Here is a 71,164-nt window from a genome sequence, read left to right as displayed (position 1 = left end):
ACAAGCTCATATATATTTATATACACTTGCTTTGATATGGCTTGATTTGCTGCTATCCTTATCTGGGGACTTGGGGCGCTGGGCTCTGAGCCCAGAGAGAGGAAGTCTCTGTAAGACTCTGTAAGCCTATGCCGTCATCTGGGCAGGTGAAGCAATGGGAAATTCTGGCCAAATTGACTGTGCTGCATTGTTTGCAAAGAATGTATGAACTTTTGCTTGGGTGTGGACAAGTCATCTCGTTGCTACGGTGTCCATCCCTCATCTTTAAAGGCTTGGAGACCTGGCGGGCTGATTTGCCATTGATCTACAAGGCTGGATCTACATTGATCTTTTAAACGTTATTAGAACGATATTAGATGTATCGTTCTATAACGTCACCTTGTTTTTAACATGCAGTTTCCCTACTGCCAGGGGTTCATTGCTCTGCAGCGGCCCCTGATGGCACATTTTAATAATGCCTTATTGACATTATAAACCACAAGTGCAGATCCACCCTAAGTCTACCTCTTTCGTTAATAAAGCACTAGAACTGATCGCTGGTGATTTTTTGACATCCTTCTTTGGTATCCTTCCACACGACCGCTCCTATGAGCTGTACTTTGGGCCTGCGGTTCAAAACAGCCCCTTCCACAACCGTCAATAAATGCATTCAACTTTCCTCCTTAAAATTACCTTCCTCTTCTCTTCCTTCCTTCCGTTCCTTTAATAAACGGTGTCTGTTTTTCCATTTAGGCAGAACACATTCCATTCTTCCATCACTGAGACACTTGGTGGCAGCTATTCAATTGCATATACCGTATTTTTCGCTCTATAGGACACACTTTTCCCCCTCCAAAAATGAAGGGGAAAATGTGTGTGCGTCCTATGGAGTGAATGCAGGCTTTCGCTGAAGTCTGGAGAGCGAGAGGGGTCGGTGCGCACTGACCCCTCTCGCTCTCCAAGCTTCAGGGATAGCCACCTGAAGCCTCCGGAACACAGCAGCAGGTTCCGCTGTGCTCCGGAGGCTTCGGGTTCCTTTTGCTGAAGCCAGGAGAGCAAGACTCTCCTGGCTTCAGCAGAGAGGAAGAGCGAGAGAGGGGGAGGAGGAGAAGCGCCATCCAGGTTCCCTGTGCAGCTGTCTCGGCCCCGTGCCTTGCCCCGGGCGGCAGCATCCTGGTGCCTCTTTGCACCGCGGCAGCCGTAGCAGCGGCGGCGGGATGGAGTGAGATGCACAGGCAGGACAGGCGGCGGTGGCGGCCCGGGGAGTGCAGTGCGTCAGCCACCTCCCCTTTCTGGCCATTCATCGCTACCTCCACGCTGCAGTTGAAAAGGTCACTTTTTAAAAAAACAAACAAACCGCCTGCCGCCGGGAGCCCAGTAGGAAGTTGTTCGAGCTGACATTCTCCGCCCGCCCCCGTCCGGGCTGGGTGAGGCGGGCAAGTGGTGCGTCTCCCCCCCCCTTTATGGAGCCCACGGCCAATTTGGGAGGGAAGGGACGCTTTAAAGCAATGTCTTGCTTTAGCCCTTTTGAAAAGAGGAATTTAAAATGCAGCATAGGTTTTTCTTGTGTTTTCTTTTTTTACCACTCTGGCATCCTTCATGTTTAATAAAAGTGTTCTTGGTGAAATATGGAAGAAGAAAAAAGCAGAGATGGAGAGCTGCACAGTGCCTCTTCAGCCAAGTGGGAGGAGAAATGGAAGGGGCTCTGTTTCTCCTGCCGCTTCGCTGAAGGGGCGATGAGCGCTCAATGGCGCTCGCACTTAGTTCGCGGGGCCAGAGGGCAAGCCTCTCTGGTCTACTCAGAAGCAAGTCTCATCGATGCTGAGGGAATCTCACTCCCAAGATAAGTGTGCCGGCTGTTGCAGCCTTAGGCGCAGCAATCCATCTGTAGCTGCACTTGATGACATGCTTAGCTCACGTGGGAACGAAACCAAAATCAGGGACGGCGAAGCTGTGACGTTCCGGGTGTTGCTGGGCTACAAATCCCATCACCGCTGGCTGATGGGAGCTGGAGCCCAACAATATATGGAGGGCTACATCCTCCCCACAACCTATATGTGGAAAAGAACTACCAAAAATGGGGCGAGAGAGATACTAGGCTATCAGAGATTGCAAAGCTCTTGCAAACTATTTTTAGCTGAGCTGAGAACTGGTGGTATCAGGAAATCCTTAAACGTGCTCATAAACCATGCAAGCAGCTTTAAATTTACCTCTGCTTTTTCTTGAAATAAAGAGAAGCAGGACAAACTAAAAGGGAACTCTGCACTGGTGGGACATTTAAATGTCTTGCTTTAGCCCTTTTGAAAAGAGGAATTTAAAATGCAGCATAGGTTTTTCTGGTGTTTTCTTTTTTTACCACCCTGGCATCCTTCATGTTTAATAAAAGTGCGTCCTGTGGTCGGGAGCGTCTTATAGTGCGAAAAATACGGTAGATGATCAGTCAAGAGAGTGAAGGCTAAAGGAAGTGATGGGAGGGTTGCTCTCTCCAGTGGTGCCTGGTGCCCTGTTGGGACTGGCAGGATGAAAAGCAGGGGGGTCAACAGTAGGGGGAGCCAGAGTCAATGATAGGCAGAGCCAATAAATTCTTGTTTCGTTCCCATCTTCCACCCTGCAGAGCTCTACAAGGGCAGGAAGGTGGAGCGAGGTGGCAGTCAGTTCCACCCCCTAAAGGTAAAGGTAAAGGGACCCCTGACCATTAGGTCCAGTCGCAGACGACTCTGGGGTTGCGGCGCTCATCTCGCTTTATTGGCCAAGGGAGCCGGCGTACAGCTTCCGGGTCATGTGGCCAGCATGACTAAGCCACTTCTGGCAGACCAGAGCAGCACACGGAAACACCGTTTACCTTCCCGCTGGAGTGGTACCTATTTATCTACTTGCACTTTGACGTGCTTCCGAACTGCTAGGTTGGCAGGAGCAGGGATCTCACCCCGTCGCGGGGATTCGAACTGCCGACCTTCTGATCCACAGCGCTACCTAGGCTGGATGTAAATAAGAAGGAATCATAGAATCATAGAATCATAGAATCATAGAGTTGGAAGAGACCACAAGGGCCATCGAGTCCAACCCCCTGCCAAGCAGGAAACACCAAGGAGAGCAAGCAAGGGCTGACTAGGACACAATGGGTTGCTGAGACAGTGCCCCATTTGCTCTAATTGAATATTATCCACTGACTGTCTCTGGGATGAAATGCTTGTGGATCCTACCTGAAGGCTCCCATCTCTCCCTTCTCTGAGTCTTTTCTTTCCTGGGGAACAGGTATTGAGCCCATCACCTCCAGAAAATCTGGACCTGACTCTGTGGGTCAGTTGCTATGGGTACTTGAGGTCATCCATGGGGGGCAGGATTTTCCACCACACCAACAATGTATAGTGAGAAGCAAATGACTGAAGTGTCTGTCAAGCAGGGATAGGCAAATCTGTCAATTTTGGATTCTCATTGTTTCTCATTCTTCTGGCCTTAAGTTCCCTTCTCCACATTTCCACCTCAGTTTGTGGGGTTTATTTGTCGCTGTTGTTTTTAAACGACCTCATGATAAGTCATCAGCATTTTAGTGCAAATTTCTCCTCAGGGAAATTTTTGTAAGCAATCTCTCCCAATAGCCACATTTTTGCCAAGCATCTTTCCTTTTAAATGTGTTTGTGGGAACGGGATTATTGGTTTGTTCTTGCTTATATTATCTATTTTGTGTTCTCATTTTGCATTTTTATGTTTCGAACCGCCCTGTGATCTTCAGGTGAAGGGAGGTGTGCAAATTTAATAAATATTAAAATAGTCAAAAATTATTATTTTCACCAACTTATGCATTTTTATGCACACTTAACACACATTTTTGTACACATTGCTTGACTGGAGAACACTCCAAAATTCATATAAATGTGAATTTCAAGCAACGGAGGGCTTGTGTGCTTTTCTGGAAAATGAAAATTAGGTAGGGTCGCCTTTAGAAGTGAGCTCAATCGGTTTTGTCCCCCAGCCCTGCTCCTGTCAGACTGCAGTCTGAAATCGCTGCTTTGCTGGAGCCCTGTGACAAATAAACTTACGTTGCTCTACGGACTGTCACTGCTAACCTTTCAGCTCTGTGGCTTCCAATTAGCTTGCTGTCCAAGCCAATTAACTGTGATATAACACACATGCTGGTGCTGTGAATTAGAAGGGAGATGGTTTGGGGAAAATGGTTAGGAAGACTGAACACTGCAGGGAGATGGCAGGGGGTGAGAGAGAATAGAGAAGAGCTTTTCTCCCTCTCTCATAACACTAGAAGTCATGGACATTTAAGGAAGCCACGTGGCAGACAGATCATGTCGACCCCTACTGGAGCACCGTGGTCGCGAGGAGGCCGGGTGCTGCACTGGGTGCTGGAATGCCCCATGCCCTGTGCCCTACACATGGAGGCAGCTCAGCCCCCATGAGCTCCTGCTTCCACAAGAGGTAAAAAAAGGACCCCTGGATAGTTAAGTCCATTCAACGGTGACTATGGGGTGCAGCGCTCATCTCGCTTTCAGACCGAGGGAGCCGGCGTTTGTCCACAAGACAGCTTTCTGTGTCTTGTGGCCAGCATGACTAATCTGCTACTGGTGCAACAGAATACTGAGACGGAAACCAGAGTGCACAGAAACACTGTTTACCTTCCCGCCAGAGCGGTACCTATTTATCTACTTGCCCTGGCCTGCTTTTGAACTGCTAGGTTGGCAGGAGCTGGGACAGAGCAATGGGAGCTCACTCTGTTGTGGGGATTAGAACCACCGACCTTCTGATCCACCTTCGCCGCATTAAGCAGTTGGTCCTTTACCTTTCCCGCCCTAACCTGGCCATAGTGATCCATGCAACTGTTACCTCCAGGCTTGACTACTGTAATTCGCTCTATGCGGGGCTGCCCTTGAAGCTGTCCCAGAAACTCCAGTGGGTGCAGAATGCTGCAGCGAGGCTCCTCACAGGATCCCTGCCATGGAAGCATATTCACCCAGTGCTTTTCCAGCTGCACTGGCTCCCGGTGGAGTACAAGGTCAGATTTAAGGTGCTGGTTTTGACCTTTAAAGCCCTTCACGGCCTAGGACCCTCGTACCTATGGGACTGTCTCTCCCGGTATGCCCCACGGAGGACCTTAAGGTCCATAAACAGCAACACCCTAGAGGTCCCAGGCCTTAAGGAAGTTAGATTAGCCTCAACCAGAGCCAGGGCCTTTTCAACACTGGCTCCAGTCTGGTGGAACGCTCTGTCTCATGAGACCAGGGCCCTGCAGGATCTGCTTTCTTTCTGCAGGGCCTGTAAGACAGAGTTGTTCTGCCTGGCCTTTGGCTTGGAGTCAATTTGATTCCCTTCCCCTCTTTTTTCCTTTCTCCTCCTGCGATGAGGCTGCATTTTAATGTTTTTAATGTTTTAATGTTGTATTTTAATCTTGTTTTTAAGTTGTATTCATTCAACTCGTTTTATTATTGGTTGTTAGCTGCCCTGAGCCCGGCCTTGGCTGGGGAGGGCGGGGTATAATTAAAATTTATTATTATTATTATTATTATTATGATCGGCAAGCCCAAGAGGCTCAGGGGTTTATTTTTTTTAAATATTATTTATTAAGTTTTTAACAAAAAGAAGAAAAAGAATAAACAATTAACAAAAAACACATAGAGAAAATCCAAATACAATACAAAAACCGAAATTTAACATAAAAATAAAAAATAAAAATAAAAATCCCTCTTTCTGGTATCTTACAATCATTTACATATTTTCCTGACTTCCTCACACCTCCCTTTTTTGTATTCCATTTAAAAATTTGTTCAGCAAATTCATACCCTCTTAATTTAACCTTAATTATTTATCTTCACATATTCTAACTTCAAATTTTCATCTTATATCAATCCCTTCATACATATTCTTATTTTTCCTTATTGCTAGAACCACTTCGTTTCATTCCAACGTCATTAACATTCAATAATTTTACAGTATTTCTGTAGATAGATTTTAAATTTCTTCCAATCTTCTTCCACCGACTCTTCTCCCTGGTCTCGGATTCTGCCGGTCATTTCCACCAATTCCATATAGTCCATTACTTGCATCTGCCATTCTTCCAAGGTGGGTAGGTCTTGTGTCTTCCAATGCTTTGCGATGAGTATTCTTGCTGCTGCTGTAGCATACATAAAGAAAGTTCTATCCTTCTTTGGCACCAATTGGCCGACCATGCCCAGGAGAAAGGCCTTTTTCATTTCATTATATATCATCTCCCAGAAAGCCTTAATCCTTGGGCACGTCCACCAAAGGTGAAAAAATGTACCTTCAGTCTCTTTACATTTCCAACATTTATTATCGGGCAAATGATAGATTTTTGCAAGCTTGACTGGGGTCATGTACCACCTGTATATCATTTTCATAATATTCTCTCTTAAGGCACTACATGCCGTAAATTTCATACCTGTGGTCCACAACTGTTCCCAATCAGCAAACAGAGGCTCAGGGGTTTAGACCACAGCGCCACCCGCACATGGAGGAGCAGCCTATCAGTGCCTACGAGCCATAGTCTGCTATGATGCTTCTGAATACTAGTTTCTGGAAACCGCAGGAGAGGAGAAGACTTTTGTGCTCTTGTGCTTGCAGGCATCTCACAGGCATTTTGACTGACCACTGGCTTGACCCAGCAGAACTCTTCCGATGTTCCTATTCCAATACGCATGTAACTCTGGGAACTGCAGATTAGATCAGATTGATTTAGAATGCAGGCCAAAAGAAATTACCCTCTATTATCCTACCTTCCTCCCTTGGGCCACCTAGAAATAGTTCCTTTGCATATATTGCCCATGGAAAAGCACTGTGCTGGTCCCGAGCGTTAACTGTGTGGCGAGGTCCAAGTCCATTCCGAGGTCGAGGGTGCGGTATGGAGGCTGTCCATCAAAGCTGAAGCGGGGTTCAAGGCAGATAGTTGGGTGAGGTCAGGAACTCTGGCAGAAGAGCAGGACAGGTTGCAGGCAGGAACAGGCTACCAACAATGTTGCTCCCGCAACCTGGGACTGGGGCTGGCTGGCTTTTATCTGCCCCAAGGCATAGGGCGGCCCTGGTCCACAGGTGACTCGCCTCTTCTGGCCTGGAGGCGAGCACTCCTCCTGCGGGAACTTAGTTCCCTCCACCTTTCTGCCCTGAGCCTCTGCAGCTCAGGAGAGGCTGGAGGGTTACCGGACCCAGAGGCAACCTCAGCTTCCGATGGGGCAGAGAGTGGAGTACCGGCAGGCAATGGGTCCTCCATCACTTCAGGGGCCAGAGCAGACTCAGCTGGTGCCTGCACCTGAGGATCCAGCACAGGTGAGGACCCTTCAGGCTCAAGCCCCAGCCACGGCTCTGCTGGTTCTGGAGGCGGGGACTCCTGTGCAGGCTGGGATTCCTCAGGGATTCCTCAGAGCCAGTGTGGTATAGTGGTTGAGAGCGGTAGTCTCGTAATCTGGGGAACTGGGTTCCCGTCTCCGCTCCTCCACATGCAGCTGCTGGGTGACCTTGGCCCAGTCACACTTCTCTGAAGTCTCTCAGCCCCACTCACCTCACAGAGTGTTTGTTGTGGGGGAGGAAGGGAAAGGAGAATGTTAGCCGCTTTGAGACTCCTTAAAGGGAGTGAAAGGCGGGATATCAAATCCAAACTATTCTTCTTCTTCTTCAGCCTCTGAGTCCGAATCCCAGGCCATCACAAGCACAGTGCATAAGTACACCTATTCCATAAGGGCCTGAATATTGTCCTATGATGGAGACACTTTCTTTGCACGCTGGAAATGGGCATAGTATATTGAGTGGCAAGTGCCAAGATTGGTGTTCAGGAAGCGTTACAGTCAAATAAAATGAGACCTGCCTACATTCCGAGATGCCTCTGCTGCCAACACAGTAGTCATTAGCAAATGCACAAACGGATGGATAGTCATCTCTGCGGAAAATGTAAGCCCACCTCATTCTGAAGCTAAGCCAAGGAAGTTTCTCTATCGGATGCCTCATTGTGTATAATGCAAGGTGGCAGAATAGAAGCACTGAACAGATTCCAAGAAAGTACTTTTATTCATTGGGGAAAGAAAGAAAAAGGAAGGAAGGAAGGAAGGAAGGAAGGAAGGAAGGAAGGAAGGAAGGAAGGAAGGAATCCTTTGGTGCAATAACATAGCATAAGAAGAAATAATAAATAAATAAATAAATAAATAAATAAATAAATAAATAATAACCCGCCCATCTGGCTGGGTTTCCCCAGCCACTCTGGGTGGCTTCATAATAATAATAATAATAATAATAATAATAATAATAATAATAATAAATAAATAAATAAATAAATAAATAAATAAATAATTTATAACCCGCCCATCTGGCTGGGTTTCCCCAGCCACTCTGGGCGGCTTCCAACAGAATATTAAAATACAATAGTCTATTAAACATTAAAAGCTTCCCTAAATGGGGCTGCCTTCAGAAGTCTTCTAAAAGTCTGGTAGTTGTTTTACTCTTTGACATCTGGTGGGTGGGCGTTCCACAGGGTGGGTGCCACTACCGAGAAGGCCCTCTGCCTGGTTCCCTGTAACTTGGCTTCTCGCAGCGAGGGAACTGCCAGAAGGCCCTCGGCACTGGACCTCAGTGTCCGGGTAAGATCAGGCCAGAGACATCAGTGGGATCCCACAAGTAGATCCTGAGTACAACAGATCTCTCCAAGCTTGTGATTCCCAGCAACTGGCACACTCCATCCGATCACCGTGATCACGGCTTCCTCTCAGTTCAACAACACTTACATCTTGCACCAGATCCTGGGGGCCGTTTAAATTCAGGATTGCTTCCTCGCTGGTCAGTTCCATGACCAGCAGTTCTAAGGGCAGTCACTTACATTGCAGATATCAATATTGTGCAGCTTGAAGCAATGGGATGCATAGAAATTGACTCCTTTTGAAGCATTGCCCAGACCCATAAATATTGTTCAAAGCTTTAGGAACCAGAAATTCTTCAAACACAAGTACAATAAAATCAGTGATGGAATCAGAATTGTAGAGTTGGGACCATGAGTGTAATCTAGTCCAACCTCCTGAAGTTCAGAACACACAACCCTGAGATTAAGAGTCTCATGCTCTCCCAACTGAACTATCTCACTCTCTACATTCATGTAATTCCATATGACATATGCTCGTCCATGGCATAAGTTCATCTTCTTCGAAAATAACTTTTAACTAGAACTGACAAACAGAGTTCTCTGTCTCTCTCACACACAGACTCCATTGGCCTGCATTCTAGCCCAAGGCTATGAGCTCCTCTGAGTGAGTTATTTGCACATCCTTCTCACAAAGACGGTGAATTTGCAAGCGAATGCCTTATTCCCATGATCTAAAGTTAAACACTCGGTTTAAAGGCAGAGAACATCACAGTTAATTATCAACCAGTTAGAGCTTAAAGAGCTCTCGGTATGGTGCCATGGAAAATCCCCCATGTTAGCAACACACAATCAGGCATTCTCCATTTCAGTGCCAACTGAACAATTATATTTAAGGGTAGCTAGAAACCTTACTTTATAAATTTTACAAGGACCATTAGGCTTCTGACAACTCGTGTGTGGATCCCCAGCCAGTGGGTGATGGAGGAGGGGGTGATGGATGGTATCTGATGGGCTGTCTGCCCTACCTTTTGCCAACCTGGACTATGGCTGTAAACATTGGTAGGAAAACGACACTGTGGTCTGTTTTCGCTCACTTACAACTCTGTTTTTTGCTTGTGGACCATTGCTTCATGCTCATTGGGCTCAATCGATATATCATCACAGAAAACAATCATTTCCAGCTGCTTCCCCACCACATATGAATCACTACTGGTCTGACAGAATGATATTTCTTTCAAGAGCATCTTTCAAGGCCTTGAGGAGGCATTGCAAAGTTTTTTTAAAAAAGAAAAGGCAAATGTAAGTGGAGAAGTGATTAAAACATGCGATCATTTAAATAATGTTGATATAGCAAGAAGGATGCATTTTCAATCATCTCTGTGTGTTTGATGACACAGAACTCTTTCTGATGTATTTATGCAACTCTCTCTAAGTGCCAGCTTCCTTCAACAGTGTGATGAATCTCAGCTGCCTACATTTTAGTTTCACATATAGACTTCCAACAGATTGGATTTCAGAGTCTGATCTGGTCTGAGACATCATGCGTCTCCTTGGGTAAACCTGTAGCACCTCATCCTATTTTTTAAAAAAATTATATATGGGAAATGTTGCCTGTTTGTTGATGGAAACAATGAACCGTTGACCATTTGAAGTATGTGAAATGGGGTGCAATCCACAGGCCAGGAGGAGCATTGAAATACAGTTTGCCCAGTTTCCAGAATGTGTGCAAGGAGAGCAGGGAACTTGCATTTTTTTAGATACGCGAACCTTAAAGAAAAGAATTCAAATGAAGGTGACTATAAGCTGTGTCAGTGTTTGTAAAAGAAAAAGTTCTGACCTCCTTTTCACTCCTTTTTCTAGTCCTCAGACCTTAGTTGGCACAAAGAGTCCGTAAGAAAGAGTACTTTGCAGAATGCTGCTTTTATTCTTAAAAAGTCTCCTTCTCCAACCACGACCAACAGCTTTATACACACACCAAACACAACCAGCTTTCTACCATACAACCAACCCACACCACACTAACATTGACCGCTCTATATATACAGGTACAATTTGGTGAAAGGTTGCATGAGTCATTGCGTGGACAGGCGGAGTCCCCAGATCCCGCGCGGTCCCCCCCGTCATGTGGAATAACGACTCAAGACAACATGCTATGGGATTAAATTGGCCACAACTTTATTAAATTTCAAATGTGGGTAGACCTTGGCTCAGGCATTGGGCGTTCTCCCTCCCCAGTCCCCAGCCAGGGACCTAGGGAGCACCAGGGTTATCCAGTGTGTGTGTGGGGGGGGGATGGGCCGGCTCTGGAGAACATATGTTCAAGCAGAGATAGCCGCCCCCGTTACGCCGCCGCCGCAGGGGAGAGCAATGACGACCTCTCGGCGTACGGCCAAAGCCTCCCTTCAGAAACCCCTTTAACGGGGAATCCTGGTATCGCCGCCGCAAAGAGGAAGATGGACTAAAGGATTCCGCCCAAGGCCTGATACCGCCAAAGTTGTGACGTTTTGCTACTGGAAAGGCGAAACCTGCCAATGCAGGGGAATTCCTTTCCGGCCCTTTGACAGCGACCTTAACGTAGCAGCGCCCGCATACCTGTGAAGAAAAGCTAACCTGCGAAACCTGTGAAGAAAAATTAACCTGCAAAATAAGACATTGTCGGAGCTGCCTCCAGGTCCCAGCTCACAGAGGACCAACGCTAGGCTGTAGTTATGTACAAAAGTCTTTATTGAGGTTCAGTTTCCATTTTAAAGCCGCAGCGTGCAGCTCTACGTCTCGACCTTAGACCGGCGAAGTCCCGTCTGAGTCTCCTCCCCTTCCACACCAGTTTAAGACTCTCGCCTTGCTCCACCTCTTCCTAAGTTCCTTTCTCCTCTGGGCCCTCCTGCCCGCTAGGGTTTCATCCTTCCTGGACTCCTCTGACGCTGACCCTGATGATTCTTGCCCCTCCTTCCGGCGGGCTTTAGGACCTGGTCCCCTATCCGGGCTACCTTCTGTGCCGCTCGCCTGTACATTTGAACTTGGCGCGCGCGCCCAGCCTGCAACTTTCCTCTTGACCGTTAACTCGCTCTCCGATGGAGGCGTGGTCAACCCTGACTCATCTTCTCTCGCTGGTGGTGCATATGTGGGCTCTGACACCTGGGACTCCTCCCCCCCACTACGCTCTGGTGGGGAAGCTGGTCCTGATTTCCAACTGCTGCTCTGGGAGTCCCCGCTGGCCCCTTGCTTCTGGGGTGTCCCCCTTGGGTCGCCCCTTGCCCTGCCCATCGGCGCCCCCTTCTGTGAATCTTCCGATTCGCTGGAGAGGCTCATGGAATCTATCGGGCTGCTGTCATCTTCTCCTACGCTGCCCTCGGATTGCCCCCCCTTGCTCTCCATCTCCTCTCCTCCCTGCGCTCCCGCTGAGTCCCTGACAGACATTAACTGAGAGTGGGTAGGGCGGGAGAAGCTCTGGAGCCAAGTGAGGATTCCCAGGTAAGATCCTCCCTCTATTGTGTGGGCAGGTAATTCCTCCCCTACCTGGCCTGGTCTCCTTGGCAACACCTCCCCCAGGTGGGATTGGACAATTGACTGAGGTAGGCGGAGACCTCTAGGTATCCCACCTGAGGGAGGCAAAGCCAAGCCTATGCTGTTGGAGCCGCTTCAGATCTAGGGGCTGCGCGCGTCCACGCAAAGGGCGCCCCCCGTTTTAAGCGGGGAGCGGTCATTGTAGGCCGCTGACTCATGCTGACTTAGTTCTTTTAGCATTAAAGAAACAGCGGCCAATTTTTAGCCGTGACAAGCTGTGAGTCAGTGCGATGCAACAGCGAAAAAGGCTAATACTATTCTAGGGTCCATCAACAGTCCAGAGCAAGGGAAGTAATAAAAAGGTAAAGGTAAAGGTACCCCTGCCCGTACGGGCCAGTCTTGACAGACTCTGGGGTTGTGCGCCCATCTCACTCAAGAGGCCAGGGGCCAGCGCTGTCCGGAGACACTTCCGGGTCACGTGGCCAGCGTGACTTCGCTGCTCTGGCCAGAGCCAGAGCCAGAGCCAGAGCCGCACACGGAAACGCCGTTTACCTTCCCGCTGGTAAGCGGTCCCTATTTATCTACTTGCACCCAGAGGTGCTTTCGAACTGCTAGGTTGGCAGGCGCTGGGACCGAGCAGCGGGAGCGCACCCCGCCGCAGGGATTCGAACCGCCGACCTTTCGATCGGCAAGCCCTAGGCGCTGAGGCTTTAACCCACAGCGCCACCTGCGTCCCAAGGGAAGTAATAGTACTGTTCTATTCTGTCTTGGTCTGCGCATGCTCATGCGCAAGCGCAAGGTGCGAAACCCGAAAGTAACATGCTCCGTTACTTCCGGGTTGCCACGGAGCGCAACTCGAATGCGCTCAACCCGAAGCGCATTCAGCCCAAGGCATGACTGTAACTTGGTGACCTCCTGATCATTTCCCAGTAATAGAAAATGTATGACCTCCAGCTCTGGTTTCCATTTGGGGATACAGAGTTGATCTAGAAATTGCTGACAGAGATCAGCAGATAGTTTACAATTAAGAAGCATATGTGTAAGGGTTTCTACCGGGTGGTCTTCACATGGGCAAGTTCTTTCTCCTTCCACCCTGCCTGAGAACCTTCCCCAAAGGAGTTTTGATGGATTTGGGTTTTTGCTTTGCAGGGGTTGGGCGGAAAAGCAGAGTAAGAAGAACTGACCCCCTGCAATGCAGGGACCAATGGACTCTTGTATGTAATTTTCCTTCCCTGTGGGATAAGCCCCTTTGCTCAACGCTGGTAGTGCAACAGTCCTTTCAATCAAGACAAATTGCGCCTCCTTTCACCCCTTGGAGTTTTGGGGAGTGGGGTGGGCAGAGCACAAACCTCCTACTGATCTGCTTCTCAAGAGCTCTTTGAGAGAGAAGTTGCTGCAAAAGTGACTCATTCCGTAATTGCCTCATGCACTTAATCCACCCCCCTTGAAACTATTCATTCAGTACCTCAGGCAGCGCCATCCCAGCGAGGTGGCATGTGTTTTAGCATCGACTGGCTGAAAAGAAATAAAAGCCAAACCTCGTATGCTCTCGCAACCTTTCAATGCCTCCTAATTCCTCGGTTGTACAAAGGAAAAACACCTCCCGCTTGCCAGCGGCATGCCAAGCCATGAAAATGGATCATAATAGCACACTCAGTGCCAGCCATTAAAGCATTTACTCTGCTGTTTGCCCTTAAACACTCCCATGTAGTTGTTTTTTTAAAATAATATTTATTGCTTTTTAAAAAGGAAAAAGGAAAAAAAGAGAGAAACAAAAAAAAGAACAAGAACAAGAAAAAATAAAACAATACAATACAATATACAAAACACAACCTCAACACCTCACCCAACATAATAAACAAAACAAAACAAAACAAAAACAATTTAAAAACATACATCATTCTAACTTTCATTCCCTTATATCATTGACCTCCTCTCACCTCCCTCTTTGTGTTCCACTTCCATTAATTGTTTTAGCAATTCCTTTCCATCTTTCTCCATTTTCTATCATATAAATGTCTTAACATATTTTTAATCTTATTTCCATTAAAATTGGTATACTTATTTAAACTTAACTCCTTATAGCGTTTCTACTAAGGCCATAAAAATTCATTCCAACATTTTCCTGTCACTCATTAATTTTACAATATTTCTATATATAGACTTTAAATCTTCCAATCTTCTTCCACCATCTCCTCTCCCCGGTCTCGGGCTCTGACAGACACTTCCGTCCACTCCATACAGTCCACCAACCTGGAGATCTTATGTCCGAGGCTCTTAACTCTTTTCCACATCCCTTCTGCAGTTCTTCTTCATATTCTTTGATGCTCAAGAGCAGATCTCGAGGAAACTCCAATCCAACAACACCTCCACTCCCTCTCGACAGGTCAGCCAAATTTCCACAATTAAAGCTAGGATCCATAAAGTATTTCAGGGCATATTTCAAAATTCCTCCAACTCCAAAGGCCCCCCGAGCTCCAATCTCCTCCTGACCCAAGTCCATATTCCAAAAGTCAGTTAATCCCTGCATAGAGGGATCTTTCCAACTTTCCTTTTCCAGTCCAGGCCAGGCTCCGATCTTCAAAGTCTGACTTTTTCTAGTTTCAATCATAAAGGGCCTCAACTTATAGTCTTCGATTTGCCTCTGTAAGACTAAAGCTCCCCCTTGTGTTGCTTTAGGTTTGACAACAGCAACTTTCTCCTTCTCCTTTTCAGCAATTTGTTCTGCTAAAATAGATTCCTGTGTCAAATCCTGAGTAATTTCTGTATTGGTGCTCACTTTTGGTCCCAAAATGTCAGTTTTAGTAATCATAACATCCAATTTTTTATGAAGCTGTTCCAGCAGATAATTTGTCTTGCAAAATGCAGTTACTAAGGCTTCTGCTGTCGACATTCTCGAATGTCCAAGGTCAATCTCTAGTTCCCACACTTCTTATCAAGCAGCTGGAGATTCCCCAGCTCCACTCTTGTAACAGATTCAAAAGCTCCCTCTAGAGGGAAACAGTCTCCACTTGTATCAATCCTTTCAAAGAAAGTTCAAAAAGTAAAGTTGGTTTTAATTTTCAGTTACTTTTCCTCCCTTTTAAATGCAGAAGCGGACAATGGAAACAATATATTTCTCTTATTCAACCGACTGTCAACATCCGTTCTCTTCGCTGTCAATGAACTCTCCCAAAACGTCAATCACTGTCAGTCCGTTCCCAGGTTCAGAGCAGTGGGAATTTAATTCTAATCACTCTCTCCTGCAGGATACACGGTCCAAAATTTTCCCCCTCTTCTCCTGCTTCCAAGGGGGGGCTAATAATTTCAATCGATGGAAATTTAATCCTTTACATAAGGTTTTCCAAGACCTTAACTTGTAAGCTCTTTGCTTCAGTCTATTTACAAAAGGGGAAGGCGGACTTCCTGTTTTGAACCTTCCCCGTTCAGTGTCAAATTAAGGTATTTAAAAATCCAATTTTCCGTACTACTCACGGGTTGTTGTTTAAAGTCCAATTGTCCACAGGAAAAAGTCAGCGCTCTCCAGCAGCAGCAATGCGGCTTCACTCCGTGAAAGAAGCGGTCAATTCAAAGCACCGCACCGCTCACCCCACGTCACTCCGGATCCCCAGAACAGAGTTTCCCCGCGAGTAGGGGAGGCGTAAAGGGTGCCCGTCGAATCCCAAGTTCACAGGCTTCTTCCGCCTGTGATTTCAGTGGGTCTCCGCCTTCACCGTGGCGGTTCAGACCCTACTTTTCACGGAGCAAGTTCCCCCCGTTCAGAGGAGCTCCGCCATTGCCGGAGGTGCTAACCCGGAAGCTAACACTCCCATGTAGTTAACAGCACAGGCCTTAGCTTCAGGAAGGCTCCGTTTGGGATGGGGAGAACCTCAGGAAGCTGCCACATAAGGAGTGAGAAACATTGGCCCATCCAGCGCAGCATTGTGTCAAAGGAGCAGGATCACTGCAGGATATCAGGGAGGGTATTTCTCCTGGAATTAAGTTTCCTGGAGGAACCGGGGGTTGATCCCTGGATCCTCTGCATGCAATGAAGATTATCTGCTGCTGAGCTAGGCACCAGCGACTTCTTCCTCCCAGGACTAAATACCCAGCCACAGGATTGCCAAAGCAGAGGGTTTGTTTCGTGACTCCGTTACTTCAGATGGCAAGGACAACTCAGGGCCACCGTTCAAAAAGCGATGAGGTCCAGCACTCTCGAGATGCTCAGGTTAACAGCACCCTCAGAACAGACACTCATTCAGAGACCTGAGCAATGCCGTAAGAGGCATTTATAATGTTTTAACTAAGGTTTAGATATCGCAGTATTTGAAGCAAGAATTTGGTAATATTCCAGGTTATCAATTTTTTATTTTTTATTTTTTTCTTTATATCTTCTATTTTTCCTTTCTTTCTTTTTTTATTAGTTTTCATTTTGGAAAATATGTACATAAGTGTGTTTACAGTGTTATGTATTGTTCTTTGTTTAATTTCTATTTCTTGAAAAAATTAATAAAATAAAAATAAAAATAAAAAAGAGAGGCAATGGCTGAGTATATAGAATCGTGGAATTGTGGAGTTGGAAGGGAGCCCTAGGGGCATCTAGTCCAGCCCCCTGCATTGTAGGAATCTGAGCTAAAGCATCCATAATGGATGGCCAGCCAACCTTTGCTTAAAAACCTCCAGTGGAAGAAAGTCCACTACCTCCCAAGGGAGTCCATTCCACTATTGAACAGCTCTTACTGTCATAAAGTTCTTCCTGTTAGAATTCCTGATCCGTGATTGCAGTCATGGGATTTTTGTCTGTCACAAGACGGTGTATGTTTTGACTCCACAGAGTGGGAAGTGACGGAAACAAGATGTTTGTGTTACTGTGTTCCGTGAAGTGGGACTATTGTCCTTTGTTCTTTTTCTCTTTGCTGTCTGATGCTACAGAGAGAGGGAGCCATGTTGCAGTGCTCCGTGTGTGTTTATATGTAAATAAAGTACATTAGCCAAAATGCTGAGTTGCTGATGTCTGTTACACAAACTGCGCAGACCCTGCGGATCCCTAAGTGTGCCAGTGTCGGTTGGCATCGGTTGCTGTGATGTTCGGGCTGAAGAAAGCTTATGAAGCTGCTGAATGATTGACCAGGAGGGAGGGAACATGCCAGTCGGGCTTGTGTCTCTGCCAGGGTCCTACTCAAGTGTAGGCTGAACTCCTGACATTTCCTGGTGTTTAGTGGAATCTCCTTTCTTGTAACTTGGAGCCGCTGTTTCAAGTTATGGTACAGAAGGGCTCAGGTCTCATCCATCCTACTTCTATTTAAAAGGATCACAACTGGGTCAGGAAGGACCTTTGCTAAAGGATGTGGAGAGTTGTTGCTTGTTGGAGTAGACCAGGATGGCTAACCTATGCTACCTGAAATGTTTTTTGAACTGCGACTTCCATCACCCCGTCCACTGACCCTTCTAGCTGGAGCTGATGGGAGTTGGACCCTGACAATGTATAAGGGTCTGTTGGTCAGCTACCCCTAGAGAAGACTACTGAATTAGAGGGACCAATGAGCTTGGGTCAACTCCCATGCCAGATTTTCTTTTGACATTTCTCCCCCTCTACATCATTCCCATGTTGTGTGACAGGCACATGAGAGTGCTGAGAAAGAGCTCCTGTTGTTGTTGTTTAGTCGTTTAGCCATGTCCGACTCTTCGTGACCCCATGGACCAGAGCACGCCAGGCACTCCTGTCTTCCACTGCTTCCCGCCGTTTGGTCAAACTCATGTTAGTAGCTTCGAGAACACTGTCCAACCATCTCGTCCCATGTCGTCCCCTTCTCCTTGTGTCCTCCATCTTTCCCAACATCAGGGTCTTTTCCAGGGAGTCTTCTCTTCTCATGAAGTGGCCAAAGTATTGGAGCCTCAGCTTCAGGATCTGTCCTTCCAGGGAGCACTCAGGGCTGAGTTCCTTCAGAATGGATAAATAAATATCCAAATAATAATAAATAAATATTATTATTGCTCTGCTGGGGATCAGGGTTTGATCTTCTTGCAGTCCATGGGACTCTCAAGAGTCTCCTCCAGCACCATAATTCAAAAGCATCAATTCTTCGGCGATCAGCCTTCTTTATGGTCCAGCTCCTAGAATGCTGCAAAGAAAAGGGGGGAAAACGCTCATCCAAATCCACAACTGAATAACTAAACTCTTATCTGTATCCATCACAGAGGAGTGTGCCCACTGCATCGCTGTATGATGCCCTGGCCTGACTGCATTTCCATCTTCCCTTGGCTAGGAGAGGTTGCCGGACTACAATTCCCAGAATCCCTGATTTTTGGCCATACTGGTTGGTCTCAACAATGTCTAGATTTACAGGCAGGCAAACTTGGCTCTCTATAGCAGTGTTTCCCAACCTTGTGCCTCCAGCTGTTTTTGGACTACAATTCCCATCATCCCTTGCCACTGGTCTTGCTAGTCAGGGATGATGGGAGTTGTAGTTCAAAAACAGCTGGAGGCACAAGGTTGGGAAACACTGCTCTATAGGTTTTAGGGCTACAATTCCCATAATCCCCGACCACTGGTCATGGGAGTTGTAGTCCCAAAACATCTGGAGGGCCGAGTTTGAGGAAGCCTGGTCTAGAAGGTCAGGTTCTCCTAGACTGAGACTGCAGGAAGAGGTTGTTGGCCACTAGGTGGCAGGCATCGAGCCCCCTGGTCCCCCGACAATCCTAAAACTCATTTGAATATGTTAAAGCAGTCAGATAATGTGATTCACTCGTAGCTGTGCAAACATTTGATCATTTGGGAAGAGGAGGAAGTGCTATTTTTTTTAAAATAATATTTATTAAAATTTTAAAGGTTACAGAAAAAAAAGTGAAAATACCACATTAAACAAAAACAAAACAACACATCACAATATAAAAAAACAGAAAAATAAACTCCATTAAACAAAAACAAAGACACAAAGAAAAATATATCACACCTCCTCATTACTTATCTTTCATTAGCTTATTTCCTTGACTTCCTCACACCTCCCTTTTTTGTATTCTAGGTCAATTATCCATTTCAGCAAATCCTTTCCCTCTTTTAAAATTTTAATCCTGTAAATTATCTTAATATCTTAATATAATGTAACTTTACTTTTCCTCCTTTCACCAATTAACAGTCAATTATTCCCAAATCCTTTATATCATTTCTGCTAAAATCATATAATATTATTCCAACATCCTTCTAACAGTTATTAATTTTACAATGTTTCTGTAAATAGTCTTTAAATTTCTTCCAATCTTCCTCCACTGACTCTTCTCCCTGGTCTCGGAGGAAGTGCTTTGTACACAGCCAGGGTTAATTGCATTTCATCCATTTTTTAAAAAAATACATATTTATTAAAGTTTTTGAATAAAAATGCATAAATAAACAACATTACTTATATTATAACATAGTTTCATCACTTCTTTGGACTCCCCCGCGTCTCCCGCTCGCACTTACATCGTTACAGAAAAAAAAAAAATTTCCAAGCAAATTACCCACTTGTTTACAATCTTATCTCCGCTCATTTAAATAAAATCTAACAATTCTCCAATAAATTTATATTTTCCTTAATCTCACTTATCGTCAAAATCAGATCTAATTCAGTGGTGGGCCATCATTTATGATCTAGCATCCTTCTTAACATTCAACCAAATTACAATATTTTTGTAAATAAATCTTGAATTTCCTCCAGTCCTCCTCAATCCTCTCCTCTCCCAGGTCTCGGATTCTACCAGTCATCTCGGCCAATTGCATATAGTCCATCAGCTGCATCTGCCACTCTTCCAGTGTGGGTAGATCTTGAGTTTTCCAGCTCTTAGTGATGAGCATCCTTGCTGCCGTTGTTGCGTACATAAAAAATGTTCGGTCCTTCTTTAACACCTTCTGGCTGACAATACCCAGAAGGAAGGCCTCTGGTTTCTTAGTGAAGGTATACTTAAATACCTTTTTCAACTCATTATATATCATTTCCCAGAAGGCCTTCACTTTAGGGCAAGTCCACCAGAGGTGAAAGAATGTACCTTCATGTTCTTTACATTTCCAACATTTATTATCAGACGAATGGTATATTTTGGCGAGTTTAACTGGGGTCATGTACCATCTGTATATCATTTTCATTACATTTTCCTTCAGAGCATTACTTGCAGTGAAGTTCAGCCCGTTGGTCCACAACCTTTCCCAGTCCTCAAACATAATATTATGCCCAATGTCCTGAGCCCATTTTATCATAACCGATTTAACCATTTTGTCTTGTGTATTCCATTTTAACAGCAAGTTATACATTCTTGATAATACCTTAGTCTTTGGTTCTAACAATTCTGTTTCCAACTTCGATTTCTCCACCTGGAACCCTACCTTTTTATCATTTTTAAAAACTTCTTTAATCTGAGCGTAATGTAGCCAGTCTCGCACTTTATCCTTCATTTTCTCCAAACCCTGCAATTTCCAATTATCTCCATCTTTTTCTAATATTTCCCAATATTTTGGCCATTTGGCCTCCATATTGGGTCTTTTTCGGGCCTTGGCTTCCAGAGGTGAAAGCCACCTCGGAGTTTTGTTTTCCAATAAGTCTTTGTATTTTGTCCAGACATTAAATACTGCTTTCCTGACAATATGGTTCTTAAAGACCTTATTGATCTTAACCTTGTCATACCATAAGTATGCATGCCAACCAAAAGCGTTGTTAAAACCTTCCAGGTCCAGTACATCAGTGTCTTCGAGAAGTAGCCAGTCTTTTAGCCAGCAGAAAGCTGCGGCTCCATAGTACAGCTTTAAGTCTGGCAGGGCAAAGCCCCCTCTTTCTTTTGCGTCAGTTAGTATCTTAAACTTAATTCTGGGCTTTTTTCCCTGCCAGACAAATTTAGAAATATCTCTCTGCCACTTCCGGAAACACTCCGTCTTGTCCACATGCATTTCATCCATTTTAAGCGAATCAGCTGGTGAATTAAGGAGAGTGCTTGCATTTCAGTCAGAAAGATTATGCAAAATCCTGAAGTTGTAAGTGTGGAACGGTTGCTTCTCTCCCCCCCCCCCTTCTCCTTTTACAAAGTTTCAGGGTTCCCTAGGTCTTCTCCATCTCAAGTATAGATCATGTCATTTTGGCCCCATAATGGTCCACACTAGGAACACTAAATTCACTGTTAGCATGAAGGCTGCCCCAGCCAAAGTAGGGAAATGGTTCATTTTCCTATTTCCTGCATATGAAAAGTACATTATATATGGGGAAATTGCTTTGCAGAAGGTCGCCCACATAGATGTTTATATTCAGAGAAATTTGCACTAAAATAGACAAATCCACCCTCCCTTACTCAACAACAGTCCTTGACCACTTTGAAAATAAGGCTGGAGTGAACTTCATTTTTTTTAAAAAAAACTTTCCTCTTTAGATAATTTTCAAATGCAATTTCTTTTCTCATTAATTCATAGATTCAGGCAGAGGGCCTTCTCGGCAGTGGTGCCCACCCTGTGGAACGTCCTCCCATCAGATGTCAAGGAAACAAACAACTATCTGACTTTTAGAAGACATCTGAAAGCAGCCCTGTATTGGGAAATTTAAAATGTCTAATGTTTTACATTTTTTTTAATGTGCTGTAAGCTGCCCAGAGTGGCTGGGGAAACCTAATAATAAAATTATTGTTATTATTATTATTATTCATAGAATTGCTCATCTGGAAGGAACTCCAAGGGTCAACTAGTCCAACTCCTTGCAATGCAGGGATTACAGCTAAATAATCCCTGATATATGGGCAGCCAACCTCTGTTTAACACACACACACACACACACACACACACACACACACACACACACAGGGTTCAGTACCTTCCAAGGCAGAGCATTCCACTGTTGGACATCTCCTTTCTTATAACTTGGATCTGTTGGATTGGGTCCTATTCTCTGGAGCAGCAGAAACCACGTCTTCCATGTGACCACCCTTTAGATATTTGAAGATGGTGATCATATCACCTCCCAGTCTCCTCTTCTCCAAGCTAAACACTCCCAACTCCCTCATAAGGCTTGGTTTCCAGACCCTTGATCATCTTGGTCGCCCTTCTCTGCCCATGTTTCAGCTTGTCATCATCCATAAATTGTGGTGCCCAGGATTGGACACAATATTCCAGGTGTGGTCTGACCAAGGAAGAATAGAGTGGTACTATCGCTTCCTTGAGGGGACGCAGGTGGCGCTGTGGGTTAAAGCCTCAGCGCCTAGGGCTTGCCGATCGAAAGGTCGGCGGTTCGAATCCCTGCGGCGGGGTGCGCTCCCGCTGCTCGGTCCCAGCGCCTGCCAACCTAGCAGTTCGAAAGCACCTCCGGGTGCAAGTAGATAAATAGGGACCGCTTACCAGCGGGAAGGTAAACGGCGTTTCCGTGTGCGGCTCTGGCTCGCCAGAGCAGCGATGTCACGCTGGCCACGTGACCCGGAAGTGTCTCCGGACAGCGCTGGCCCCTGGCCTCTTAAGTGAGATGGGCGCACAACCCCAGAGTCTGTCAAGACTGGCCCGTACGGGCAGGGGTACCTTTACCTTTACCTATCGCTTCCTTGAGTCATAACTGTCAACATTTCCCCCCTTTTTAAGGGAAATTCCCTTATTCCGAATAAGATTCCTTGCAAGAAAAGGCAAAAGTTGACAGCTATGCCTTGAGCATACAGTGGTATCTTGCTTCTCAGACTTAATCCATTCCAGAAGTCCATTCCAAAACCAAAGCGTTCCAAAACCAAGGCACCCTTTCCCATAGAAACGGAGTAATCCGTTACAGACTTTAAAAAACAACCCCTATAACAGCAATTTAACATGAATTTTACTATCTAAAGGGATGCGGGTGGCAATGTGGTCTAAACCACTGAGCCTAGGGCTTGCTGATTAGAAGGTCAGTGGTTCGAATCCCCGTAATGGGGTGAGCTCCTGTTGCTCAGTCCCAGCTCCTGCCAACCTAGCAGTTCGAAAGCATGCCAGTGCAAGTAGATAAATAGGTACCACTCCAGCGGGAAGGTAAACAGTGTTTCCGTGCACTGCTCTGGTTTCACCAGAAGCAGCTTAGTCACATAACCTGGAAAAACTGTTGGCAGACAAATGTTAGCTCCCTCGGCCAGTAAAGCAAGATGAGCGCCGCAAGCCCAGAGTTGTTCACGACTGGACTTAACTGCCAGGGGTCCTTTACCTTTTTTTACTATCTAATGAGACCATTGATCCATAAAATGAATGCAATAATCAATGTACTGTACTATAAAATAAATAAGACAAATAAGACAGTATTGTACTGTATATGATAAAAATACATATTTTTTCTTTCCTGCACTGATGATAGTTGTTGTTTGGATGGAGGGCTTTTATCCATTTCCGCAGCTGCGCAATCAATCAATCAATCAATCAATCAGTAGCTGAACTGGGTTCCACACAGTCACAAAAACAAACTAACCGAAAAAGCCTCAAAAACAAAAACGCAAAATAAATAGCAAAAACAAAAGTGCCAAATTCTGTACAGTGGTACCTTGGTTTACAGACGCTTCAGGTTACAGACGCTTCAGGTTACAAACTCCGCTAACCCAGAAATAGTACCTCGGGTTAAGAGCTTTGCTTCAGGATGAGAACAGAAACTGTGCGGAGGTGGCACAGCGGCAGTGGGATGCCCCATTAGCTAAAGTGGTGCTTCAGATTAAGAACAGTTTCAGGTTAAGAACGGACCTCCAGAACGAATTAAGTTCTTAACCTGAGGTACCACTGTATTTAAAAAAGATTCCCTTTTCCCTTTTCCTTAACAACAGTTGCTAAGACTGCCCAGAGTGGTCTCACCTTTAACTTCTTATATTTAGTCACTCCCTATTTTCTCCCCGGCCTTTATGAAACATAAAATCTGAAACAGAGACAGTAAACAAAGATCTCATCACAAACTCGTGTGGATAAACATACGTCATCTGCTATGACCGAGGGCCTGTCAACACCACCAGCAGATGAGTGTTGTGTCCCTCTGACGCTCAATGGATCTATAAGGGTCCCATAATAGGCATGTCTAAGCTCAAGATGTTTTCCATCAGCAAAACAAGAGTCACTCGTAGCTCCTATTTCCCCTCCACTTCTGGCGCTTTCCATAATATTTCAGCCATCGATACCTGCTAGGTTCCACACCTGGGAGCAAGTATACCTGTCAATTGTAATCGAAGCCATGTCGTGGATCTGCTTGGGAGCAGATGTTCCTTGCCTCCATCCTTCAAACAGAAACAGTCGCTGCTGTGCTGTAAGCCTGTGGCAAAATTCTGCAGACGCGATGTTGCTCAAAGAGCTGCTTTTCCTTCCTTCCTTCCCTCCCTTTGCTTTGCTGAAGCTCAGCAAACCAAACACAGGGACAGCGTCATAGATTCAAACGGTGTAAAACCGTGAAGTAAAATTGAGCCTAACTCCAAAACTACGAGGCCCATTATTAGTGTGGCCAGCGGCGTGTATGCAAGCAGATGGCCTGACCACAGGGAATGGTATAGGTAAAGGTAAAGGGACCCCTGACCATTAGGTCCAGTCGTGACCGACTCTGGTGTTGCGGCGCTCATCTCGCTTTATTGGCCGAGGGAGCCAGTGTACAATTTCCGGGTCATGTGGCCAGCAGGACTAAACCATTTACCTTCCCGCCAGAGCGGTACCTATTTATCTACTTGCACTTTGACGTGCTTTCGAACTGCTAGGTTGGCAGGAGCAGGGACCGAGCAATGGGAGCTCACCCCGTTGCGGGGATTCGAACTGCTGACCTTCTGATCAGCAAGTCCTAGGCTCTGTGGTTTAACCTACAGCGCCACCCATGTCCCACACAGGGAACGGTAAGAACCACATAAAGGGGAAACTGATGGCTGACGGTTAAATTAAACAAACAACTCCCTATAAGGTACAAGGAGGGTTCTGACATGTATTGTACAAAATGAGTAAATTGTATTTCCTGGGCTACTGCTGGATGTGAGATGGTGAAGTGCTGGGGTGGTAGGAAGTGGTTGGATGGACAGCTAAGATGCTGCATATTTGTCTTATTTTTTTTAAAAAAACAGATTTTTATTTGATTTTCCAAAACATAAAGAAACAACCCCAAATTAATTCTGAGTCTAATTATCAAGATTACTCTGAATCTCCTGACTTCCCCCCATCCCTTCCATGGGTCCCATTGATCCTATTTTCAATTGCATATCAATGCTTCTCCAGTTGTTGTTTTTTAGAGCAATGACAAACCTAGACAGCATCTTAAAAAGCAGAGACATCACCTTGCCAACAAAGGTACGTATAGTTAAAGCTATGGTTTTCCCAGTAGTGACGTATGGAAGTGAGAGCTGGACCATAAAGAAGGCTGATCACTGAAGAATTGATGCTTTTGAATTATGGAGCTGGAGGAGACTCTTGAGAGTCCCATGGACTGCAAGAAGATCAAACCTCTCCATTCTTAAGGAAATCAGCCCTGAGTGCTCCCTGGAAGGACAGATCGTGAAGCTGAGGCTCCAATACTTTGGCCACCTCATGAGAAGAGAAGACTCCCTGGAAAAGGCCCTGGTGTTGCAAAAGATGGAGGGCACAAGGAGAAGGGGAGGACAGAGGACAAGATGGTTGGACAGTGTTCTCGAAGCTACCAGCATGAGTTTGACCAAACTGCGGGAGGCAGTGGAAGACAGGAGTGCCTGGCGTGCTCTGGTCCATGTGGTCATGAAGAGTTGGACATGACTAAACAACAACAAAGGTTACATTACGTTACAAGTGTGTTTAAAATCCTGCTAATATTTTGACCTGTTTACAATAATTCTGTATATACGTTATAAGCATTTCCCATTCCTTTTTAAATTTCTCGTCTTCTTGGTTGCTGAGCTTCCCAGTTAGTTTTGCCATTTCGGCATAGTCCTTCAACTTGGTTTGCCATTCTTCTTTGGTCTGGGTTGTCTCTTCCTTTGATCTCTGGGCTAGTAACATCTGAGTGGTTGTTGTCGCGTACATAAACAGTTTCCTCTGGTCCTTTGGGAAAGATGCTGTATATTTGTCTATGTAGTTTGTGTCCTAATGGAAATGCTCTCGCAGACTCTTTGGACTCTTTCCTGTAATAAAATCTGATTGATTGGGAATTTGATGTAAACCTCCATAGTTGAACCCCTACAAGGGAATTGCCCCCCATAGGAGTTGTCCTGAACATTCCCCGATTCTGCTTTAATGAAGACTCTCCATTTTATTTTAAAATGTCTCGGGTAGAAGAGAGGTGCATACTTACAATTTATTTATTTATTTTAAAGCACGGCTCAATATCAAAGGTTTGGTGTTATGTACTGAAGTTCTCACCCTGGGCCAGCAGGGGGGTACTGTAGATAGTTTTCACTCAGGTCCACATATGAAAATAGGGGATTGAAAGTGACGTTCAGTGATTGGATAGTTACCGAGCATGGTTACAGTTGCATTGTAGTGGAGCTCTATATCAGTGTTTCCCAACTTTGGGTCTCCAGCTGCTGTTGGACTACAATTCCCATCATCCCTGACCATTGGTCTTGCTAGCAAGGGATGATGGGAGTTGTAGTCCAAAAACAGCTGGAGACCCAAGGTTGGGAAACACTGCTCTATATAAGCAGACTGGCTGAACCCTTCAGTTCTGTTCTGGCCTAGCTGTTTGAAGAATCGCCGTGTCGTCTGCCATGTTCACCCACAACTTAACATTTGGGAAATTCTGGCCTAGTGCAGTTTTAAGGACACAATCTCTTTCTTCCTGAAAGAGGAGTTTATGGAATTCACCTGAATCAAGACGTGAAATTGCCCTGGCATTGTAAAGCTACTGTTCTTTATCTCGGACTTCACACATATTTCCTCCTCCGTTTAGTACATTATGCAAAACTAATGGGGACACGGTGGCATGATTGCAGTATTGCAGATTAGCAAATGTCTGATTAGGATGAAGACATCTCATTGAACTGAATGCCCTTCCATCGGTCTTTCTCCAACTTTTTGACGTTGGCCCCAACGTCTAAGCTTACCCTACCTTCTGGGGCCCCCAGAATTTGGCACCAACAACCTGCTTCACTGGAAGGGAAGGGGGAATTGCAGGGCAAATGCCAGGAAATGTAGGCTTAAAAGCAGGGCTTTTTTTCCAGCTGGAACTCAGTTCCCGCACCTCTCAGGTGGGCACCATTGCCATTCTAACAAGAGAGGTGTTCATGATAAGTTCTTGCACTTCTTTTTCTAGAGAAATAGCATTGCTTAAAAGGTTGTGCTTCAGACTCTCCAAGTGTCCCTATTTTCCAGGGATAGTCCTGAACTGACAGAAGTCATCCTGGTTTCTGATTTGATCCCAGAATGTCCCGCTTTTCCTTAGGACATCCCTATTTTCACAGGAGAAGTGTGGGAGGAGATGGTAGGAAGTCCCTATGGAGTTATCTGACCCCGAGCCATATGAAGGCAGCCCTGTATAGGGAAGCTTTAAAATGTTTAGTGTTTTATTATGTTTTTACATATTTTACATGTAAAGGTAAAGGGACCCCTGACCATTAGGTCCAGTCGTGACCGACTCTGGAGTTGCGGCACTCATCTCGCTTTACTTGCCGAGGGAGCTGGCGTACAGCTTCTGGGTCATGTGGCCAGCATGACTAAGCCGCTTCTGGTGAACCAGAGCAGTGCACGGAAACACCGTTTACCTTCCTGCCGGAGCGGTACCTATTTATCTACTTTTACTTTGACGTGCTTTCAAACTGCTGGGTTGGCAGGAGCAGGGACAGAGCAACAGGAGCTCACCCTGTCATGGGGATTTGAACCGCTGATCTTCTGATTGGCAAGTCCTAGGCTCTGTGGTTTAACCCACAGTGCCACCCGTGTCCCCCCGCTTTTCCTTAGGATGTCCCAATTTTCAACAGAGAAATGTTGTAGGGTATGGTAGGAAGTCCCTATGGAGTTCTCTGACCCCTGAGCCATATGAAGGCAGCCCTGTTTAGGGAAGTTTTAAATGTTTAATAATAATAATAGTAGTAGTAGTATTTATTTATTAAAATACAATAATTCATCAAATATTAAAAGCTTCCCTAAACAGGGCTGCCTTCAGATGTCTTCTAAAAGCCAGGTAGTTGTTCTTCTCTTTGACATCTGGTGGGAGGGTGTTCCACAGGGCGGGGGCCACTACCGAGAAGTCCGTCTGCCTGGTTCCCTGTAACTTCGCTTCTCGCAGTGAGGGAACCGCCAGAAGGCCCTTGGAGCTGGAACACATGTATGTTTTTATATATATTGGAAGCTGCCCAGAGTAGCTGTGGCAACTCAGTCAGATGGGCAGAGTAGCAGCGGCAGCAGCGGCAGCAGCAATAGTAGTAATAACAACAACAACAATAATAATAGAATAGAACATCCTTTGTTTCATCAGAGAATTGTTGGAGGGTAGGCTCCTATCCTCGCTGACTAGGGATGGGCAAAATCAGCAGTTTCAGTTATCTAGGCTGCTTATTTTATTCATTGAGATCTGCCCTCAGTGCTATCATGGGCAGCAATTACATCCTTTGAACTTAGGAAAACACTTTGTCTTGACTCCATTGGGTCCATCTAGCTCCATACTGTCTGCACGGACTGGCAGCATCTTTCCAGGCTTGGAGATGCTGGGGGCTGAGCCTGGGACCTGCCTAGCGAAAGCAGGTGCTGTGCCACCGAGCTACGACCCTGCAGGGGAGTGAGCTTGCTGCTGGGCACCACAAATTCTCCAACTTCATTTCCTCCTTCAAGATTTACTGTGACGGGAGAGAACACAGTGCATTTCTACAGAGCTATGATGCTATTAAGGACACACACTCATTAGGAACTCATTAACCTCCTGAGACAACACGCCACTCACACCAAGAGCCCCATTTGTTAATGAGTGCACCGCAATCATTTGTGCAATTACAATCCTGGTTATTTTCCACTGTTGCGTTTTCGCTCATTTCTGTGCCAGAAGCCAAGTTTCAGTGAACCACCTCCCGGATTTGCTGTTTATCTGGATAACCTTTCTGTTCCTTTGCATTTATTGTAATCCATAAAGATAAGCCCCCAAATGCCTCTTCGAGATGTTACAAAGTGCATAAATGGGTCTTTTCCAGCTCCTTTCTGCTCAGTAGCTGCTAATAATCACCCAGCTGGCCAGAGGTTTCCTTCTCTCCTGGTTTGGGAAGAAGCGTCCAGTTCGACTGAGAACCCCACCAAGACAGATGTCGTCGCGCAGTGAAGACGATCTCATGCACACTTTCAATGGCATCACTTTCACCATCAGAACTTCTCCCGAGCTCTTAAAATCCCTGGAAACGTTTGATGCTAGAGAAGACGACATCCTTTTGGTTTCGTACCCAAAGTCTGGTAAAGTCTCGCTTGATTCGGAATGGGGAAAGAATCCTAATCTACGCCTTCTTATTCCAGGCTTATTTACCCTAACTAGAACAAGAAATTCTGCGTGTGTGAGAGAGAGAGAAGCGGAGAAGAGAGGAAGGGGGATTGAGATCCACGATCTTAAGGGTGTACCCCATAAACTGCTTGCTCTTCTGCCCCTGCCCCCCATGAAAGCTTGACTCAGAAAAGCAATACCAAAACTAAACCGGAAAAAGCTGCGGTGGTCTCATTTGTTTATTTATTTATTTAAAGCATTTACATGCCGCTCTTTTGCCAAAAAGCCTTCCCGGTGCAGCTTACAAGAATCAGTAGCGAGACAGTCCCTACAATTTAAAATACACGGCACGTGAGGAAAAGGGGATGGGGAGGGAGGAGGAAAAATGCAGGTTGTTACACCTGTTCTGAAGGTTCCAGTTCTTATAATATAGTCCCGTATAGTTCCGTCTACAGGAATACTGGCTGTCTTTGAGAGTAGCCCTCTATGTCCCAATCAGATCTGGTTTTTGACGACTCATGGTGGGATCACGAGACCAGTAGGACTGGTAGTTACTGTGCAAAGTATCCTTGGTATTGAATCTGTATTTGTTGTGAACCCTCTAGGAAAGGGTTGCTTTTTAAAAAATAAACTTGACTTTTCTCCCCCACCCCAACCCCTGGCATGACTGGATTAGTCAGCTGGAAGACTTAATTGCTGAGTAAGTGTGCAATTAATCAATTCAAACATTAATGGGCCGCTTTAAGGACTCATGAGTTAATCATGCAAGTCATTGGCCTCGCTGTCAATTGTCAGAAGCGATTAACAAACTGTGTTCATAAAGTCAATCAATGACTCCATGATGACGACGCTCTACTTCCACTGGGTCAGAGACACAATGCTTTTCCAGTTTCTGAGCATTGCTGGTACAAAGATTGCTGTTGCGCTCAGGATTTGCTATTATTATTATTATTATTAGCTTCCCATAAGTAGCTCACTGTCCACTGTGAGAACAGGATGCTAGGTTGTTGTTGTTTAGTCGTTTAGTCATGTCCGACTCTTTGTGACCCCATGGACCAGAGCACGCCAGGCACTCCTGTCTTCCACTGCCTCCCGCAGTTTGGTCAAACTCATGTTGGTAGCTTCGAGAACACTGTCCAACCATCTCGTCCTCTGTCATCCCCTTCTCCTTGTGCCCTCAATCTTTTGCAACATCAGGGTCTTTTCCAGGGAGTCTTCTCTTCTCATAAGGTGGCCAAAATACTGGAGCCTCAGCTTCAGGATCTGTCCTTCCAGTGAGCACTCAGGGCTGATTTCCTTAAGAATGGAGAGGTTTGATCTTCTTGCAGTCCATGGGACTCTCAAGAGTCTCCTCCAGCACCATAATTCAAAAGCATCAATTCTTCGGCGATCAGCCTTCTTTATGGTCCAGCTCTCACTTCCATACATCACTACTGGGAAAACCATGGCTTTAACTATACGGACCTTTGTTGGCAAGGTGATTTCTCTGCTTTTTAAGATGCTGTCTAGGTAAGATGGGCTAAAAGAGTGTTCCGCAAACTCGGGCCTCCAGTTGTTTTTGGACTACAGTTCCCACCATCCCTGACCACTGGTCCTGCTGGCTAGGGATGATGGGAATTGTGGTCCAAAAACAGTTAGAGACCCAAGTTTGGGAAACACTGGGCAAAAGCATACCATGCTAAAGGCCAGGTAGAATAATTGATAATTCATTCTTCTTTTAGTCCAGAAGAAGCCTTGGAGGTGCGGGAACAGCCTTTAAAAGATTCAGCAAAGCAGGTTTGCATGAGTACACCACCCATGAAGTGCAGTGAGGCCTCAAAGAGCCAATGTGGTGTAGAGGTTAAGAGCGATGGACTCGTAATCTGGAGAACCGGGTTCGCGTCTCCGCTCCTCCACATGCAGCTGCTGGGTGACCTTGGGCTAGTCACACTTCTTTGAAGTCTCTTAGCCTCGCTCACCACACAGAGTGTTTGTTTTGGGGGAGGAAGGGAAAGGAGAATGTTAGCCGCTTTGAGACTCCTTAGAGTAGTGATAAAGCAGGATATCAAATCCAAACTCCTCCTTTTCTTCTCTTCTTCAGGGTGGCAGGTTCCCAATTATAGGCCCTGCTCACTGATGAGGCAAGGTGCGCTGCCTCTGCTGCCCGAGCTTGTGAGATTTCAGTGAGATCTTGCATGAGATCTTGTGAGATTTCTCACGATATCCTGCCAGAAGATAACCTTGGATTAGCAAATATTAGAAACTAATAAACAGTAAAGGTAAAGGGACCCCTGACCATTAGGTCCAGTCGTCACCAACTCTGGGGTTGCGGTGCTCATCTCGCTTTATTGGCCGAGGGAGCTGGCATACAGCTTCCGGGTCATGTGGCCAGCATGACTAAGCCGCTTCTGGCGAACCAGAGCAGTGCACAGAAATGCCGTTTACCTTCCCGCCGGAGCGGTACCTATTTATCTACTTGCACTTTTACCTGCTTTCAAACTGGCAGGAGCAGGGACCGAGCAACGGGAGCTCACCCTGTTGTGGGGATTCGAACCGCCGACCTTCTGATCGGCAAGCCCTAGGCTCTGTGGTTTAACCCACAGCACCACCCGTGTCCCTTATAAACCGTAGTATTTAGATAATATTTGGGATACGAAGGGAAAATGCAGAACTGTCTGCAGAACTGTGCAGACAATAAATTAGCCACCACGCCACACAGATAAGAGAGGCACGGTGGTGGGGTTGCCGTGAGGCTTAAAAATGGCAAATTGATGTGGAGAACTGAACTCAAAAGAGTGGAAAAATGAGAAACTGATAGAAACTGAAACTGACAGATCTACCTCTCCTTTCCTTGTTCTGAGCTATTGCAAGTGACTTGCAAGATTCCTTTTGTACAGTAATTTTGAGGAGCACCCTCACGGGCACTGCCCTCCTCCTGCCCCAAGTGGGGGGGGGGGAGGGCGGTTTAGGAACCATATCTCTTCCCAGTTAGGACAGGATGAGCTCCCACTATCAGTAAACGTACAGGGAGCCCTTTAAAAACCAAAGAGCCTGCAAAACCTTGCTTCTTTCTCTTGTGGAGCAAATTCCAGCATTCAGTATTTCCCCCCTTCTCTTCTTCAGAAATGAAATCGACCAGATCCAAAGTTGCTAGTCAGACAAACCAATCCCTTTACTTCGGGTTTCATCAGCTTCATTGCTCTTTAGAGAGGAGCGTCTTCAAAATAAACCCACTAAGGTTCTTTGTCCTCAATCTGCCTCAATCTGGAGGCAATTATTTCTTATCCTCGATAATTAGACCGTTTATGGTCCTCCTGTGTACATAGCCTTCATCACCCAGTTTATCAAGCCATATATATTCAACACTTTGCCGGTACAGTGGGTTACATACGCTTCAGGTTACAGACTCCACTAACCCAGAAATATTACCTCGGGTTAAGAACTTTGCTTCAGGATGAGAACAGAAATCGTGCTCTGGCGGTGCAGCGGCAGCAGGAGGCCCCATTAGCTAAAGTGGTGCTTCAGGTTAAGAACAGTTTCAGGTTAAGAATGGAGCTCCGGAATGAATTACTGTATTTTTCGCTCTATAAGACGCACCAGACCACAAGACGCACCTAGTTTTTGGAGGAGGAAAACAGGAAAAAAAATATTCTGAATCCCAGAAGCCAGAACAGCAAGAGGGATCACTATGCAGTGAAAGCAGCAACCCCTCTTGCTGTTCTGGCTTCTGGGATAGCTGCGTAGCCTGCATTCGCTCCATAAGACGCACACACATTTCCCCTTACTTTATAGGAGGGGAAAAGTGAGTCTTATAGAGCAAAAAATACGGTAAGTTCTTAACCCGAGGTACCACTGTATTGTTCATGCTTTCCCCCCTTTCTTTTCTCCTCTCCCGCAGGCACTCACTGGCTGGCCGAGATCCTCATGCACCTCTATGCACCCAGAGTGTCTTTAACATCCCCGATTGAATTTGGAGATCTTTCCAGACTGGACCAACTGGACCATCTTTCAGGCAAGAGAATCATTCCAACCCATTTGGACGGCAACATGCTGCCACCCGCTTTTACACTCAAGCAATGTAAGGTGAGATTTGGGCAGGGAATTATTTCAGGCACTGGGGAGGAAATAATAATAATAAAAAAGGTTCCCGAATGAGCCTCCCAATGAAATCTGGTAGGCAGCCCTGGTTTTGCAGCTACGTAAGCATCTTGATCTCAAAATGATACAGTGGTGCCCCGCAAGACGAATGCCTCGCAAGACGAAAAACTTGCTAGACGAAAGAGTTTTCCGTCTTTTGAGTCATTCCGCAAGACGAATTTCCCTATGGGCTTGTTTCGCAAGATGAAACGTCTTGCGAGTTCTTGCGAGTTTTTTTCCTTTTTCTTAAAGCCGCTAAGCCGCTAATAGCGCTAATCCGCTAAGCCGCTAATAGCCGTGCTTCGCAAGATGAAAAAACCGCAAGACGAAGAGACTCGCCAAACGAATTAATTTCGTCTTGCGAGGCACCACTGTATTTTTACAAGCCTCCCCAAATTTTGCTGAGCAGTGCATGAGATTCCTCGGGTCTCGGCCCTCAACCAGGGTCTGTGCCTCTTCAAGGGAGAAATAAGGCGCAGCAGAGTCTGCATTATTGTTGAAATATAATAATAATAATTTTTTTTATTTATACCCCACCCTCCCTGGCCAGAGCCGGGCTTAGGGTGGCTAACACCATGAAAATCACAGTAAAAACATAATAGGAGGAAAAGAGAGGGGAGAGGGGGGAAAAAACCCCAATTTAAAATACAGGTTAAAATGCAATTTAAAATGCAGCCTCATTTTAAAGTAGCTGATAAATCAAGACTATAAGGGGAGGAAAATATAAGGGTCAGACCGAGTCCAAACCAAAGGCCAGGTGGAACAGCTCTGTCTTGCAGGCCCTGCGGAAAGATGTCAAGTCCCGCAGGGCCCTAGTCTCTTGTGACAGAGCGTTCCACCACATCGGAGCCAGTGCTGAAAAGGCCCTGGCCCTAGTTGAAACCAATCTAACCTCCTTGAGGCTCGGGACCTCCAAAGTGTTATTTGTGGACCTTAAGGTCCTCCGTGGGGCATGCCAGGAGAGGCGGTCCCATAAGTCCCGTAGGCCGCATTTATTAAAACCTATTTACAACTTGAATGCTGATGAAGGGAGTGCAGAGCTTATAGCAGGAGCAGTTTGTCCTTCCTTGCCCCCTGGCGTTTCATTCAGAGCCATCCCACAAGCTGCCTCTGCTTTTCGCCTCCACAGCACCCCACTGAATTCTGCCCCATTCCTTCCCAGCTTTCAAAAAGGACAACTTTTCCTGTGACATCATGCCCCTGTCACCTTGGCCACCTGCCAATTCTCCTGTTTCTTTCCACTCCTGGGCGTGAGGGTGAGACAGTTCTTTTGCATTGCCAGTGGTCCTTAATGGCTCGATACAGTTGTATCTTGGAAGTTGAACGGAATCCGTTCCGGAAGTCCGTTCAACTTCCAAAACGTTCGAAAACCAAATTGCGGCTTCTGATCGGCTGCAGGAAGCTCCTTCAGCCAATCAGAAGCCATGGAAACCCCAATGGATGTATGGGTTCCAAAAGTATGTTCGCAAACCAGAACAATCACTTCCAGGTTTGCGGCATTCAGGAGCCAAAACGTTTGACTCGCAAGGTGTTCGGTTTCTGAGGTACGACTGTACTTGGTTCCTCATTGTTCCTTAATGGCTCTGCACTCAAGAAACCTGGACAGGCTGGTTTGCATAAGCTAATTTATTGTCTGGCATAGTTCTGCAGCTTGCATTTTCCCTTCGTAGTCCAAATATTATCTAAATACTACTGTTTATTAGTTTCTAATTTTTGCTAACAGACTCTGGAACCCTAGCTGTAACAATATGTTAACAGAAAACCCTGGGTGGTATTCAAGCTAAGTTTTACTCAGGGTAAAAGGTAAAGGTAAAGGGACCCCTGACCGTTAGGTCCAGTTGTGGCCGACTCTGGGGTTGCGGCGCTCATCTTGCTTTACTGGCCAAGGGAGCCGGCGTACAGCTTCCGGGTCATGTGGCCAGCATGACTAAGCCGCTTCTGGCGAACCAGAGCAGCATACGGAAACACTGTTTGCCTTCCTGCCAGAGCGGTACCTATTTATCTACTTGCACTTTGACGTGCTTTCGAACTGCTAGGTTGGCAGGAGCTGGGACCGAGCAACGGGAGCTCACCCCGTCGCGGGGATTCGAACTGCCGACCTTGTGATCGCCAAGTCCTAGCTAGGCTCTGTGGTTTAACACACAGCGCCACCCGTGTCCCTTTTTTACTCAGGGTAGACCCACTGAAATGAATGATCCAGGGGCTGGGCTAGATGTTTGCTGGGAAGGAATGGGGCAGAATTCAATGGGGTGCTGTGGAGGTGAGAAGCAGAGGCGCTGGACTAGATGTTTCTCATGATCCCTTCCAACTCTACAATTCGATGAATCGATGATTCTATGATCAGGACTATGGGCTTAGCCATACTTCATTTTGTGCCCTGATTTGTAGGCACACACCTGTGTTTTCCCGGGTCTGAGTCAGGTCACTCTGCTTTCCCTGGGGAAAACCTGCCGTTTCCTGCTGCACCATAAACCCGCAAAAACCCTGATTGACATTTGTTCCAATTCAGGGATAAACAGTAGGATTTCTTGGTGGGACGAAAACTCCTAAATGCTTGGACCTGTCGCTGAGAAGCATACCTCTACAGCCACAACTTGTGGCACAAGTCGGGATGAGCCCTTATTTCAACAAGTCTGCTTTGAATAAAACTTATCTCTGCTGTGATTTGGGGGGAAGACAGTAGCTCAGTGGTAGAATTCACACTTTGCCTTGACCAAGATCAATTCCTGGCACCTCCAAGTCTCCCAAACTCATCGCTAGTCAGTATAGCCTTCGTCAACCTGGTGTTCTCCAAATGTTTTGAACTACAACTCCCATCAGCCCCTGCCAGCATGGTCATTGATTGGGGATGATGGGACTTGTAGTCCAACAACACAAGGTTGGGTGTGTGTGTGTAGAGATCATATTGAGCACTACCTGGTGGCTGGTGCGCCTTGGTACCAATATGGCAGATGCTAGGCAGGGGTCTGCAAGGTTTACCTCGCCTGGGCCGGTTCACTCCAGCGGAGATCCCTCCATGGGGTGGATCACGTGCACCCCCACGATTTCTGGTGTCTACAACTGCGCAAACGCAATTTCCAGCATCTGTGCATGCGCAGACAAGATTTGCGGCGCTACGGAAGCGAGTCCCTGCACCTCGCTTAGGTGTGCTGGTTTAGCGCAGCACGCAGGGACTCACCGAGCGGGAGGCTCAGTTTGGGAGCTGCTCGTGGGCCGGTTAAATGACCCCCGGGGGCCACTTGTGGGCCATGGGCCTTAGGTTGCCTACCCCTGTGCTAGGGAGACCAGGAACTGGTGGCTCCATAGTCAATTTTAGGCAGATCTACTCCTTGACTGGTTGTAAGAAGGCAGGCAGGTGGGGCATTGAGAGTGGTGGGGGCGATGCCCCATTCACTCTAACTGAGGAGCTTCCCATTGGCCTGACTTGGTAATAGAGCACCTTTGGATTTCACCGTCTTATTAACGTGTTGTCTTCGTTTGCAGGCTATCTACATCATCAGAAACCCAAAAGACATTGCGGTTTCCATGTATCATTATTACAGAGACAATCCAAACCTCCCCACCATCGATTCCTGGCCTGTTTTCCTGGAGATGTTCTTACGAGGAGACGGTAAGAAGACTGAATAGCACCTTTCCTCTCTCTCGCCTTGCAAATTCTAGTGCATAGTGACAACCCCAAGTGAAAATAATACGAATTTCCCCTCCTTGGTGGCTGGCTGTATTGCTGCAAATGAGAGAGGAAGTTAAATGCTTCTGAAGACCAGTTGTAGGAAACCTCCGGAAGAGAGAGTGCTCTTGTGCTCAGATCCTGCTAACTGGTTTCCCACAGGCATCTGGTTGGCCAAGGTGAGAACAGGATGCTAGACCAGGTGGGCCATTGGCCTGATCCAGTAGGTCTTCCTTATGCTCCTGTTTTCCCAAGAGATCATCAGCTGGATTATTGGCTTCTGTTTCCCGCTTGCTCCCCAGAAGCTCCAAGTCCATAGAGGGTTTTTGGATTTGTATATGTAGAAACCCCCTAACTTTTGTTGTTTAGTCATGTCCGACTCTTCGTGACCCCATGGACCAGAGCACGCCAGGCACTCCTGTCTTCCACTGCCTCCCGCAGTTTGGTCAAACTCATGCTGGTAGCTTCAAGAACACTGTCCAACCATCTTGTCCTCTGCTGTCCCCTTCTCCTTGTGCCCTCCATCTTTCCCAACATCAGGGTCTTTTCCAGGGAGTCTTCTCTTCTCATGAGGTGGCCAAAGTATTAGAGCCTCAGCTTCAGGATCTGTCCTTCCAGTGAGCACTCAGGGCTGATTTCCTTCAGAATGGATAGGTTTGATCTTCTTGCAGTCCATGGGACTCTCAAGAGTCTCCTCCAGCACCATAATTCAAAAGCATCAATTCTTCGGCGATTGGCCTTCTTTATGGTCCAGCTCTCATTTCCATCCCCCTACCTTCGGTTGGTTATTTTGGAATGTCAGATCCAAGTTCTGAAGACCACAAGGCAGACACTCTGATTGCAGCTGCATTAACCCTCGGCTGAGGTCAAGGGCATGAGGCCCTGGTTCCTGTTATCAAAACATCATTTTACTGCATGGCTGTAACAAGAATAAAAAGCTCCCACAAAGCTGGAGATCCAAAGATCAACCGAGCAACAAATTGAATTGGTGTCATTAACAAAGGAACGCAAATTGACGCTGTGATTTGTAGGATAAGGATCAAAATAGTAATTTGAAGTGTGACTTGAGATGCCTTCCTTTCTTCCTTTTTGTTCCATCGTGGACTTGATTTGACTTAAATGCAATAAGTGGACTTAGCTGGATAAGACAACCGGTCCATTTAAGGCAGAGCTGGGGAATGTTTATTTTTATTTATTAAATTCCTATGCTGCCCTTCACCCAAAGATCACAGGGTGGTTTGCAATATAGAAACACAAAAATGCATGCCCTAAGTACAAACAGAAACAATGGTACCCCTGCCCACAATATTATAGATGCTGCTGAACTCCAGTTCACATCAGCACCAGCCAATGGTAAGGGATGATGGGAGTTGTAGTCCAATTGCATCTGGAAGGCTGCAGGTTCCATACTCTTGCCTGAAGGATTGGTAATGTTCACAGCAACAGAAAAAGTGTAAAGAGCAGGGGAATCTTTGGCCCTCTAGATGTTGCTGTGCTATGATTTCAATCTGGCCCAGACAGTATGGATAATGGTAAGAATAAGAATAAGAATTTATTTATACCACACCCATCTGGCTGGGTCTCCCCAGCCACCCTGGGCAGCTTCCAACAAAGTATTAAAATACAGTGGCTTGTTAAACATTAAAAGCTTCCCTAAACAGGGCTACCTTCAGATGTCTTCTAAAAGTCTGGTAGTGGTTGTTCTCTTTGACATCTGGTGGGAGGGCGTTCCACAGGGCGGGCGCCACTACCGAGAAGGCCCTCTGCCTGGTTCCCTGTAACTTGGCTTCTCGCAATGAGGGAACCGCCAGAAGGCCCTCAGCGCTGGATCTCAGTGTCCGGGCAGAACGATGCTCCTTCAGGTATACTGGACTGAGGCCGTTTAGGGCTTTAAAGGTCAGCACCAACTCTTTGAATTGTGCTTGGAAACAACATCATTAGTCCAACAACATTATAGTCCAACAACATCTGGAAGGTGACGTGTTCCCCACTCTTGTCCTATAGGACAAGACTTTTTATTTTTATCTCTCTCTCCTCTCTGGTGGATTGAGTGGGCGAGACCAATAGCGAACCCAATGGTCAAGAAAGCAGTTTCTACACATGCTGTAGAGGGAAGTCGAGGGCAGATGGGGCTCATCAACCTGGGAAGGTAGCCCGTCTAGGAGAAGGAAATCCTGACCCCAAACATCTACTGCCTTGTGGAATATCTTCAGGAAAGAAAAGACTAAGGAGTAGAAATCCTACACAAATCTGGTGCAGAGTCCCGAAGAAGAAGAAGAAGAAGAAGAAGAAGAAGAAGAAGAAGAAGAAGAAGAATTTATTATTTAGTTTCCCCAGCCACTCTGGGCGGCTCCCAATCGAGTGTTAAAAACAATACAGCATTAAATATCAAAAACTTCCCTAAACAGGGCTTCCTTGAGATGTCTTTTAAAGATAAGATAGCTGCTTATTTCCTTCACATCTGTTGGGAGGGTATTCCACAGGGTAGGTGCCACTACCGAGAAGGCCCTCTGTCTGGTTCCCTGTAACCTCACTTCTCGCAATGAGGGAACCGCCAGAAGGCCCTTGGAGCTGGATCTCAGCTGAACGATGGAGTTGGAGACGCTCCTTCAGGTATACAGGACCGAGGCCATTTGTGGCTTTAAAGGTCAGCACCAACACTTTGAATTGCCCACGGAAACATACTGGGAGCCAATGTAGGTCTTTCTGGACCAGTGTTATGTGGTCCCGGCAGCCACTCCCAGTCACCAGTCTGGCTGCCGCATTCTGGATTAATTGCAGTATCCGTGTCACCTTCAAAGGTAGCCCCACGTGGAGTGTGTTGCAGTAATCCAAGTGGGAGATAACTAGAAAAAGGTTGGATGGCGCCAGGTATGCCTCCTTCCGGCAACTCCTGCAGCCAAGCTGGTGCCAAACATCTTGCTCTGCTTTCCTTTGAATCACAGGTCGAGAGGGGAGTCTTGTCGTCTGGGTATCCCAAGACCTCCATACACACTGACAACACAGCAATTTGACTTCACCCTCAGAGGTTCAGTCCATTGTCTCTCGAGACAAACAGATGCCAGCAACCTCTCTGACCGGGTGGCAGCCTGAAAGAAGCCAAAATTTGACTGTGGCTATACATAATCTTTAGGAGGGCCTATCTTCCTCTTGTATGAGTATTTCACTCTATCCTTCTGGCTGTGGAGAGTTCATGGAAATTTATGTATTTATTTTATTACATTTACACTCAACCTTTCCTCCATTTTTCTCCCCTGCCCCATTTTATGCTCACGACAGCCCTTTGAAGTAGGTTAGGCTGAGTGGGGGATTTGAACGCTGGTCCAGCAAATGCCTCCAATAATAATCTCATTTTTGCTCTCCCTTCCCAGTTGTCTGTGGATCCTGGTTTGACCACGTCTTAAGCTGGGAGAAACACACAGATGACAAAAACACTCTGTTCTTGTTCTACGAAGATATGAAACAGGTAAGACTAAAATCTGCTTTTTCTCCCAAGTAGGAAGAGAAAAGCAAGGCAAATCTAAACTCAGCAAACTCCTAAATTCCTGCAAAAGTTAAATTTATGATGCTCAAGTAGCAAACAGTTAAAAGACATTTATGCCACCTTTCCTCCAAGAAAGATCAGAGTAGCATATGTGATCCTCCCTCTACTTTGACCTAAATTGAGAGCAGGTGGCGCTGTGGTTTAAACCACTGAGCCTCTTGGGCGTGCTGATCAGAAGGTCAGCGGTTTGAATCCCCACAACGGGGTGAGCTCCCATTGCTCTGTCCCAGCTCCTGCCAACCTAGCAGTTCGAAAGCACGCCAGTACAAGTAGATAAATAGGTACCACTGCAGCAGGAAGGTAAATGGTGTTTTCGTGCACTCTGGCCTCCGCCACAGTATCCCATTGCGCCAGAAGCGGTTGAGTCATGCTGGCCACATGACCTGGAAAGCTGTCTGTGGCCAGATGCCGGCTCCCTCAGCCTGAAAGTGAGATGAGTGCTGCACCCCATAGTCGCCTTTGACTGGACTTAACTGTCCAGGGGTCCTTTCCTTTACCTTTTTGTTACTTTGACCTGAACAACAACCTTGGGTTGTATGTTAGCCCCAAAGGTTACCCAAGTGAGTTTTCTGGCTGAGTAAGAATTTGAACTCAGGTGTCCTTTATTAAATGCCAACATGGCATCCTGAGAAGGAATAAATGTGGAATGTTAAGTTGTTCCCCCATTCATATGTCCTAGCAAGGTAAATGGACCCCTGACCATTAGGTCCAGTCACGACCGACTCTGGGGTTGCGGCGCTCATCTCGCTTTATTGGCCAAGGGAGCTGGCGTTTGTCCACAGACAGCTTCCGGGTCATGTGGCCAGCATGACTAAGCCGCTTCTGGCGAACCAGAGCAGCGCACGGAAACGCCGTTTACCTTCCCGCCAGAGCGGTACCCATTTATCTACTTGCACTTTGACGTGCTTTCAAACTACTAGGTTGGCAGGAGCAGGGACAGAGCAACGGGAGCTCATCCCGTCGTGGGGATTCGAACCGCTGACCTTCTGATTGGCAAGTCCTAGGCTCTGTGGTTTAATCCACAGCGCCACCCGCATCCCCTCCTTGCAAGGTAGCACCTGTGTTAATGCTGCCAGCGGAGCTTGGGCGATTCAGTACCAGGAAGATGGGTGGGAAGCTTCTGTTCTGCTCATCTTTATTTAGGCATGACAACCAAGAAATAGCTGAGTTCATGAGTGCTTCCTTCCTGGTAATTCTGTAGAACAGAAGTGGGAAATCTGTGGTCCTCCAGGTATTAGTGGACTCCCAACTCCCTTTATTCCCCAGTCAGCTTGGCCAAGGCACAGGGATGATGGGAATTGTATTCTAGCAAAATCCAGAGGTCCGCAGGTCCCCCTTCCTTGGGTCATCAGATTACTGCCTTGGGTTCTTCCATGATTCAGGTGCAAAATCGTGTCTGCTTCAGAACCCCCCCCCCCTCAACACCAGCCATAGCCCTGCCCAGTCTTTGCCGAAAAGCACAAAAACGGCTACAATTTTGTGTGCTCCCAATTCACTTCAATGGAGCAGGTGCCGGCAGCAGCTCACCCCATCCTCTGCTGTTTGCGTCTCCCAGGACCTCCCAAAAGTTGTGAAGAAAGTCAGTGCTTTCCTGGCGCTCAACACCAGCGAGAGCAGGATCCACGAGATCTGCAAGAAATCCTCGTTCAGCGAGATGAAAACCAACACGGAGAAGGAGAACGACCCGAACCACACGGTCTGCGCGCTCACGTCCAACCGGAAGCTGGTATTCCGAAAAGGTAAGGGGAGGCGGAGGAGGGACGAGCAAAACTGGTCCATTTCTGCTTCTTCCACTCTCTCGTTTCTCCAGCCTGAAGTTCAGGCCACTTCATTGCTGCTGCGCTCGTTTGCATTTTTTTAAAAACGAATAAATAAATGTCCTCATGGAAACCAGCAATTTAGTGCACATTTCTCATAAATAGCCATGTTTCCAAGCAATTTTCCTTTCGCTGTGCCCTATGGAGCACTAGAATAACCAACTGGTGGGATGCTATAGATAGGATCCTGTTTACTCCCAGGGGCTGCCGTTTTCCAGGTGAATGAGGACTCCAGCGCCCCCTCCCCCCCGTTATCTCCCTTATCTTATCTTATCTTATCTTATCTTATCTTAATTTCCCTGCTTCTCTCCCGCTTGCTCCTATAATCCACCCAGCCAGTATTGCAGGACAAAGTGTCTGGGTTTATCTGAAACCAAACAGAGGCCAGACACAGCGAAGAAAACAAGGCAATACGCTGGGTACATCGTGAACAGGTGAAAGGGTTGACAGGGTGGCAGCCCGAAGAAAACCTCAGCTGGAGGGGGGTAGAGGTGAAGCCTTTAACGTAGGACGTCCTAAGTTCAGTCCCAGGGTGAAGTTTGCTCCGGCAACATGGCTGGGATGGCAAGAGCCTTGGGGGCTGTGGAAGGTAGTCAGCACTGAGCACAATGCACCAGGGAGCAAAAAATAAATAAATGTTTAGAGTTGGGAAGACATCTAGCTCAACCCACTGCTCAATGTAGGATCGGCAGCGCAGGATGCAGCTGCAGCAATCCAATATGTACAGGGATTGGTTGGGAAGAGAGGAATGGTGAGAGGAACCAGCCGGGGAATGCCCAAGGGAAAAAGACTCAGAGCCAGGGGGTTGATGGTGGATGACCATCAGTGGGAGAAGGACGAGACATTGGAAGCTGAAGAGGCAACAGGGTTTAATGAGCAGTCAGAATCTGCGACAGAGCGCAGTTTTAATTTTTCCCATCGCTCATTCTCCAGGTGCCGTCGGCGACTGGAAAAACCATTTCACTCCCAAACAGAACCGGATGTTCGAAGAGACATTTAACAAGAAAATGAAATTTAGCGAAGTGGCAAAACATCTTGTCTACGAGTTCTGATTGTGATGGCAACCAGCCACCAGCTGGCGACTGTATGGAAATGTTTGTTGGGGCGGTCTGTATATATTTAAAAAGGCTTGAATTCTCCAGACTTTGGGGTTATGTCTCTTCTAAAAAGGAAAGCGGAAAGTGTAAATGTGGGAAAGGGTGACCAAATGTTGCAGTTTATCTGTCCATAATCTGAAGCCTCTCCACTCCATTTCACTTACGCCCATTTTCTGTTTTCTCCTCCCTCCAAACAGTCTGTCCCCACTTGATCACTGGGGTTCCTGTTCCTTCTGATTTGACAACACTGCAAATGTTTGGCTTTGGTATCACCTGCTAATATTGACTTCTTGTGTATTGGCAGTGGCAGTGTAGTGGTTAGAGTTCTGGACTCTGACCTGGGAAACCAGGGATCAAATCCCCACCCAGCCATAAAAGAGACCTACTGCAAATGAGTCTGTCAAGCATGAAACTAGCCATTTAAGAGGCTAAAATAAAGTCACAGCACAAGGAGAAATTGTTTGACCCTAGCAGGCATTGACAAATTGCAAGGGGGGAAATGGCACTTTTCCATAATGTCAAGTTTGCAGAACTAGATAGACATGTTTTGCTAATGAGAAGATTGGAAAACGTTTATTGAGTATATGGGGGGGGGGGGTTGTTGTGTACATTTGAAAACATTGGCAGCATTAAGATAAATTCAACAGTGTAAATAAGTTTTGATGGATGCAATAATGGAATCCTGAATGGTTTAGTTTTTGTAAAATATGCAGGGATTTATGATATGCAAAATGAACCATGAAAAGAGAAGAAGCGAAGTCACTGATATTTTAAGGATGTTTAAATGAGTGTTTTAAACTGTAAAACAGAAAATTTAATAAAAATTATATACAAAAAAGAAAGAAAAAAGAAATGTAAAATGCAGAAATGTAAGACTACAGTTTATATCTGCAAAAAGGCAAAACTGTGAGATGGGGAACTTGCGGCCGTACTGATGTTTGCTGGTCTCCTGAGAACGTAACGAGAACCCTAACCCTAACCCTTCCCTCCATCTAATCTCCTGAAGCCACCCAAGTGGATGGCCAACACTGGTTCTTGTGGGAGTAAGTTCCACAGTCTAACTAAGAATGGACCATTATCTCGGACCCTGGCCTATGCCGACTGCAGCTGATTGAAATAAAAACTCGGCAACATCTAGAGGTGAGAGGTATTGCGCCCCTCTGAGATCGGGCGCGTTCTTACGGTTAGACCGACCCCTCTTAGACAGCCATTTATTGGGGCATGATGTGTGCAATGTCAATATCCCCAGCCTGCAGCCGCTTATCCGTGCTTAGAATTAAATCCCTCTGCCACAGAGGATTTTTAAAAGAAAGCAGGGAAAAAATATGTATCGCTCCGTGGGGACTATTCTGGCAGTCGTCTTTACGAGCGCGACTGCAACCATTTAACAAATCAGCGTCACAAATTATAGCGGGGATGCGTAAATGAAAAGAGCCGGAGGCTGCGATATGATCAAAACCCCTGGCAATTCTGTGCTTCTGGCTTTGGAGAAGGAAGGTGGCAGCAACATCTAGTGGCTGAAACAGGAGGCAGAGGGAAAGCATCTGATTTTTGCAGTTCTCAGGGCAGTTGCTTTCCAAGCAAACCCCGTTGATTTAAGACCATCCCTCGCTGAACCTTGCAAAGGGAGCACAGTTACCTTCGACTTCATCAGCTAGTTACCCCTGGATTGGTACAAATCATGCTTGCCCTGGGTCTCTAGGGCAAAGGATCGCCAGTCCAACTTATTAGTACACCCCCTCTGCACCTCTGCCTCTTATCCTCACAAGCATCCAGTGAGGTAGCTTATTTATTTATTACATTTATATCATAAGTGAGATAATATCCAAGGAGCTCAAGGTGGCATACATGGTTTTCCTCCTCCTCATTTAACCCCCCATGACAACCTTGTGAGGTGGGCCGAGAGGCAGTGACTGGCCCAAAGAGGAAAAACCAAACCAAACCAAACCAAACCAAACCAAACCAAACCACAGAAGTGTGTTTTTTTAAAAACTTTTTTATTCTTGGATAGAAAAGCGAAGCCTACTCTGATTAAGATTTCTTTTAACCATTGGCAGCTCATTACCTGAGCTTATAAATAATCAACAAGACAAATCAATTATCATAGCCTTTTACCCAACCAAGCAACTGAGCAGTAGAAGTTCTCCATTTCCAGCTCCCAGAAATTTACTAAACACAAAGGACACAACATAATTCCACGAGCTGGAAGAAAATTTATCCTATACAGTATTTAAGTAAGTAAGAAGATTCCTGCTGCGGGAGGCCAAGGTCCATCTGATACAGAATTCTGTTGCTACCTGAGTGCAACAGCACTCTCCTGACTTGCAAGTCCCAGCACCTGGTAATTTTCTGAATACAACAGTCAGAAAACAGTACAACCCACCCTCCACTCACAAGTAATTCAATATAAATTCATTGCTCATCTTTCTGCTTAAGTGGTGAGGTCTCAGGAGAAAGGAAAACCATTCCTTTGGTACTAAATTATCAAATCCTCTCCTGTCTCTTCCAAACTGGTCAAAATACACCCCAGTTCACACCTGGCTACTCCATTTTTTTTTGGGGGGGAGGGGGAACAGAAGATAAATATAGCCAAACTTATTTGCAGGTATTCTGCTCACAAGAGAGGGGTTTTCTTCCTCTGGAGAGGTGACCTGTTTTGAATGTGGAGAAGCACTAGGTTTTTAGAATTGGTTTCAGAGGTGCATATATCCAGTCTTGCCAGAAAGCGATTTCTGAGAAGAAGGTAGTAAAGGTAAAGGTAAAGGTAAAGGTACCCCTGCCCGTACGGGCCAGTCTTGACAGATTCTGAGGTTGTGCGCCCATCTCACTTAAGAGGCCAGGGGCCAGCGCTGTCCGGAGACACTTCCGGGTCACGTGGCCAGCGTGACAAAGCTGCATCTGGCGAGCCAGAGCCGCACACGGAAACGCCGTTTACCTTCCCGCTGGTAAGCGGTCCCTATTTATCTACTTGCACCCGGAGGTGCTTTCGAACTGCTAGGTTGGCAGGCGCTGGGACCGAGCAGCGGGAGCGCACCACGCCGCAGGGATTCGAACCGCCGACCTTTCGATCGGCAAGTCCTAGGCGCTGAGGCTTTAACTCACAGCGCCGGTAGAAGACTGCAAAGCACATGCTTTAATCCAGTGCATATTGGATCTATGCATAAATGTGACCCAGCCAACATTAAGCAAGGGTGATACAAGTCTCTATGTGTGCGGTGCTTGCAAACAAACAGAGCACTTCCAGATTATGATTACTGACCCCGAGTACATAGCAGCCAGCAAATGCCTCTATTGTCCTTTAAAACGAAGCACCCACTGTGCTGTGCATTGTGTGGTTAAGTGCTTTCAGGGGGAGCTTATCCTTCAGTTAAACTCAGCCCAAAAGGACAGGAGGGAAAACGTTTATCAGACTGTGTTACGTCTTGCTGCAGGTGAGGGAGCTTGAATGTTTGAATGGTCAAACAAAAACCCAAACTATCCCTTGCCGATTCAGAATTCGGCGTTTTGGGGAGAAGTGTTGACCCTAGCCTTTCCTCAGCATGCAAGCCACCTTCCCTCAATATATAGGAAGGGTTATAAGGAAGGCAGAATTATCATATGCACCCTCCGGGGGGGACGGGGGACAGGGACGTTCTCCAATAAGGGAAAAGGGACGGGAGGAGAAAAAGAGAATCAGACCTTAAGACCAGACTCAAAAGGTAGCGTGGCCTATGAACCGTTGCAAAAGTCAAACAGATAGCCAACCAGACGGCATCTTGAGCAGCAACTAATGGAACCAGGGGAGCCTATCGCTGCCTTTGTGGAAGATTATGTGTCCATCAAGCCCAGGGTTTTTGATCAAGGGTCTATGGCCCTTTCACATTACCACCCGCCTGATCCTATTAACTGGAGATGCCGGGGTTTGAATCTGGGAACTTTCCACACATAAAGCATGCATACCACCCCTGGATTATGGGCCCCTCCACTGTACAATCCAGAACAGCAGTGGGATTCAGTTTCTTGCAAACTTGAGAGTCCTTATACATAACCTTGCTGCAGGAGCACAATTCTTGAGAGGTGGACAGTGGAACGCCTGTATTCCTACTAGACAGGAAAGGGCAGACCCTTTATGACATAGAAGACCACTCCCTATTCTCTGGGAGATGCCCAGAGTGGCTGGGGAAACACAGCCAGATGGGCGGGGTATAAATAATAACTTATTATTATTATTATCTCTGCAAGGAACTGAACTTTGAAAACAACAGCCCCTCCTCCTTCCCGTCAAATCCGTTCCTTGCACAATAGCATTTGATACTGATAATATCCTACATTTGCCTTTCAAAAACACCCAAACCACCAAGAATCACATTTGCCAAAGACAAACCCAGGTCCGCCCCCAGAGAGGCAGACATGAATGTTGCAAACTTTAACATTCCAGCAAGACCCATGATGTTGAGCTATATTGCAACATTGGCTTGATTTGGCTGGCTTTTTTTATGCCAGCATGGGACCACAACAGGAAACATGATGATTTGATTTAAATGCTTGGAAATCCATGCTTTTACAATTTCCTGAGAATGCCCTTTGGGATCCATGAAATGTCAAAAAGAAAAAAAAAAAGAGCACAGTGAGTGAACGATAAGAAATGAATTAGGAGACTGCTTCCCCAAGGGTGGCAGCTTTCAGAATTTTATCAGCAGAGCTTCTTTCCAGCTGAATTCACCTTTTCCATTAGGAGGAATATGTGCTCTGCAAACTCCCGGATCGCGCCGCGACCACCGTTGCATTTGCAGATGTAGCCGGTGGCTTTCTGGGCAGCAGGGCAGCCATCGGCGGGGACGGCGCTCATGCCAGCTTTCTTCAGGCACTCCACATCCGATTCCTCATTTCCTGCAGCGACAGAGACACATATTCGATCAGGACCCTAACAACAAAAGCCCACCGCTAGTAGAAGACTGTTGATTCCAAGCATTCATTCATCTAAGCTTCAGAGTTTCTTTCCCATGACAATGAAGGTGCTTGCAACAGTACACCACAAAACCTAAGGTTTCATAGGCTCATAGGATTGGAGAGTTGGAAGGGACTGTGAGGATACCCAGAGCTTATAGGGTTAACAGCTCATGGGATGTTATGTCCTGTCACTGGGGGTGTGTTCGCATCTTTGTTATGTGAACGTTTTACTTTCTGTTTTGCTGCGACAGGAGAAGCACCATGCCTTCGCTCTCTCCTGTCCGAACTGTTTATTTTTGCTGCTGTACAATAAAGCTTCGTAGAATAGAGAAGCTGTTGTACGAGAGTTTTACTGCATGGCTGAGATTCCTTCCACACAGGCACACCACTGCGCAAGATACTCTGCTGGTAGCCAGGAGAAGCAGGTTGGCTCAGTGGAAGCGGACTGGACGCCACAACAGTCCCGCTGTTCACAGCCTAAACGGATGCTCAACGGAACAGGGACCCCCCCCCCAGGGGTCATCTAATCCAATCACCTGCACTGAAGGAATCACAGCTGAGCAGGAGAACTTCCCAGCACATTGGGAACAGGAGCCTTTGCTTGGTAAGCATCATAATTTTGCTTGTATTCTTCAGGAGAAGATGAGATTCTCTAGGGTGGCCAATCTGTGGCCTTCAAGATGTTGTTGGACTACAAATCTGATGGGAGCTGTAGTTCAACAGTAGTTCAACAGTGTGTGGAAGGTCAAAGGATGGTCAACCCTAGATTAGACCAAACACATAAAAAAAACACACACCAAACCCTTAAATGCAAACTTCGACTAGAGCTGTCATAGATACTTTAGATCAGACCAACCTTGGCATGGAACCCACGGGCTGCACCACTGCCTTGTTGTTTGTGCTGGAGGTAAGGCCAAAATTTGGCGCCCTTCCATCCCACATGCAATATAGTGTATGTAATAAAAGCTTGTGGGTTGGCTCTCCAGTTGTTGATGGACTCCAGCTCCCAGCAGCTCCAGCCAGTGCAGCTAATAACCAGGGATGATGGGAGTTGTAGTACACAGGCTCCCCATCCCTGACATACAGCACAGAGCCCGATTTTTCAGGTGGAGATCAGGCCTCACCTAAATACGCCACTTCCTTCCAGCAAAGCCCCATTTCCTTCCTCCATTTCTCTACGACCAGCAGCTTGTCAGCCACGTTGACTTCCGCGGCACAGCCCAACTTCATGGCAGAAAGAGTCTTTGATGAGCAGTCCCTCTCGGAGATCAGCCGCACCTATGGACACAAGAGGAGCCTGCAGGATCAGGCCAATGGCCCACCCAGTCCAGCATCCTGTTCTCACAGTGGCCGACCAGGTGTCTGTAGGAAGCCTGCAAGGGGGCCGTGAGCAAGGGGGACGTGAGGGGGACGTGAACCTCCATCCTTCTGCCTGGACACTGAGGTCCAGTGCCGAGGGCCTTTTGGCGGTTTCCTCGCTCCGAGAAGCCAAGTTACAGGGAACCAGGCAGAGGGCCTTCTCGGTAGTGGCATCCGCCCAGTGGAACGCCCTTCCACAAGATGTCAAAGAAATAAACAACTACCAGACTTTTAGAAGACATCTAAAGGCAGCCCTGTTTAGGGAAGCTTTTAATGTTTAATAGGTTATTGTATTTTAGTCTTTTGTTGGCAGCCACCCAGAGTGGCTGGGGGGACCCAGCCAGAAGGGCGGGGTATAAATAATAAATAATAAATAATAATAATAATAATAATTATATAGTACTATCCTGTCCTGAGCAACTTCCAGCAACTGGTATTCAGAACCATGGCTGCCTTCAATTGTGGAGGCAGAGCATGTTAGAGGCCAGAAGAGGAGTTCATCTCCTCTTGCAGGCCTCTCACAGAGCATAGTTTCCAGCACGGCTAGCAGCCACCAATAGTCTGCTCCTCTTTGAAAGTCATCTGGGTTAAGAGATGGAAAGACAAAGTCCCTACCAGAGAAGAATGGCAAAATAAGCTGATGGACTACGATGAAATGGTAAAACTGACCGGAAAGCTCAGAAACCAAGAACAAAACTTCAAAAAAGAATGGGGAAAATTTATAATTTACTGGAGAAACCACTATAAGCAGATGAAAACACTATAACACTTCTAATGTAGAATATACAGTGGTACCTCGGGTTACATACGCTTCAGGTTACAGACTCCGCTAACCCAGAAATAGTGCTTCAGGCTAAGAAGTTTGCTTCAGGATGAGAACAGAAATCATGCAGCAGTGGCGTGGCAGCAGCAGGAGGCCCCATTAGCTAAAGTGGTGCTTCAGGTTAAGAACAGTTTCAGGTTAAGAACGGACCTCCATACTTAACCTGCAGTACCACTGTACTGTGGATGAAAAGGAAAAGACATCAAATTTGGATGATTAAATATTATGCAGTTGAAAAGGTTTATAATAGGGCCCATGGAGGGGAAAGGTGGGAAGTCTAGAGATTCAAAGAAATCTCTATATATGGATATGTATTTTGTATTGTTATAACTCTCTACTTGTAAAATCAAATAAAAATTATTTCCACAAAATGATAATAGAAACATACAAAAAAAGAAAGAAAAAAAAGTCGCCTGGGTTGGTTGGTACCACTGTTTTCTGGGGGAGTGAATTTTATCTTATTATTTTTACAGGAGCTTTACACAATAGCTTTGCAATGTGAAAAGCTCCTGTAAAAATAACATGATAAAATCTTGTTGGAACAAATCTTATTGCAGCAATTTGGGATGTTCTCTTTTTGTGAACTCATATGTGCAGTTCCTGAGTTTAGCGGGAGATGGGAGAAATGGCTGCATTTAATCAGGGCAACAAAGCCCCACTAAGCCCCTTCTAAAGTCCCAACCACGCTGAGCCATTTGAGGTTCTCTCCCCGAAATGCTAAGATCTAGAAACTTGCTTTCCTTACAACGAAGGAAGCCTCCTGGCAACCCTGACAGGTGAATCAACCGCAAGATAGCTGCAAGAAGCGAAGACACACCTCGACACCTCTTTTCTGAAGCAGGCGGATTCCAGTCGCATCCCTGACGTCATAGGAAACAATCTCCTTCTCGTCTCCCGAGACGTAGATGTGGCCCGTGGTGAGGCATCCGTCAATGGTACAAACCAGCAGCTTCACCTCTTTCAAGGCCTCTTTACCGAAGTAGCCGTACCTGGAAAGATGGACGTGGCAATCATAAATAAGGGGCTGGCGTCTGTGTGTTTGTGTGTGACATTTGCCTCTGCTATGCAATCTCACATGACTGGGGAAAGGGGAAACAAATGAGACAGTAAGAACTTCATTCTCACTGAGGTTGCAAACCTGCCTCTAGGCTGCACCAGTTCTGTCTTCTTTGGCGATCACTCGTAGCCAAGTAAGATTGTCTTTCATAAACACGGTTTTAACAGTGAGTCCGTAAGTGACTTTGGAGGCCAATTCTGGACCCACACGTCCTTCCACAGTGGGGACATTGGTTTCCGGGCAGAAGCTGTTCATGGTGAGGGTCTGTCAAGCGTGCCTTCTTCCTCTTAGCACGTTTCTCCCTTTCTCCCTTGAGCGTCTTCAAAGCCCATGACACCTCTGGTAAAGGCTGTTCTCCAATTGGAGCACTTGCAGGCCAGTGATTCCCAGTTGTTAGTGTTTATACTACATTTTTTAAGATTTGCCTTGAGAGAGTCTTTAAACCACCCAATATATTTTTCCTCTAATATGATTCCCTGAACAAGCAGGTGTCAGGAATAAAGAAAGCTAGGCTAGCCTTCTGTGACGTTAACAACAGATAAGAGAGTGCTGTTAAACAGGTTACCCAGTTAAACAGGTTGCCCAGTCAGGACCCAGGGGGGTAGAGTCAGTGGGACTATAAAACCAGCTCTGGGAGGGGCAAAGGGGAGAGTTCGTTGGGAGTTGGGTGGAGTGGGAGTGAATTGGGATAGAGTTGTGGGTAGGTTGAGTTAGTGTAACAAAATAAGCTGAGTCAGGAACAGTTAGGGGCTAGGAAAACAAGTAAAAATCTGAGAGGTGGTTTAGTGAGGGAGAGCAGGTAGCGAAAGTTATAGGACTGGATAGGCACCCCATGAATGTAATTGACTGATACTGTTAATGAAACCACACACTTGTTAAACTGCAATAAATAAACAAAAGTTTTTGTTTCAATTTAACCCTGATTGGACTCAGTATTGTCCCAGGTAGGGCCTGGTGGCACCGAGAAATAAAGTGGTGGCACAGGGATCAATAGACGGTGAAACGTCCGGGGACCCTGTGTGATCGCCACACCTTCTACTTGATTTTTTTTTCCTTTGAAGAGGGCATTTTTGCATATAGGAAGCATTTGATCGTGTGAATCCCCAATCGCAGGATGGAGTGGTATAGCCCAGGCACAGGTTTTCAACCTCAATGAAAACTGGGCCACAGTGTGGCCGGACATTTTAGGTATGTATTCCTTACATTAATAATAATAATAATAATAATAATAATAATAATTTGTACCCCGCCCATCTGGCTGGGTTTCCCCAGCCACTCTGGGCGGCTTCCACAGAGACCAAAAATACACTAAAATGTCACACATTAAAAACTTCCCTGAACAGGGCTGCCTTAAGATGTCTTCTGAATGTCAGGTAGTTGTTTATCTCTTTAACATCTGATGGGAGGGTGTTCCACAGGGTGAGCGCCACTACCAAGGCGGCCCTCTGTTTGGTTCCCTGTAACCTCACTTCTCGCAATGAGGGAACCGCCATAAGGCCCTTGGCGCTGGATCTCAGTGGGGGTGGAGACGCTCCTTCAGGTATACAGGACTGAGGCCGTTTTTTAAATTTTATTTATGTTTTTATAGCACTCTTCAATTTAAAAATTCATAAGGCAATTAACATTATTCATTTGCAAAAAATTCATTTTTGTTGTGGGCATCCGTATGTCTCGAGAGACAATGGAGTGCACATCTAGGGGTGAAGTCAAACTGCTGGAGAATCAGAGCACCTGCTGTGGCTGCAGAAGCTGGTAAGTTGCCTAAGCAGCACCAAAGTGACCTCTCCTGGAGCCTGGACAGTGTGTCTGGAGGTCCTCAGCTGCCCAGACAACAAGCCCCCCCCCCCCAGCCTTGCTGATGTGGTCCAAAGGAAAACAGAGCAATACATTTGACACCAGCTTGGCTGCAGGAGATGCTGGAAGGAGGCGTACAAGGCACCATCCAACAGTCTTAGGGACACCAGTCTGGATTTGTGTACTAGGCTTTCCTCCTCAGCCCTTTCTTCTCCCGTTGCTGCCCCACAAGGCAAAGGGTAAAAATTTCCATACCATCAACATTCAGCAAAAGACTGCCATATGACGGTGAACAGCATAACATGAACACTAAAATTATATGTGGGTTAAACCACAGAGCCTAGGACTTGCCGATCAGAAGGTCGGCGGTTCGAATCCCGACGACGGGGTGAGCTCCCGTTGCTCGGTTCCAGCTCCTGCCAACCTAGCAGTTCGAAAGCATGTCAAAGTGCAAGTAGATAAATAGGTACTGCTCCAGCGGGAAGGTAAACGGTGTTTCCGTGCGCTGCTCTGGTTCGCCAGAAGCGGCTTAGTTATGCTGGCCACATGACCCGGAAGCTGTACACTGGTTCCCTCGGCCAATAAAGCGAGATGAGCGCCGCAACCCCAGAGTCGGTCACGACTGGACCTAATGGTCAGGGGTCCCTTTACCTTTACCTTAAAACAAACACATGTAATACAAATTGGAGCAAACTGTGGAGGCGCCAAATAAATGAAATATACACATTTATTACCGCAGGACTCTTTGCTCTGCAATGGGCCAGTCAATGTCAACATCTATATCCACGCTATGCTCGGCGCGCATTTCGTAATAAGCCATTTTCCCACCCTAAGCAAAATTAAAAGAACACGCCAGTCAGTTTGGCTGAAGCAGAGAGAGAGGAAGGGGCAGAATATGCCAGCATGTGGTATTTCATGTCAAATGACCTCTGGGGTACATGCAACCATCTGGAGAGCAGCAGGGGCCTCTACCCAACCCTTTCTCCAGCAGCAGAAGGCATTCGCAACATGGAAGGAAGGAAGGAAGGAAGGAAGGAAGGAAGGAAGGAAGGAAGGAAGTCTGCCACTTAATGCTTCCTGGAAGGGTCTCAAGGAGACCTGAGCTTAAGCGCCTAAGCAAGACAAACTGGTAGCTTTCTTAGCCAGGTGTGAATGCGAACTAAAGTCTCTCTGGTCTTGCGCTACACTGGAGCCTCCTCCTACACCTTTCCACTTATTTATTTTAACTTGACAAGGTTCATATCTTGTCCAGTGCACCCCATGTGCCAGCCCAGACTGGACTACTGCAATGTGCTCCACGTGGGGCTACCCTTGGAGACGGCTAGGAAGTGTCAATTCAGGTCCAAAATGCAGCAGCCAGATTACTGGATGTGGTATCATTAAAATATCAGATAAGCACTGCTTTCAAACAGTTGCCTCCTGCCACAACCCAGGCAGGAAATTCTAAACCTTCTCCCCTTTCAATTTTCCTGCCAAATAACCCCCCCCCCCCACAGTCAGCAAAAAAGGCTGGTGTTTGCCCAGAAAGTGCCATTGCAACGTATTTGTTTATTACATTGATCCCCTTTCTCCCTATTTTATCCTCACAACAACCCTGTGAGATGGGTTAGGTTGAGAAATGGCCTAAGGTGAGCTTCACTGCTGAGTTGGGACGAGAATCCCGGTCTCCCAGGTAGCACTGCAAGACTCTAAGTATTACACTACACGGGCTCACAGTGGCACCTTTGAGGCAAATGATAGCTTTGTAGGGGGATTTTTTTGTGGGGAAATGGCACAGGAGAGAAGACAGCCAGCCAGGGATTCCTTCCCATAATGTAGGTGTTTAAAGATCAATGAAGGGATCTGCACTGAAATAAGTGTTGTATAGTGTTAAGAGTGTTGGACTGAGACATGGGAGACAGGAGTCTCAAGCTCACCTTAGAACACGATTTCAAAAAAAGAAGAAGAAAAACTGTTAAGATGGGAAGGACAAAATTCCCAGCTCAACATCTGCACCAACCTGCAAATACCCCTTTTCGATCAGGGGCCTTTTGGCAAAGTAGAAAGACCCGTTTTCATAGAGCTCTCCGTCCCAGTCCTGCCGGCGGGGGCGCTTGGCCGGATTCAGATTTTGAGGTACGGTCACTTCACTTACTGATAAAAGCAGGGGGGGGGGGGAGAGAGACGAGAGGCAAAAGAAGAAGTCCAGTGGCAGCTCGATTTTGAATCTCTGCTACGCTCGGGATTAATGTATGCAATGATGCTGTTTCCCACCTCTCTGAGACCTCTCCCTGTGGGGCTTTCACAGTCCCCAGGGAGGATAAAAATCAATGATTAAAATGAATAAATAAATAAAATTGATTTTTTTAAAAAAAAAAACAATTAAATCAGATTTTTAAAATAAAATGCTTTTGGAGGAAAAATCTTTTTAAAGATAGTTTTCTATTTAAGTTACATTATAGTCCAAAGGCTATTCATTAGGAAATAAGGATTTGTTTTAAGTTTTTCATGTGATACATATGCTATAATGTTATTGTTTTATTTAAATAAATTGTCTCTTTCCAATAAAGTACAGCAGGAAAGTTGTCCAAATATAAACAGCAGGAAAGTTGTCCAAATATAAACAGTTAACTTATTAAACCTCACAATAACCTCATAATTATCTCACAATGTATTTCTAATAGTATAACCAAAATCAGTAATTTTTTATATAACTGCAAAAACTACTCTGAAAATTTATTATTCCAAAAATGAAACCTTCATCTGGTTGTAAATATTAAGATTATACCAGCAAGAATGAGTATTTCTGTAAAAAAATGATTTAAATCAAGTCTTACTGACTAGTGATTGAAATCGTGATTGAAAGTGATTTGATTTAAATCAAATCTAACCTGGCAGTCCCAAAAGCAAATTAACGAGGCTTGAGGGGGGCTGGACTAGATGGAGCTTGGTGTTCCTTTTGACTCTACAATTCTATGATCCTAGGATCTCTAGGATGCTCTAAAGGCTGATTACTCAGAGCTGTCGGACGAAGCTGGTGTGGAAGACATGGCACCTGGCGTTTCCAGGCAAAAGGGCGTAAAAACCTCCAATGGCCCCAAAGGAGGAGAGGGATTCAAAGCAACTCACTGCCAAAATAAGACAGGCTCTAGCAAATGGCTGGACTGCTGCTCTGCAGCCACCTGAAGCTAAGTGTGGTGTAGTGGTTAAGAGCGGTAGTCTCGTAATCTGGTGAACCGGGTTTGCGTCTCCGCTCCTCCACATGCAGCTGCTGGGTGACCTTGGGCCAGTCACACTTCTCTGAAGTCTCTCAGCCCCACTCACCTCACAGAGTGTTTGTTGTGGGGGAGGAAGGGAAAGGAGAATGTTAGCCCCTTTGAGACTCCTTAAAGGGAGTGAAAGGCGGGATATCAAATCCAAACTCTTCTACTCTTCTTCTTCTAAGGTTGAGATAGTATCTGGTCACAGAGCAGATATAATGCAAATGGCAAATGAAGCGCTTAATGCGAGCCTAACCACACAATCTGAACTGCAATAACTCAAAATGACCACTGAAGACCTAGAATTAAAGATCAAGGATCAGTCTAATAGGGATAGACGGAGGAAAAAATGTCTATGTGGGATTCTGGAATAGTAGGAAGGTAGGAGGTTTGGGTGTGTGACATGAGGACTGCGTTGTGCTATGTATGGCACTTATGCACATGTAAGAATCATGAAAACAATAATAATTTATATTTGCTTGAATGCTTTTATGAGAAGCAATACCGCTCACCTCCTTTTTTTATTTCGCTCCACCGAAACTGATGCCGCCTGACGACGGAGAACACGGAATCAAAGCCATCCTCGTGGATCATTTTGGCCACCCTGGTAAGATCGGTGGGATGTAAACAAGGGGAAGTTGCTTGGATATTTCCTATGACATCAACCTCTGAAGTGGGGAGGTGAAAGGAGAAGAGAATGACACAGACGAGATGAATATCACAGTGTTTAGGTAACAATGTGCAGTATTCCCCTTCATGGAACACTGCCTTGCCGTGGTGAAGGGGCTTGAATAACTCAAAGAAGCTATGAGCTATGCCGTGCAGGGCCAGCCAAGATGGACAGGTCATAGTGGAGAGTTTGACCAAACGTGATCCACCTGGAGCAGGAACCGGCAAACCACTCCAGTATCCCTGCCAAGAAAACTCCATGGACAAAGACAACAGGCATATAAAAGTTATGACACTGGAAAATGAGCCCCTCAGGTCCGAAGGTGTCCAACATGCTACTGAGGAAGAGCGGAGGACAAGTACAAGTAGATCCAGAGCTGATGAAGCAGCTGGGCCAAAGCCGAAAGGACGCTCAGTTGCGGATATGCCTGGAAGCGAAAGGAAAGTCCAATGCTGTAAAGAAAAATATTGCATAGAAACCTGGAATGTAAGAACCATGAACCTTGGTAAGTTGGATGGGGTCAAAAATGAGATGGCAAGAATAAATATTGACATCCTGGGCATCAGTGAACTAAAATGGACGGGAATGGGCGAATTCAGTTTGGATGACCATCATATCTACTACTGTGGGCAAGAATCCCGTAAAAGAAATGGAGTGGCCCTCATAGTCAACAAAGAGTGACAAAAGCTGTACTGGGATACAATCTCAAAAATGATAGAATGATCTTGATACAAATCCAAGGCAGACCTTTTAACATCACAGTAATCCAAGTTTATGCACCAACCACTGGTGCTGAAGAAACTGAAATTGACCAATTCTATGAAGACTTACAACACCTTCTAGAAATGACACCAAAGAAGGATGTTCTTCTCATTATAGGGGATTGGAATGCTAAAGTAGGGAGTCAAGAGATAAAAGGAACAACTGGCAAGTTTGGCCTTGGAGTTCAAAACGAAGCAGGACAAAGGCTAATAGAGTTCTGCCAAGAGAACAAGCTGGTCATCACAAACACTCTTTTCCAACAACACAAGAGACAACTCTACACATGGACAGCATCGAAATCAGATTGATTATATTCTCTGCAGCCAAAGATGGAGAAGCTCTATACAGTCAGCAAAAACAAGACCTGGAGCTGACTGTGGCTCAGATCATCAGCTTCTTATAGCAAAATTCAAGCTTAAACTGAAGAAAGTAGGAAAAACCACTGGGCTGGTAAGATACAATCTAAGTCAAATCCCATATGAATATACAGTGGAAGTGAGGAACAAGTTTAAGGATTTAGATTTGGTGGACAGAGTACCTGAAGAACTATGGATGGAGGCTCATAACATTATACAGGAGGCAGCAACTAAAACCATCCCAAGGAAATGCGGGAGAGAGAAGGCAAGTAAAATGCGAGGGAGATAGTGAAAGATACAGGAAATTGAATGCAAATTTCCAAAAAATAGCAAGGAGAGACAAGAAGGCCTTCTTAAACGAGCAATGCAAAGAAATAGAGGAAAACAATAGAATGGGAAAAACCAGAGATCTGTTCAAGAAAATTGGAGATATGAAAGGAACATTTCATGTCCTTTCATTTGTCCTTTCAAGACAAAAGGGGAAAGGACCTAACAGAAGCAGAAGACATCAAAAAGAGGTGGCAAGAATACACAGAGGAACTATACCAGAAAGAAATGGATGACTCGTATAACCCAGGTAGTGTGGTTGCTGACCTTGAGCCAGACATCCTGGAGAGTGAAGTCAAATGGGCCTTAGAAAGCACTGCTAATAACAAGGCCAGTGGAAGTGATGATATTCTAGCTGAACTATTTAAAATTTTAAAAGATGATGCTGTTCAGGTGCTACACTCAATATGCCAGCAAATTTGGAAAACTCAGCAGTGGCCAGAGGATTGGAGAAGATCAGTCTACATCCCAATCCCAAAGAAGGGCAGTGCCAAAGAATGCTCCAACTACCGCACAATTGCACGCATTTCACACGCTAGCAAGGTTATGCTTAAAATTCTACAAGGCAGGCTTAAGCAGTATGTGGACCGAGAACTCCCAGAAGTGCAAGCTGGATTTCAAAGGGGCAGAGGAACCAGAGACCAAATTGCAAACATGCGCTGGATTATGGAGAAAGCTAGAGAGTTCCAGAAAGACATCTACTTCTGCTTCATTGACTATGCAAAAGCCTTTGACTGTGTCGACCACAGCAAACTATGGCAAGTTCTTAAAGAAATGGGAGTGCCTGATCATCTCATCTGTCTCCTGAGAAATCTCTATGCGGGACAAGAAGCTACAGTTGGAACTGGATATGGAACAACTGATTGGTTCAAACTTGGGAAAGGAGTACGGCAAGGCTGTATATTGTCTCCCTGCTTATTTAACTTATATGCAGAATTCATCATGCGAAAGGCTGGGCTGGATGAATCCCAAGCCGGAATTAAGATCGCTGGAAGAAATATCAACAACCTCAGATATGCAGATGACACAACCTTGATGGCAGAAAGTGAGGAGGAATTAAAGAACCTTTTAATGAGGGTGAAAGAGGAGAGCGCAAAATATGGTCTGAAGCTCAACATCAAAAAAAACGAAGATCATGGCCACTGGTCCCATCACCTCCTGGCAAATAGAAGGGGAAGAATTGGAGGCAGTGAGAGATTTTACCTTCTTGGGCTCCATGATCACTGCAGATGGTGACAGCAGTCACAAAATTAAAAGACGCGTGCTCCTTGGGAGAAAGGCGATGGCAAACCTAGACAGCATATTAAAAAGCAGAGACATCACCTTGCCAACAAAGGTCCGTATAGTTAAAGCCATGGTTTTCCCAGTAATGATGTATGGAAGTGAGAGCTGGACCATAAAGAAAGCTGGACCATAAAGAAGGCTGATCGCCGAAGAATTGATGCTTTTGAATTATGGAGCTGGAGGAGACTCTTGAGAGTCCCATGGACTGCAAGAAGATCAAATGTATCCATTCTGAAGGAGATCAGCCCTGAGTGCTCACTGGAAGGACAGATCGTGAAGCTGAGGCTCCAATACTTTGGCCACCTCATGAGAAGAGAAGACTCCCTGGAAAAGACCCTGATGTTGGGAAAGATGGAGGGCACAAGAAGAAGGGGACAACAGAGGATGAGATGGTTGGACAGTGTTCTCGAAGCTACAAACATGAGTTTGACCAAACTGCGGGAGGCAGTGGAAGACAGGAGTGCCTGGCGTGCTCTGGTCCATGGGGTCACGAAGAGTCGGACATGACTAAACAACAACAAGCGCAGTATTACTCATAATGCATCAATAGCATTTCCAGTACTACATAAAAAAAAGTTCAGGCAGAGACATAAGAGGAAATCCAAAACACGAGCAGGCTATTATCTTTAGCAGGACCAAATCTGAATTTAGCCAGTAGCCTGGTAACCACTGGCAACATGAAATTCCACACAGGTGAGCCAGAGGGGCAGAGCTCCATTCTTTGCTGGTCTCCGAAGGCTGGTATATTAAAAACAAACAAACCAAAAACAAGCTAGTAACTTTTGCAGACTTGTTTACAAGACCGAACTGAAAGTCATGAAATAGCAAGCTGATGGGGGGAGGTGTGTCAATCCCCCCCCCCCCATTTCATAAAATTATTTAGAAACAATGACTGCACGCCAGTTGCAAATGCAATTATTAGGCATGCTTTGCAGTTTCAAAGTGTTTAGCTTTGTTTACTAAATGCAGGTAAAATAAACATGCTGAATCAGAACAATTTCCAACGCAAACTCAATTTTTTTTCAGGTGTAAATCACTGCAATCTGAATTGCCTTATTTTGCCTCTTGCCTAAATTTTAAAGATGGTGATTTGATTTATTATTTGTTTTCAACGTTTAAGATGCCTTGAGAAAGGTGGGGGGGGGGGGATATAAAAATATAGATACTTTTTAAAACAAAGGTGGACGCCATACCATCGTGATACTGGAGGAACTCCACGATGGCATCTAGGGAGGTAGAGGAGTCTTTCGATACTTCCGAGCTTCTCCGGTGGACTTTTGCCCCAAACTGCTTGGCCACTTTCTCGATTTCGTCGTGGTCTGTGGAAACCCACACGCTATCGGCAGGCAGAAGGCAGCAGCAACAAGTTATTGCCCAGACAGACAAGAAGGATCAAAGCTATTTCCCTACAAGCCACCGAGAACGGCAGTCACAAGAAAGGAAAACCTTGCAAACATAGGACATTTAATGCAGCTGCATGATGTTCACATCTTCCTTTGTACCAATTAATAATAATAATAATAATAATTTATTTATACCGCGCCCTTCTGGGTGGGTCTCCCCACCCATCCTGGGTGGCTTCCAACAAAGTATTAAAACACAATTGTCTATTAAACATTAACAGCTTCCCTAAACAGGGCTGCCTTCAAAGGTCTTCTAAAAGTCTGGTGGTTGTTTTTCTCTTTGATATCTGACGGGAGGGCGTTCCACAGGGCAGGTGCCACTACCGAGAAGGCCCTATGCCTGGTTCCCTGTAACTTGGCTTCTCGCAGTGAGGAAACCGCCAGAAGACCCTCAGAGCTGGATCTCAGTGTCCAGGCAGAACAATGGGGGTGGAGATGCTCCTTCAGGTATACTGGCCTGAGGCTGCTTACCTAGGACAGGGATGAGGAATCTACAGCCTTCTGAATGTCGTCGGGACCACTGTCCCCATCAATCTGTGACGGCTGGCCAGGCTGACGGGAGTTGGAGCCCAACAACATCTGGAGGGCCACAGGTTCTCCATTTCTCAGCCTTAGTGGCAGGAAGGTAAACAGCCAAGTGATTTGGTATCTCATGTGTGGGAATAATATCCAAGAGGGCAGAATGGAAGACTCATGGGACGCCGACTTCAGTATCAAAAAAATGAGTTGTTAAATGCAACAGATAAGACAGACTGATCCTATGCATTTTTTTAAAAAAATTATTTGTTTATTGTTTTCAGCTGGAAAGGAAGAAAGGAGAGAGGAAGGTGCAGCGGGCAACGCTGCATAAAAGCGAGGCAACATTCATTCCAAGAGTCTATCGCCAGAAAAAAAATCATAGAATTGTTGAGTTGGAAGGGATCCTGAGGGTCGTTTAGCCCAACCCCCTCCAAAGAGCCCTGGGAACTTGACAATCACAGTGCTTCAACTGTGACATGGATAAAGGAAACAAAAGGCAACTAGGCCCATTCAAGCACAGCTGACTCAATGAAGTCCTTGTCACTCTCAACCTTTACACACCACTAAGCTCCAGATGCAGTTATACCAGTTCTGGAGAGGATTTCCACCCAACCACTGCATATAGTCATTTGGGCATCCACCCAAAGGTGTTTTTATATGTATGGGGTACTGTTCTGAAATGTTTGTGTTGTTTTAGATCTAGCTATCAAATTGCTGGACTTTTATTTTATTTTAAAATAAATATTATTTGTGTGGCTGAAGCCACTGCAAGAGATAAAGTACATAAAATAGATTAAAACACATTGCACAGTTAAAATAATTATTTGAAGCAGACAATCTGGCACATTCTGCTCCCCTGAAGAGTCAGATCGACCTTTCTCCTTCAAACTGCCACAGAACAGGCCACTTTTCCAGAGGTGTAGAAGGAACTGTCCCTTAATAAAAAGTTAATCAAAGACCTAATCAGTCTCCCAAGTGGGGGATTTAAGTGTCTGAATACAGCTGCTCTTAAGTCCTCCACTTTACAATCAAGTGGTATATAAATTTTGTGAAATAAATAAACACACACAAGAGCCATTTTAAAAAAAAAAAAATGAAAAATCCACAAAAAACCACAGCAATTTAATTTATATAAATTAAGCTAAAAAGCTTTGAAATTTCGAAAAGAAAAAGAAGCAATTGCATTGCATTTTCCCCACCAACTCCTCTGTCCAATCTACAGAGAGTCTCAAAATAATCTCGCCTGGAGAGAAACGAACTCTCACTCCTTGGGTGGGTGAAGTGGGGAGAGAGAGAGAGAGAGAGAGAGAGAGAGAAAGGGGGGAAAAGGGCAAAGGTAATCGCGCATGCGCACACCTCTGGAAGACGCCGGAGTCGAGGGCTGCCCTCAGCACCCAACCAATCAGCGGGACCCCGGCCAGGAGCTTAATGTTCTTCAGCGGGATTCCTTTGCTGCCGCCGCGAGCCAACACCAGCGCCGCCATATGCAGCGGCGGCTGGCCGGCATCTCCCGCCGGCTGGAGGGCGGCGGGCCCTCCCGAGGAGGAATCAGCGGCTGGCGCGGCCATTGCCTGCTGAGGGGAAAAAAACAAAAAACTTGGCAGCCACGTCAGTAGGCCGCGCCCCTTCGAGGAGCATGCCGGGAAGCATAAAGAGGCGTGGCTTCGGGCAAGGGGTTCTGGGAATAAGGATTGTGCGCCTGCGCGGCAGCTGCGCCGGGGATGATGGGAAGTGTAGTCGCTAGGGCGGGACGCAGAAAAGGGGAAGCGCTTCTTCATGCAGGATATGGTTAATCTGTGGAACTCCCTGCCACAGCAGGCAGTGGTGGCCACCGACTTGGATGGCTTTGAAAGGGGATCATGAAGGAGGAGAGAGCTGTTGATGGCCGCTGGCACCAGGGATGACTCTCCTGGGCATGGGGAGGGCCCCTGATCCCCAGCAGAGCAATAATAATTTGTTGTTGTTGTTGTTGTTTAGTCGTTTAGTCGTGTCCGACTCTTCGTGACCCCATGACCAGAGAACACCAGGCACTCCTGTCCTCCACTGCCCCCCGCAGCTTGGTCAGACTCATGCTGGTAACCTCGAAAACACTATCCAACCATCTCGTCCTCTGTCGCCCCCTTCTCCTTGTGCCCTCCATCTTTCCCAACATCAGGGTCTTCTCCAGGGAGTCTTCTCTTCTCATGAGGTGGCCAAAGTATTGGAGCCTCAGCTTCACATTCTGTCCTTCCAGTGAGCACTCAGGGCTGATTTCCTTCAGAATGGAGAGGTTTGATCTTCTTGCAGTCCATGGGACTCTCAAGAGTCTCCTCCAGCACCATAATTCAAAAGCATCAATTCTTCGGCGATCAGCCTTCTTTATGGTCCAGCTCTCACTTCCATACATCACTACTGGGACTGCCTTGCCGTGGCGAAGGGGCTTGAAGAACTCAGAGAAGCTATGAACTATGCCGAGCAGGGCACCCAAGATGAACAGGTCATAGTGGAGAGTTTTGACCAAACGTGATCCACCTGGAGGAGGAACCGGCAAGCCACTCCAGTATCCCTGCCAAGAAAACTCCATGGACAAAGACAACAGGCAATAATAATAATATTTATTTATTATTATTTGGATATTTATTTATCCATTCTGAAGGAAATCAGCCCTGAGTGCTCACTGGAAGGACAGATCCTGAAGCTGAGGCTCCAATACTTTGGCCACCTCATGAGAAGAGAAGACTCCTTGGAAAAAAACCCTGATGTTGGGAAAGATGGAGGGCACAAGAAGAAGGGGAGGACAGAGAATGAGATGGTTGGACAGTGGTCTCGAAGCTACCAGCATGAGTTTGACCAAGCTGTGGGAGGCCGTGGAAGACAGGAGTGCTTGGCGTGCTCTGATCCATGTGGTCACGAAGAGTCGGACACAACTAAACGACTAAACAACAACGATACATACATACCCTGCCCATCTGGCTGGGTTTTCCCAGCCACACTGGGCGGCTCCCAACAGAATATTAAAAACACAATAAAAAAAATCAAACATTGAAAAGTCAGATAGTTGTTTATTTCCTTGACATCTGATGGGAGGGCGTTCCACAGGGTGGGCGCCACTACCAAGAAGGCCCTCTGCCTGGCAAAGGAGCCCTGATGCTCCCCTTGCCCTGCCATTCAACTATGAGTGGGGGATGGCTCTGCTGGGGATGGCGAGCCCTCCCGTGCCCCAGCTGAGCCATACAAACAAGTTGCTTTGTCCCAGCCCACTAGGTGCTGGGGTGAAACCCCCTCCATTCCCTTAGTGAGAGCTGCAGCAATTTCATCCGGCGAGTCGCAGGCTGAGGCCAATGCAACTCATTTTCTCAAAATTGCAGTATACAGTGGTACCTCGGGTTAAGAACGTAATTCGTTCTGGAGGTCTGTTCTTAACCTGAAACTGTTCTTAACCTGAAGCACCACTTTAGCTAATGGGGCCTCCCACTGCCGCCGCGCCATTTCTGTTCTCATCCTGAAGCAAAGTTGTTAACCTGAGGTAATATTTCTGGGTTAGCGGAGTCTGTAACCTGAAGTGTATGTAACCCAAGGTACCACTGTAGCGCCAAACCGCAATGTTCAGCTGGTGATATACCACAATGTTGAAAAGCTGATATCGCCCAGCTGTAATGGGGAGGAGAACTTATGTACATCATCTTGAGCTCTCTGGGCAAAAGGAGGGTTATAGATGTAACAAACACACAGTGGCGTAGCGTGGGTTGTCAGCACCCGGGGCAAGGCAAGTAATTTGCGCCCCCTCACCCGGGGCAAGGCAAGTAATTTGCGCCCCCTCACCCGGGGCAAGGCAAGTAATTTGCGCCCCCTAACCCAGGGCAAGGCAAGTAATTTGCGCCCCTAACCCCTAACCTGCCGCCGCTTCCAGCTTCTTGCTGCTGCCTGGGCTGGGGTATTTATGGTAAGGTAGCCACGACGGCGGCAGCGGGTCCGTGTCAGGTGATCTGAGGCGAGTTGCCGTTGGCGCTGCCGCCCATACGACGTCGCTTGCCCGGAGGAGGAGAAGGGCAGAGAGGCGAGGAAAATGCAACATGGCCCAGCAGCTGCTGCAGCAGCGGCAGCGGTGGGGCTGTGAGGAGGGGCTGCCTGGTGCGCCCTCCGTGGCCCTGACACGCGGGGACCGCGGTGAGCACTGAGAGCCGCTGCCTGCCGGATGCCTTCAGCCCGGACGCGCGCACAGCTCGTCGGTTCCGTGAGACATGGGGCTCTGCTACAGCCTGCGCTCGAGGCTCTTCGGGGACTCCGGAGGCGGCGAGCACCCCCCCAGATGTTGCGCCCGGTGCGGCCGGCCCCCCTGCACCCCCCACGCTACGCCACTGCAAACACAGAACTGGTCTTTGGCAAAGCAGGCCTGCAGCAGGGTTTATCTTAGTTCGGGGATGCGGAACCGGTGCCTTCCAGATGCTGTTGGACTCCTGCTCCCATCAGCTCTAGCAAGCATAGTCAGCGGTCAAGGATGATGGGAGCTGTGGTCCATCAACATCCGAATGGCCGCAGGTTCCCCATCACTGCCCCAGTCTAAAGGAAGAGAGGGAGGGAAGTCTGGAGGTTGTGCCTTTAATCCACTGTGTCTCACTGCAACGCAGGTTGTGTGATGCCCTCACCTTTTATCCTAACAACCTCCCTGGGTTCTTATCCTCTCGTCATTCCTGCAGTAAATTTTCAAGTCCTGCAGAGTGCAGCCTAGCCACAAGTGGGCAGGGGGGAGCTTGCTTCTCTCTTACGGAGAAGGAGCATAGCAGTTCAGTGGCACCGCATCTCTGTTACCGTCCCGGGTTCAATCCTTGACAACTCCGGGTAAGGCTGGGAATGTCCTCTGCCTGAAGAAGAGCTACCAAGATGGAAGGCAGCGCCCTACATTCCTCTCCCTTTCTCTCTGGAATCTCAAGGCCTGAGGGGCTTCTTGACATCAGTTCCTTAAGGGTGTTGGTCTCGCAAAATGTTGGTCTTTGAATTCACCCAGTAGGGAGGTGTTGGTGCACCCTATGTTGGATTGCTCCCCATCTACAAGGTCCATGTGAAGTCTGTGCTTGATGTTTAAAAGAATCTCCTCTTGTGCCCCAAGACTTGAGGGCAGGGAATGGAAATCCATCACTCGGAATACCCTGGGGGGGGGGTGTGTGGAAAGAGAATCGGGCTGATTTCCTCCACCTAAAGCTGTGCTAAATCATGGATTTTCCCATTAACTCCATAGGCAGCTCTCACTTTCTCCTCAGGGAGGCAGAATGGGGGGCAAATTGGAAGCAAAAATTGGCTTTGCGTCTCTGTCTAACTGAGCTACAGTGCAGAACTACCAGAATGATTCTTTTAGGGTCTATGGGTTTCAGGGTCCATTCCTCCTTTCTGCTGCACCATTCAGCTGCCACAAAACCAGTAGGACTCCCTGTCTATCTTTCAGCCTCCTCTCTAAGAGGCTCTGGAGAGCCAGCAAATCTTAGCAAAGTGGCTGAACCTCATGATCCCTTGCAATGTTGCAGAGGATCCTGAGGCAAACAGCTCACGGATCAGTTGCTCTCCTTGGTTCTCTCCAGACAGGACAAGCATCCACTAACAATGTCACCTTGTTGGGATGCAGACTCGGTTTATTGGCCATCACCCAACCTGTTACTGCCTTGAGTCTCTGATGTTAAAGAGAATGATGAGCAAGGTGGAACCAAGGCATAACTTCCATGGGGTGGAGAGAAATTCCCCTAACGCCTTTTTATCTTTTTATTTTTTTAAAACACCAGTAAGTCTTTATTGTTTTAAAATACAGTCATACAACAAAGGTAGGTATAACAAAATTAGGTACAAGGAAAGAAAAAAGAGATAAAGAAAAAGAAAAAAGAAGTCATCACATCAAAAAAGGGCAGAAAAGGGTTTAAAGATATCGAAACAAAGGAAAAATAACAATAAATAAAGAACCAGATATTTATACAACATCATGTCTTATCCAATAAAGTTTTCTGTAAAAAAACAAACTTCCAATCGTTCTCATTATACTTTTTCTATTGTCATGGTTTTACCGCACAGTTTTGTTTTATATCTTTTCCCCCATACATTCTGCTAAGATGTTTATTCCATTTATTTATTGTACACAAGTATCATTCAATTCTGCTAGGATGGCATCATTTTTGCAATATAATCTTATATATTCCTTGAATATTTTCCATTCTCCGTATACTGTACTTTCTGATTTAAAGCTCCCCTGACTTTTCCAGTCAGTTTTGCTAATTGGAGATACTCTATCATGAGTGTTTGCCAATCTGTTATTGTTGGGGCTATTTCACATTTCCAACTTCTTGCTACAAGTATTCTTGCAGCCGTGATTGCGTACATAAGCAGAGGTCTTGTTAGTTAGTTAGTTTTATTGCGGCAAAAGCCAGCGACACAGAACACCACAAGATCAAACAAAAGGAAATCAACAACAACATAAAAAAAAAATTACACAAGGGAACTTCGCAGTGTGCCATTCAACAAAAGAGATTTACGCTTCCTGATTGCTAAAGTGCAAAATTTGGCCACCTCATATGATATTAAGCTTGAGGAATCTTCCAGAAGGTATTTTCGTAGAATTTCGGGGGAGGATTCCAAATAATGTTGTAGGGGTATAAATTTTGATAAAAGCGGCAAAATAAGTTGAGCTCGTTCTTCACTATAAAATTTGCAAAATAGAAGGATGTGAGTGACAGATTCTACCTTATTAGACATACAGGGGCAGAGACGCTCATGCATTGGTACCCGCGTAAATTTGCCATACAGCACTGCTGAGGGCATTGTCTCAAAGCGGGCTCTGGAGAAAGCCCATCTATAAGCTTCATTAGTGATGTTAGTTAAGTAAGGGGCAGCTGCAAAATTAGGCCAAGCTTTTAAACATCTATACGTCTCTGGGAGTAGGGCGTCTTCTTGTTGTAATTCGACATCGTAAAGTCTCTGAGTGATAATTACTTTTGCCTTGTTCAGAGTTCCATTAAGAAGATTTTCAGGGTTTAGGCCAATTTGTTTGATCTTGTTAATTATTTGCATAAGCCAAGGAGGATAGGGAACTGCGGCCAGGAAGTAAGGTAACAGTCCCTTAGGATTGTAATGGATTTTCAGCCAGAGGGATAACAGAGGTCTTGTGTTTTTCTTAATTTCTGTTGGTAATATTCCTAATATCCCCTAAAGCCTTTTTAATCCGGCCTTTGATTGATCCGATTTACATCCTATGCCCTTTTAAAATTTGTGGGGTTTTTTGTGGGGGGGCTGTTAGGTTGTTGTTGGTTTTATTATTAGGTATTTTGTGGTTTTATATCTTGATTTTATTCTGTGAACTGCCCAGAGACCTCCGGGTATAGGGCGGTATATAAATTCAATAAATAGAATAGAATAGAATAATGCAGTTAGCAGCGGGGCTTCCAGCCTACAGAACAGATCCAGAATAATATCATGGGCAACGGTACCAAAAGCCACCAAGAGATCAAGGATAAACAATGAGGTTGTGCTCTCTCCCACCTTTCTCCTGATATAGAGGTCATCCATTAAGATAACTGAGGCCATTTCAGTGCTGAACTCAGATGTAAATTAACACAACTTTTGAAGCCTTTTGTGGGGGTTAAATAGGACGAGGTGCTTTGAGAACATGCATCGAAAGCATTCCCAGCAGTCATCAAAACCCATTGCAAAACCTTGGACCACTGAGCTGTCTGCAGCAGCCATCAGGGCAAATCCCAGCACCTCCTTCTGTACAAACGAAGTAGTACAGGCCCATGGAAAACAACGGTGGTTAGTGGACGCGGGTGGCGCTGTGGTCTAAACGACTGAGCCTCTTGGGCTTGCCGATCAGAAGGTCGGCGGTTCAAATCCCTGCTTCGGGGTGAGTTCCCGCTGCTCGTTCCCTGCTCCTGCCAACCTAGCAGTTCAAAAGCATGTCAAAGTGCAAGTAGATAAATAAGTACCACTCTGGCGGGAAGGTAAACGGTGTTTCCGTGCGCTGCTCTGGTTCGCCAAAAGCGGCTTAGTCATGCTGGCCACATGACCCGGAAGCTGTACGCCGGCTCCCTCGGCCAATAAAGCGAGATGAGCGCCGCAACCCCAGAGTCGTTCGCGACTGGACCTAATGGTCAGGGGTCCCTTTACCTTTAGCAAATGTAAATCATGAATGCAGAGAAGAAGCAGAACTCATTTTCAGCTGGGTGTGCCAAGTGCAGCAATCAGAACTGAGAGATCTCTTCCCACCCTTTAGCTCTTGGGGAAATATACGAACCGTTTCGGGGAATTTTCCTTGTAAATTATCTTTTTAGTCCTGGTGATGCACTATTACACACGTCTATGTCATGCAACTGGTTTTCTTGAAGACAAGAGCTGACCATTTGCTCCAGTCTGCTCTTATCTTAATGGGATTCAGATGTCGTCATAAGGGAAATATTATCCAAATGATCTTCTCACAGGATGATGGATATAGTAAAGTCACATAACTTTGGGACGAGCCCTGTAAAAGAGGAAGGAACCTTCGGCTCGAAGGCCACATCCTGTTCTGTGCAGCCTTCCAGTGGTGGGCTTTTTCCTTTCTCTCTTCCCCCAAATGCTGCCAAAGTATTCATGGTAGGGAGTTTAGTGAGAGGGGAAGAAGTATTTTACCTTCTCCGCCCCTCAACAAGCAATGGTTCCCACTGAAAACCACATCCTCCTGTCACCCTAGTGTAGGCATCCCCAACCTGCGGCCCTCCAGATTTTTTTGGGCCTACAACTCCCATGATCCCTTGCTAGCAGGACCAGTGGTCAGGGATGATGGGAAATGTAGTCTCAAAACATCTGGAGGGCTGAGTTCGAGGAAGCCTGCCCTAGTGGAGCCAATTTTGGTGGAGCGTGCATTTGGCATTAAATTTAAGCAGAGCCAAGCACAAGCTGAAATATACTCGGAGTCGAGTGTGGGTTTCATGCTCTTTATTTGGCTCATAGTAGTGAGGAATGGAAGTTCCCCCAAAATAGATAGACATTTAAGCATTGATAAAATCTATAAGTGATGTATGGAAGTGAGAGCTGGACCATA

General features: G+C 46.3%; 2 protein-coding genes across 3 annotated transcripts; one reads left to right on the top strand and one right to left on the bottom strand.

The window, feature by feature from the left end:
* Window positions 1–29,087: 29,087 nt before the first annotated feature.
* Window positions 29,088–48,213, top strand: LOC307225200 (sulfotransferase 6B1-like). Its single transcript, XM_079993062.1, has 6 exons — window positions 29,088–29,345; window positions 33,248–33,432; window positions 36,970–37,096; window positions 40,525–40,619; window positions 42,253–42,436; window positions 43,448–48,213. Exons 1-6 carry the CDS (start codon window positions 29,201–29,203, stop codon window positions 43,564–43,566), a joined length of 855 nt encoding a protein of 284 aa, XP_079849188.1. The 5' UTR covers window positions 29,088–29,200; the 3' UTR covers window positions 43,567–48,213.
* Window positions 43,751–63,742, bottom strand: CMAS (cytidine monophosphate N-acetylneuraminic acid synthetase). 2 transcript variants are annotated; one of them, XM_079992881.1, is made up of 8 exons: window positions 63,490–63,742; window positions 61,405–61,547; window positions 57,325–57,480; window positions 55,573–55,706; window positions 54,308–54,402; window positions 51,540–51,711; window positions 49,665–49,818; window positions 43,751–48,480 (listed from the first exon to the last, which is right to left on the bottom strand). In XM_079992881.1, exons 1-8 carry the CDS (start codon window positions 63,699–63,701, stop codon window positions 48,284–48,286), a joined length of 1,263 nt encoding a protein of 420 aa, XP_079849007.1. In that variant the 5' UTR covers window positions 63,702–63,742; the 3' UTR covers window positions 43,751–48,283. The 2 variants fall into 2 exon arrangements, with proteins under 2 accessions (XP_079849007.1, XP_079849008.1); XM_079992882.1 differs by lacking the exon at window positions 43,751–48,480 and adding an exon at window positions 49,175–49,302.
* Between the last annotated feature and the right edge of the window lie 7,422 nt (window positions 63,743–71,164).

The sequence above is a fragment of the Podarcis cretensis genome (assembly GCF_951804945.1).
Source record: "Podarcis cretensis genome assembly, chromosome: 10".
Classification (NCBI taxonomy): domain Eukaryota; kingdom Metazoa; phylum Chordata; class Lepidosauria; order Squamata; family Lacertidae; genus Podarcis; species Podarcis cretensis.
This window is presented reverse-complemented; position numbering and strand designations above follow the sequence as displayed.

Bases quoted from the DNA above. Each gene is read 5' to 3' on its own strand.
- LOC307225200 (XM_079993062.1), top strand. From the start codon at position 29,201: ATGTCGTCGCGCAGTGAAGACGATCTCATGCACACTTTCAATGGCATC. The intron at 37,097-40,524 runs GTAAGAAGACTG...CTCCCTTCCCAG, and splicing joins GATGTTCTTACGAGGAGACG to TTGTCTGTGGATCCTGGTTT. The intron at 40,620-42,252 runs GTAAGACTAAAA...TGCGTCTCCCAG, and splicing joins TCTACGAAGATATGAAACAG to GACCTCCCAAAAGTTGTGAA.
- CMAS (XM_079992881.1), bottom strand. From the start codon at position 63,701: ATGGCCGCGCCAGCCGCTGATTCCTCCTCGGGAGGGCCCGCCGCCCTC. The intron at 54,403-55,572 runs GTTGGTGCAGAT...AATTTTGCTTAG, and splicing joins TCGAAAAGGGGTATTTGCAG to GGTGGGAAAATGGCTTATTA. The intron at 48,481-49,664 runs GTGAGGCCTGAT...CTGTCGCTGCAG, and splicing joins GAAGGAAGTGGCGTATTTAG to GAAATGAGGAATCGGATGTG.